This window comes from Amblyomma americanum, chromosome 11 (genome assembly GCF_052857255.1).
Source record: "Amblyomma americanum isolate KBUSLIRL-KWMA chromosome 11, ASM5285725v1, whole genome shotgun sequence".
NCBI classification, from domain to species: Eukaryota; Metazoa; Arthropoda; class Arachnida; order Ixodida; family Ixodidae; genus Amblyomma; species Amblyomma americanum.
This window is the reverse complement of record NC_135507.1, coordinates 127,370,468-127,442,556: the sequence shown is the minus strand read 5'-3', so window position 1 is coordinate 127,442,556 and position 72,089 is coordinate 127,370,468. Positions and strand designations below refer to the sequence as shown.

At 47.1% G+C, this 72,089-nt stretch overlaps 2 long non-coding RNA genes and 2 pseudogenes across 2 annotated transcripts; 2 read left to right on the top strand and 2 right to left on the bottom strand.

Moving 5' to 3' along the window:
* LOC144111644 (large subunit ribosomal RNA) overlaps positions 1-1,440 on the bottom strand; it is a 1,790-nt pseudogene extending 350 nt beyond the window's left edge.
* A 19,798-nt stretch (positions 1,441-21,238) lies between these two features.
* Positions 21,239-34,974, top strand: LOC144110557 (uncharacterized). Its single transcript, XR_013309864.1, has 3 exons — positions 21,239-21,320; positions 23,239-23,304; positions 34,885-34,974. It is a non-coding gene; the product is annotated as an uncharacterized LOC144110557 (long non-coding RNA).
* A 4,604-nt stretch (positions 34,975-39,578) lies between these two features.
* LOC144110551 (uncharacterized) lies at positions 39,579-44,307 on the top strand. Its single transcript, XR_013309862.1, has 3 exons — positions 39,579-39,616; positions 41,144-41,328; positions 44,240-44,307. It is a non-coding gene; the product is annotated as an uncharacterized LOC144110551 (long non-coding RNA).
* Positions 44,308-48,424: 4,117 nt separating this feature from the next.
* Positions 48,425-49,383, bottom strand: LOC144111665 (large subunit ribosomal RNA; annotated as a pseudogene).
* Between the last annotated feature and the right edge of the window lie 22,706 nt (positions 49,384-72,089).

Below are 72,089 nucleotides of genomic sequence, written 5' to 3'. Positions count from 1 at the left end.
CCGCCCGCTTCTGAAAGGATTTCTCCTTTCCCTAAGGACCGACTGACCCATGTTCAACTGCTGTTCACATGGAACCCTTCTCCACTTCAGTCCTCAAGGTTCTCACTTGAGTATTTGCTACTACCACCAAGATCTCCACCAGCGGCGGCTCCAGGCGGGCTCGCGCCCGGCACCTTCAACGCCCACCGCTGCGGCCCTCCTACTCGTCGCGGCTTAGCACCCCCACTGTTCGTGCTACTCTGCCAGCGACGGCCGGGGATAGGCGCGACGCTGGAGCGCCATCCATTTTCGGGGCTATTTGCTTCGGCAGGTGAGTTGTTACATACTCCTTAGCGGATTCCGACTTCCATGGCCACCGTCCTGCTGTCTTAAGCAACCAACACCCTTCATGGGTTCTCATGAGTGTCCCAACTCGTGCGCCTTACCCCGGCGTTTGGTTCATCCCACAGCGCCAGTTCTGCTTACCGAAAGTGGCCCACTTGGCACTCTCATCGCAGCGGAAGGCCTCAAACCAGAAGGCCTCCCGTACACCCATTGAAAGTTTGAGAATAGGTTGAGGACGTTTTGACCCCAATGCCTCTAATCATTCGCTTTACCAGGTGTGACTGCTCTCCCATCGAGCGCCAGCTATCCTGAGGGAAACTTCGGAGGGAACCAGCTACTAGATGCTTCGATTGGTCTTTCGCCCCTATACCCGGATCGGACGATCGATTTGCACGTCAGAATCGCTTCGGGCCTCCACCAGAGTTTCCTCTGGCCTCGTCCTGCCCGGGCATAGTTCACCATCTTTCGGGTGCCAACGTGCGCGCTCTCGCTCCGCCCCGGCGACAAGTGAGCGCCTGGGACAGGCCGTTGCTGCGCCCGAACCCCTGTGCGGTCCGGGATCGCAACGCGGCCCGCGAAGGGCCTTCACGTTTCATTGCGCCATTGGGTTTCGAGAGACCCATTGACTCGCGCACATGTTAGACTCCTTGGTCCGTGTTTCAAGACGGGTCGGGTGGGTTACCGACCTACTCGCCGCAAACCACGATAGCGCCTCTGCGGGAGAACTCCCGTACTCTTGAACTCTCTCTTCAAGTTCTTTTCAACTTTCCCTCACGGTACTTGTTGACTATCGGTCTCTCGGTCGTATTTAGCCTTAGATGGAGTTTACCACCCACTTAGGGCTGCACTCTCAAGCAACCCGACTCACGGGAGACTTCGTCCCGGGCGCGCAACGGCGGAGCCGGGCCTGGCACCCACTCTGGGACAAGCCCCTGTCAGGGGGACTTGGACTGTCGCAAACTGCCGGGAACGTTGCCTCCCATACACCACATTTCCCGACCGCCTGCAAGGACGAGGGATTCGGTGCTGGGCTAGGTCCCGTTTCGCTCGCAGCTACTCAGGGAATCCCTGTTGGTTTCTTTTCCTCCGCTTAGTGATATGCTTAAATTCAGAGGGTTGTCTCGCCTGATCTGAGGTCGACACAAATGTGCGCTCTCGCGTTTGATTCCGGCGCGGTCCAGCGCGCGCGCGCGTCCTTTCCCAATCGTCCGGCAGACGCCTTCTGCCCATTCCCCGCTCACAGGCGGCAGCACCCTCGGCGACTGCGAGCGAGACTGGAAGGCGCCGCTGGCCGGCGCTCGGGACAGCGCGCATGCGGTTTGCGCGGACAACGCAGGAAGTTTCGAGCCCCCGACCGCCGCGGCCTAATTTTTCCCTGCCGCACCTCTCTTTCCCTCGAGAGAGCGACCTCGGCCTGGCGTAGGGGCATCGTCAAGTTTTGCGTGGCCCCCGCCCCAACTGGAGTGGCCCAGTTTTTCTCGGGGCAGAGACTGCGAAGCACTTAGACCGACGGAGGACTGCGCTCGCAATGAGATCGCGTCCGTTCGACCCTTACTCGACTTCGCGCCCGTTCGAGGAGGCGGTCCCTTTGCATCGGGTCCGGGGGGACCCCTTCGTCACCGCGCCACGGCGCGCCTCTGCGCCTCGCCCGAAACTGCCGCGCACGAAACGCTTTCGCGCGCCTGTCGCCTCCCCGCACCCCGCGCGAGATCTCCCTTCTCGCGCGGGCGTGCCCGGACAGGGCGCTCCTGTCTCTGCGTTTCTCGCAGCAGTTCGGCTACACGTACGCGGGCCAGCGGGCAACGCTTTGCCGCCCGTCCACACGGCCTCGTCTCCCGTCGGGACCGCGCTTTCCCTGCAGGTAATCCCTTCCTGCGGCGGTCGCCTTCGGAGGCCACACGCTCTACGGCTAGCAGCCGCTGTCCCGCGTTACGTCGTCTGCGCAGGGCGACCCGACTCGGCCGCTTGGAGCGCGGCTGAAGGGTTCGACCCACTCTCCTCTTTCGCAAAGTCTTTCGAGAAAAAAGAAAACGGATGAATGTGTGAGTTATGTGCCTGGTTATCCGTTTCAAGCGCATGTCAGTTGTTAAATTTTGTTCACACTGCTTAAATCCTTGTCACCTTCACATGCCTTCCACCTGTTGATTGTATTCGGTTTTTTGTTATTCATGGCACTGTACGTGTTATTCACGTGTCTTAGCGTTTTTATGGTTCTTTACACCATGGCTCGTCATCTGTTGAGTTTTATCTTGTTTTATCTTCACCCCTTACGGTTTCATCGATTTTATCGGCCATTTACACCTCTTTGACATTGACTGCCTCTGCTTGTATCTGCTACTTCCTTCCTATATATAGTGTTCACTTTTCGCTTAATAAAATTGTGGGTTCAGCTTTGTCACACTGATGATGCGGCCATTGCTTAATAAACAGCATGAGTCTTTCTCCGCACCAGCTTTCAAAGAAGATACGTCTGTTGGAGGCGCTCTCAATGGCAATTCTCTGGGTGAATTACCCAATTCTGATAGCCTCCGGCTCACCTGTTCAAGAGGATTTTTGTTGCTGCGCAACAACCTCTTAATTTGCCCCAAGCAGTTCTCAAACGGAAAGGCGCTGACATTGTCCAGCGGCCAATAAATCAGACAATCATCAGCAATGTGGCACATCATGTTTACATTGTACACCAGAAACTCTGGTCCATACAGCTTTCCAGAATGCTGTGCAAAATATTGCAGCAAGTCTGAAGCAAACCTGTTCATTTCTATGCAAAGATTGTCACTGAGGAGAATTCGAACAGCCACATGAAGACATAGAAAGTGCTTGTAGCGGTCACTTTTTAACAAATCCCTTAACAGCACAGGACCGGTGTAAAGAAGAAAATACCTGAATTCTACTGCCTTCCATCGATCCAGTTCCTCCAGGGTTCTAGGCTGGCGAGCAAATTCTGATGGCAGGCTAGTTTCCTCAAGTCTTGCACTCAGAATGCTACGCTGCTGTGCACTGAGGCGATAAGGTAATGGACCAGACACCCAAGTCTGCAGCAGCTTCCGGACGACTCCCAAACACACTGTATGCATGTAGTCCAAGGGAAAGTGTTTGATCATGTTGACGCCTAGCTCAAGCAGAGGACTTGTGGCGTGGTGATGGCCTGCCTCAGCCATTGCGCGAAAAGACTCATCTGTGCGGCTTACAAAAGCAGCACACACTGGAAATGTTTGTCTCCGTTCAATCCTTTCACCTTTCTGAGTGCAGCGATCGCATCCGTAATAGCCAGTATGTCCCTTTGCGCACTTGACATATGAGCGTGCCGGAGCATCGCATATTACAGCAGCAAGAGAAACACTGTGGCGCACGCCCTTGATGACCATGCCGAAGGCCTCCAGGCTTTTCATTTCATCCAGAAATGGCCTCAAAAACTGTTCAATATTTGATCGCTTCTTTTTCCCACAGTGAATGGTGACAACAAAGGGCCTACTGTCAATCGCATTAGCCACAGCACAGAGCAGGACCCAGAAGCTCACCGAGGAACTTTTGAATATGGGCAGTCCATCGATGTTGATGTGGAGGTCTACCTTGGCACCTGCAGGATCCCGAAGGCCTTTTTTCAACTCTTTCAGCCACTTGACCTTCAAGGCCAAAATGCACACTGTTGTTCTGCACATTCACTTTCCGCTCGGTCTTGAGTAAAGTGCGAGCGTCACGAGGCACTGAATGCCCTAGTCGGCGCAAAAGAAGGCACAGGTCATTAATGGCCACATGTGAAAGACAGTGCTTGAGTGCTATGTTTGCTAGCTCTCGAGCCGCATCTATCACCGAAGGGGTGGCTTCTCCATCGGTGGTCATGGAATGCTCCTCAAATACTCGGTGGTCGCGGTCATCTGAATGCTCCTCGGATAACCACAAACCCTCAGAAGCGTCCAGGCATTCCGCAGAAGTGGTGGATTCTGAGTCCACATTAAGACTGGGTGGCACATATGGAGGGCTGAGCAGTCCTCTCGAAGCTTCAAAGCATTCCTGAGGCCTTTTGCCCCTCTCTGCACTTCCGGCACTCGTATCGCGGCCTTCGCGTGTCGTCGTAGGAGACCGGTGACGTTCGTCTTCAACGGGGAAAGAAACAGCCTGGAAAAATTTGTCAACTTCACGGTTGAGCCGTCGGTATTTCTGCCATTTACTTGCCATTGCAGCCAATTGAAGCGCGCATATAAATTCCCTTATTTGTTAAGAAGAGAGCTAGCGCTGCCTGTTGTCAGATATTTCAATGCACGTACGATTGCTCGACCGGTCCAACCATAGCCTCTATTTTTTTCATGCCCACTCAACCGCGGGGAACGCCGTTTTTAGGCGCCGTTCGCGCTAGTACGCGAAGCTGCCGACGAGTGGCGCGCGCAACCCTAGATGAAGCAGACGACGCGGCAGGAGTTGCACGCAGCGTAAAACGCGGCGCGCAATTCTGCTACTGTGTATACTCCTCTTATTTTGGTAAGAGTGATATGCGGGCACGATCGTTAAAGTAGTGCTAAGTTGTTATTGTTAAGCCATGTGCACATGTACTTTAATAAAAGCTGCTCATCAAGGAAATTATGAAAGCGGCGGCCAGGCACACAGATCGAACGTTGCTGCAGTACCGAAATGAACTTCTCAGTTTTCAGATTTATCTACGGTAATTATCAGTGTGCTTCTTTGTACAGAACACGCATTCTCAGCACAAGTCGTATCTGAACCAATATATAAGCAGAAACATTAAGGAAGCATTTTTGTGAGCGATAAGTGAATGGAAAAAATTTACTGTCGTAGTGAGAATAAAACATACATGCGCAAAAAAGTTTTCACAACTTTAACAGCTTTCTAGATAGAGGCTTTGAAGTGAGCAGTTTCACTACGTAGTTCCTGTCAGTCACTGATAACGCATAGTTCACAAAAACAGGCCGAAAAAACTTTGTGCAGATGAGCTTCAGAAGCTGGCCGTGGTGATCACTGCAAGCAAGCTCACATTTGAGTGCTCCATGTTCTGCAAGAGCATCAACTGCATTGTTGACTGCAGCTTGCAGGGGTTTTGCTAAAAATATTTTGTTGAGCAACACCTCGACGTAGTTCTTCAGGGCGTACAGAACGTACACAAACTGCATTGAAGGATAAAGGAGGCCTCCTCTGTCCTGATGACGGATCAAACTGTCACTGGGCGCAGATGAGGCTGATCGAGTAAGAAGAGCAGTGCGGCTGCTGCAAGTTGATTGTCTGTCTTGGGGAGGTTTCCCTTTGTGCTGTTGATGTTGTTCGGGGTTGTTTTAATGTGCCAGGATTCGAGGAAGCGCGTTTTTGCTAACTTGTTCCGTCACCGAGTATGCTGGTTTCGTCGAAGTTTTTTGTGTGTCTTATGAATGTTCAATTACAGGACTGCGCTCCCTTGCATAGTTGCGGACGTCGTTTTTTTGTTGCCGAATTCTTTCTTTTATATATTGTTGGTTTCACCGATGTAGCTTGCGTCGCAGTCGGCGCAATGAATTTTGTAGATAATGCCTTGGGCTCTTTTTCTCCGTGGCCGATTTTGGAACACCTAGTAAGCAAGCACAGCAGTGCTTGTAGGCTTGGGCGCAACCTGGAGACCACCCTTTGCTCAGGATTCGGGCGATGGTTTTGCTGGCACTTAGGCATAAGGCAGAGTGACGTATTTTTTTTTTTTTGTGGTGGCGTTGACAGTTATGCGTAGATTTCTCGGCAGTGAGCACAATGCATGATCCCTCAGAGACAGCCAGGGAGTGTTCTGCCATCGCGCTCCTTTCCCTGTTAATGAACAGGGCAGAATACTGCGAGGCATATGAACAAGGTTGGTTTCGAGAGAAGTATTGCAAAAATTTGAAAGAAGAATTAAGACACACAAGAAAAAAAATTGATGACGAGGCGCTCGGCGCATGCTGACTCACAATTAACTAGCGTTTATTTTCCGGATGATATAAAAGAGCGCTCCTAGCTCTTTGTTTTAGCCATGGATTGGCAATGGCTTGGGACGAGTTGGTCATTTGCGAAGTAGGCAAAGCCCTCGTTTATTCCGCGGCCGCCGAAGCCCCTGCAGGCGGCCGCAACTACGCGCACGCCCATCCATCAAAGGCAGCGCCGCCCGCGGAGAAACACGGCGGAGTCAGAGGGCGCTTCAGCAGCCTTCGACCAGGAATGGAAAAAAATAGAGGAGGCTTTGGTCCAACCAGCCTTTCGCCGCCACGCCCAGCCGTTCGCAGCTGTTCTGTCGTTGACTGCGTTCATGCTGTTTCAAGTACAATCAAAACTTTTTTTTTTAAAGGGAGCTCGGAAGCTCTTGTCGCTAAGGGTAACCGGCCCATTTCAGTCGTGTCGTTTTCGGCTATTGCTATGCAATGCGCTCGCGCGTCGTCTGCTGCGCTGATATGACAGCGCGCGCCTGCTTGAATTCAATTCGTGAAAAATTGTTCTGTCACCTTTAGGTTCGTTTGTCTGAGGGTCGTTATTTGAAAACAGTGTTTGGCTGCAGCTAATACTGAAAGCTTGGGCGCTGAAAAAGCTCTGTTGCGTGCTGTTTGCTCATGTAACAGACGACGCAAGCCGGAAGGGCATGCGCTAAGTAGCACGTAAAGCCGTTAGACTGCTTCCAAAGCGGTACCTGATCCCACGCTTTCTTCGTAAAGTTTTTGAGAGTTACCATTGTCGCCACCGAAGCCACAGTTGGCGCCTGAAAATGTGGAGCTGTGCCATGTGGTTTCATCATTTGATCGGCCGCGCATTTTCCTGCAGCACCGTTTCGCGAGTCGCAGTGTTGACGCTCAACTTGAGCGGTACGCGCGAAAAATGCGCCCTGCTGTCAGTGCCATCAGTTAAGTAACGTGAGGCGCTGCACCATCTGCCTGAAGATAGCACTGCGCGGAGTACCTCAGCGCAACGGGTCTTCAATCCTTCTTTTAACTTTCTATCTCCCGCATTCCTTCCCTTTTTTTCAACTTATACCTCATGGCACACTTTTCGAATAAAAAAAAGAAGATATAGGAGCTCATGTATTCAATAACGGTGCGTTGTGACCCAAAACTTACTCCAACTCGAAAAGGAAAGCATTTATTGTGGAGTCCCACTTCCTCATGGCAGTAAAGCGAACGGTGGTAGTGGTTTCATTTTCGCATACTTTCGCGAAAGGGGATTTTTAGCAAAATGTTTAGCTACGTCCTTGTCAGTAACAATGAATGCGTAGTTGCAGAGGAGTGGCCTCAAGAGAAGAACCTATTCATGAGCTTAAGCCTGTGCTCGTTGCTGCCATCGCTCTTGCACTTAGCAATTAACTGTGAAGCACAAAGAGCTGGGACAGCGTGCTCTACTAATGTAGCGAGAGGCTTTTGCAAGGTCTCATCTTCTTGCGGGGTGCGGTCAGCAAAAGCTCTTATTGTGTCGAGAACGAAGAGAAGTTGATCCGGCGGGTAGAGCAGCCCATCTCGGTCTTGGCTGCGGGTGAACTGAAAGAGTGGCTGGTTGCTAACCTGCTTCGTACACAAAGTAAGGCAGTTCTCGCATTCTATATGCTCGCCGACAACTCGTGCAATGTAACCGCCCACATAAGCGGTAGCCGAGTTCTGAAGCGATGGCAGGTGCTGTGGCAAAATTGTGGTAGTAAGCCTCTGAAGCACCAATCTTAATTTCTCTCAACAGCCTCGGCGCTGTTTGCACAGTCGACGCCAGGGGAAGCTTTGGAGCCGAAGTAAAAGTTGGTTGCGCATAAGAGAGGAGATCAGCGGGTATGAGCCTTGACATCGAAGCACATTAATATTGGATGCTGAATTAGACGCCACGATCATGGTCTTCAGGATCTAAAAACCGTCCAGCACAATGATGGAAGCTTGCATGCATTTTGGCGGCTAGGCTTTTGCAATGTTGCGTAACACTGTAGAGACCACAGGTAGCGACTGCTGCTGTAGTTGCGCGAAAGCCGGCGAAAGTATTTGTTGACCTTAGACCTTACAAAAGATGGCATTTTTATTCACCTTGACGACACGCACGCGGGGGTGGAACACCGGTACGTCGGTTCTAATGCAAGTGGAGCATGGAGTGAAAAGGAAGAACGTTTGAATGAAAAAAAAAATGTAACGGTAGTTGAGGCGGCGGGAAGCAGCGGAGGTAGCGGAGGCGCCACGGGCGAGCAAGCCCGAGGCGGCAAGCTTGAACCATGAAACGCTTGAACTAGGTTTTAGCACTGAAAAATCGTTTTTAAATGCAAAACCTTGCGATCGTTTTCATTCAGCATCTGGAAATGCCGCTGTTAGTGCACAACAAAATTTCCCAATGCCTCAAAAATATCACAAAATTATCCGATTCCCCCACTCCTTACCCATGTGTGCGTTTTGAATCAGCAATGCACCCTGGGCAATCCCCCGCCGTTCAATCCCCATTCAGTCTGAGGACATCATCATCATCATCATCATCACCACCACCACCATCATCATCATCATCATCATTTTATGCTTGCCACGCGTTCTGCCGCCCGTTATATCAGTCTCTACTCCCAGCAAGTCTGGTATAATGATTCGTTACATCTATTAAATGTGTAAGCATGATAGGCGGCCTACTGTTTCGTTGATGCCGCTCGAGACTGTGTTACATTTGTGAATGAGGCACGATTCACAGCTCTCGCGGTCATAATGTGTTTTGAACCCCGATTGGAGTGCAATAGTTGGAAAGTTATCGAATAGGTGTCCAAGGTTGTTGATGTGTTTTTAAAGTGGGAGATTTGGCTGTGTGATCTGTGGTTGATGATGTTAATTCTGAACAGTGTGGCTGTTTTCCATGCACTGAGCTTTACAGGTTCCACATTCCAGGAGGCAGACAACATTAGCGCTGTCGCATGAGAAGTTACATTTAATTTGAAATGAGGAGGATGACGCTGTGCTTTTAGCACTAGCAGTTGTCATCATCGAACAGAGTTTGCACCTAGGTTTATTGCATGGCGCAGATCCTCTGAAACTATATATATAATCACCTTGGTTTCGGTGACTGTTGGTTTCCTTCACACACACACACACACACACACACACACACACACACACACACACACACACACACACACACACACACACACACACACACACACACACACACACACACACACACACACACACACACACACACACACACACACACGCACACACACGCACACGCACACACACACACACACACGCGCGCGCGCGCACGCACGCATACACACAAACACACACACGCACGCACACACACACACGCGCGCACACACACACACACGCACACACACACAGCGAGCGGTGAAGAACGCGATTTTTTGAACGGCGAAGAACGCGTTGATTTTGCTCTGACCCATCGCGATGGCTCAGTGGTTAGGGCGCGCGGCTACACATCCGGAGTACCCGTGTTCGAACCCCACTGCGGCGGTAGCGTTTCGATGGCGAAACGCAAATGCGCCCGTGTGCTGTGCGATGTCAGTGCACGTTAAATATTCACAGGAGGTTGAAATTACTTAGGATCCCTCCAATACGACACCTCTTCCTTCCCTCAGTCCCTCCTTTCTTCATTCCCTTATGGCGCGGTTCTGACTTTATAGGTCCAGATGTACGCCGAGATGTTACACAGACACTGCGCCATTTTCTTCCCCCCAAAACCATTTTCATCTTCCGCCATATTTGTTTACATTTTTTGTATTGTTGCCTGACCTGATTCTTGTATTGCTTTTAGGTGAAGAAAAAAGAATGCCTTCGAGTGTCTTCAGAGCAGTTAAGTATAATTTTATACAGATTACACTCATACGCCTGTTTGTGCGTACTGTTACTCCTGTCTGAAAAAAAAAGCCAGGTGTAAAAAAATAGGGGGGGCGGGGGGGAGAAGCACCGTGGCGCCACCTGTCAACCAACGCGGGCGCTTAAGAAGAAAAGCGCGCGCTTCCCTTGCTTCCCTCGACACCAGCCGGCCGTGCGCTGTGTTAGCTCTCTGTGCGTAAGTGCGGTGCACGAGACAGCACGCGGTCGCTTGATTTCGGCTATTTCAGTCGCCTGTTGGCCACCGCACGCTCATCTCTGCCCGACGATGGAGCGCCGTGGAAGAAATGGGTAAGTGTTATTAAGAGCAGGCTATTATATACATGTTGTTCGCCACTCCTTGTGCACTATTTCAGCGTGTGAATGGTTATTACCTGAAAGTAGTATATAGCACGTGTACTACGGAGAATAAATTCTCTTTATGGTTTATGGCGGTTTAACATTCCAAAGCGACTCCGGCTATGAGGGATGCCGTAGCGAAAATTTCGAAACCACGTGCCACTGACATCGCGCGGTGCACAGGCCTCTAGCATATCGCCTCCATCGAAATTCGACCGCCGCGGCCGGTATCGAACTCGCGTCTTTCGGGTCAGCAGCCGAAATCTAGCACTGTTACCGAATTCCGTTGGGCGATGCCTTTCGCTCCCGCCGCTGTGGATCAGCGGTTAAGGCTCTCGTCTACTAAGCCGGAGTGCCCAGGTTCGAGCCCGACCGCGGCGGCAGCGTTTCGATGGAGGCGAAACGCAAAAGGCGCCCGTGTGCTGTGCGACGTCGGTGCACGTTTTAAGATTCCAAGGTGGCCGAAATTTACCCGGAGACCACTACGGCACCTCTTTCTTCTTTTGTTCTCCCAGTTCCTCCAACTGTTTTCTCATTTTTGCTTGTCCTTGAAGAGCCTCCGCGTGCACGTAACCAACCAGAAAAATCATTAAATCGAATTGGAACCAGCTGGAAAAGTCAGCAACATAACTGGTTCCAACAGATTCAGTTAGATTCCACTTAGAACCAATATAGTTTTTAAGCTAGGCAATATCTTATATTGCAGCTATGTTACAAACTGTTACCTGCAAACCTGTATATTTGGCTGTGGTGCCATGCCATTCACTGCCGAACAGTATGCTTTGGAGGCTAGTTTTGACCATTATTCTCGGTTTAAACCACACAAACATAGCACCACGAAAGACTTGTTCAAAACCCAAATGATTGTCAGTGCTCATTAGATCTTTTGTCTTGTTTCCATCTTTTGAATGTTATACAGTTTAAAGCAATGTATTGCTAAGTTGTGTTGTTTCGTACAAAATCATTTTTCGAAGCTTAATCACCTTGCTGAGATTTGTAGGATATGCACTGTCAAAATTGGGATATCGAATCCTCATCCGTAATACATTCACTGGAGGCTAAACACCTCCTCTAATGCTGCTGTTACTTATTCTATGCCTGCCTAATCCACCCGACTTAAGGGATTTTTTTCTCTGTGAATGCAGAAAACACATTGCGGATGCCTGTGCTCTCCATCTCTACTACCTTTGTTCTTTGCATTGTGTTGCCACAATGGAGCAGCAAATAGCCCATCACTTTTGTACTCTCTACATAGCTGTCATTCTTCCCCAGTATTTTTTCTTTGCATTGAATTCATTTTGTTACCCATGAGAAAATGGACTTTGTTCTCCTGGATTACACATTCAACCTCTCTCCATTTATTCATATGATTTCTTCCTTTGTTCTTCCTAGATAGCATTCTGTGCTCTCCTCAATTTATTCCTCAGTCTATTTTGGCCTTATAGGTCACAATGCTTACCCAGTTGTTAGTGGTAATATTTTCATATTGGGTATATCGATAAGCTGCTGGCCTAAAGTTAAGTGTGCCTGCTGAATGAGCGGCAATAATTCTGTGCAAGTTTTTGTGCTCCTGCACCAGAAGTGCTTGGTCGGGAGGAGGAGGAGAGACTTTAATGAATACAGAAGAGGTCTGCTTGGTTGATAGCCTAGCATGCTACTCCAGGTGAGGGTGAAAGAAGCGAAGAAGAGGGTGAAAAATAGAGAAAATGTGAAAGGTCTCTGTCAGCTGGTGCCCCTATGCAGAGTGGCACGGGGCAGAACTTGGAGGAGGGGGGGGGGGGGGTCTGTTACTTTTGCCAGTGATGGTACTTTCTGGTCACTTCCAACACCTTATGCTTAGACTTCCTCTATCATTGCAGTGATCAATGCTTTACGCACTGTATGAATTAGTACGGAATTCCTTTGTAGCTTATGCTATATTAAATTGCTAATGACATTGATATTTTTTACCTGTATAACGTACTTTTGATTTCTGACTATGCCTGACTTCTTTTTTGCTGCCTATGCACTTTATTGCTAGTGTATTCCTCATGTGCTCTGTATGTTTCATATGTCATGCTTATTAATTTGGCAGTTCTGCTATTTCTGTCGCATCTTTGGAACTCAAGACTTGAAGTGCTGTGGTGTATCATAACCACACCCTTTGCTTCCTGGAAGGGCTTGTCAGCATCCTGCCTGTGTACCTTGCCCCTATTTATCTTGCACACTCTTGTCATTTTATATCAGCAAAATGTTACATATCATCTGTATGGTAGTCATTTTACTGGTTGAAATTGAAGTATCTTTGAATCGGCAAAATTCTTAACTCCTGTTTTCTCCGGTGTGCCACTGACTCGTATATTTGCGTATTTATTCTAGACTTCCTTTTTCTGCTCCTTTTCTAATCCAGTAATTAATAAACACTATTACAGATAGTGTTTATTAATTACATATTTCATGGTCTGCATGCTTCTTAAATTGTCTGCATTTTTCATTTCAGAAAAAGGAGCCGAAAGGAAAGATCACCTTTCAGTGTAGTGGCTTTTGTTGATGAAGGCGACTCGGTGGCTGCAGTGCCCACTAAATGGCTGTCGAGGTCGAAAGATACCTGCATGTGGCCACCGAAGGGCTTCGGCTCCTACTCTGTTGTGATGACCCCCATAATGCGCAGGTCCACACGGGACGGAGAGGCAAAGAGACACCGTATGGCTCAGTTTAAACAAACAGGTATATTCAATAATTACACATGATTAAGGTTATACATCAGAGGCTGGGGCGTCCGAGCTTACGTGCCGACGACTTCATGGGGGCGATGGAGTGGCTCCGGAGTTGGGCTCGAGCGGTTGCTGGCAGAAGCTGCACGCCGTCGGGCTTCGGCGCTGAAGGCCCTCTTGGCGAACGATGTCGTCCTGAGCGTTCTTCTTCCGTTTCTTCGAGGATGGTTCACAAACCCTTCCTCTAGTGTCGTTCGGCTTGGAAGATGAACAGGAGGCGAGCTTGTAGATGATGACAGCAGAGCATAATTTTACAACAGAACAAACTTTGCACTACTTTACTCATCGACCGGGCAGGTTAGTGCCTAAGTAGCATCACATTACATGCTAAGCATGGAGCCCCAGCTCAGACTGCACTGCATCCGTTTACATGCGCTTTTAAGCACTTGATTAACAAAGGACTAAGGGCGGTCATTTCCAGTGGCCCGCCCAAAGCATCAATTCTCCAATCCAAAATAACATGCGAGATGAGGACCACCCCTTGGGCTGGGCTTAGCCTCGACCCCAGAGTCTGTCAACAATACAAACTAAATAAACAACAAAAACGCCACCACTCTCTCTCAAGTGAGAGTACACACAGGCTCTCTCCTCGGAGCCAATTCACCAGCGCCTGTCCCTCCACATTCCCGGCGAGCACTGCCTGTCTGTCTGACAGGTGTCCGTCACGGCCCTTCCGGGAAGCTGTGGGTGCCCTCCCGGCGATAGCCCACGACAAAGGGGGGGGGGGGGGAGGAAAAGAATGTTGTCTTCGCGGTAGCGCACAGCGTCGGCTTTGGCACGGCGCGCTCTGGCCCGCTGACAGCTCCCTTGTTCTGGAATGTGCCCGGAAATTGGGGAGGACAGAGCCTGTTTCCCCGGGGCGGCGGCGGGTCCGGTTGCTCTGGTCGTCACTCAAAGAGCATGGCTGGGTAATTGATGATGCCGCTGTCACGGGTCTCCGTCTACGCCGCGCCGTCGAACGTGGATCCTCGTAGCACACACGGAATGTCACACTCGCTCACCCTCCAGAAGAATGTTCTCCGAACATTTGAGTCCCTGCAGCTCCCCTTGTCTTTCTGAATCGCCTCGCACAGTGCGTCCGACAAAACACTTTTCGCTGCACTCAACACCACTGCACAACACCATATGCCTCCGCTGTCAATACTGGCGTCTCCAGGGGCAGCACTGATCTTCTTTTACAGATAAACATGAAATTCAGCACCCAAGCCTCTCTATTCTAGTCCAAACTGGACGAAATAAATTTACCACAGTTACAAAGGAGCTCCCACTTCTAGCACGATCACGGCACAGACAAAAATATAGATAACGAAAGGAAGTAGGGCAGGTTCTGCATGCGCTCCGCATGCTCTCCTGTGAAGGTGTTACTTAATGACAGAAAGGTTTAACTACCAACTCCGATAACTTAACACATAAGCACATAGCAATGTTATGAGCTGTGGCATTACACAATTCTAACCAGTTCAAAACTCCGCTCTGTTTACGCCATTAGTCCGACTTAGCTTTCCGATTTCGCAGCGGATATCGGCCTTCATGAGTCATACTAAGTAAGTCTGTGCCCCTTTGTCTGCTTTGGGACTCGCGAGGGCTCGTGGCAGGAGCCTCTCCTGGCGTTATCTGCGCGGCAACCTCGCGCGCTTCTTCTTCTAGCAATGCATGAAGTAAATCCGGTGGCATTCTGGCCGTCACCTCTGGCGCCTGCCGAACAGATGCAGGAGAGGGCGTTTCTTGCGAACTATCTGCGCGCTCCGCTTCACTTCTGTCCCCATCAAAATCCGCGCTTTCCCTTTCCTCATTTCGTGAATACTGAACCGGTGCCGACTTGAGGCGATTTGCGTGTATCCTTATCAAGCGCCGGTTCACGTCTCGGACTCTGAAGTTTACCGGAAAAAGCTTCTCGACAACCTCGCACGGTCCTCTCCACTTCGTCTGGAACTTACGAGCTAGCCCAATCTGCCTTTGGCAGTTTTCAATGTACACGCTGTCCCCCACATTAAACGGCGCGTCTCTAGCACTGCGATCGTGCACCTCCTTTCTGCGCTTCGCCGCTTTCTTTAAGGCCTCCTTTGCGATGTCCCTCGCCACTTGCAAGCGCGATTCTAGCTCCACCTTATAGTCGTCCAGTGAAGCGTATGGGACACGACGGGGGCCCTCTGGCACTTCACTAGGCTGGTCCGGGTCTCGGCCGTAGAGAAGAAAGAATGGCGATTCGCCCGTGCTCTCGTGTGCTGCGGAATTGTAGGCAAACATTGCATACGGGAGCCACAAGTCCCAGTCCCGCTGGTCGCGCGAAACAAAATGCGACAGGAACCCGGCCACGGTTTGGTTCAGTCGCTCCACCGCGCCGTTGCAAGCCGGATGGTACGGTGTTGTCTGCTTCTTAGCGATCTTAAGCAGCTCGCAAACTCTCCTCATTAGCTGCGACACGAAGTTCGTTCCCCGATCTGTCAAGAGTTGCCTCGGGGGTCCATGTCGGAGCACGATCTGTTCGACAAATGCTCTTGCAACCGTGTCTGCCTTCTGATCTGGGAGTGCTACCGCTTCCGCGTATTTTGAAAGGTGATCGACAAATACTAAAATGTACTTGTTTCCGGAAGTGGTCGTGGGCAATGGGCCCATTATGTCCATACCTGTCCGCTCGAAGGGAGCCGAAACCTCAGGGAACGGCTGAATTGGAGCTGGTCTTCGTCCCTTGGGTGTTTTTCTTTCGAGACAGGAATGACATTTCGCACAGTAGTCTCTAACATCCTGTCGCATGCCACTCCAAAAGTACAAACGCTCCACACGCCTGCGTGTCTTCGCTACGCCAAAATGACCGGCGCATGGCGCATCGTGAAACGCGCGAAGAACCCTTTCTGTCCACGACCGAGGTATGACGACTCTCTCCCAAGCGGTTTTCTCTGGTCTCCCTTTCCTGGTTGGCCTCGTGCGCCGACACAGGGTGCCGTCTTTGTCAATGAAATAACCTAGCTGTTCGGGGTGAGACGGTGCGCCCTCTAAGCTTTCGATTATTCGCTTCAGGTCAGGATCTTTGCACTGCTCTGTGCGTAATTCGGCGGGGTCGACTACGGGGACAAACTCATCTATAGCTGCCACGGCAGCTGTGCGGCTGAGTGCATCAGCATTCAGATGTGTCTTTCCTGACTTGTGCTCAACTTCAAAGCAGTATTCCTGCAGGTGTAGATTCCATCTAGCGAGTCGCGAGCTAGGGTCCCTGACACTCATCACCCATTTCAGAGGATGGCAGTCTGTGACTAGCTTGAATTTGCGGCCGTAAAGGTAGCATCTGAAGTGCTTTACTGCCCAGACAACGGCGAGGCACTCCCTTTCCGTAGCTCCGTACTTTTGCTCTGTGGGGCTCAGCTGTCGGCTAGCAAAAGCAACGGGATGTTCTTTGCCCTCGATAACCTGAGATAGCACGGCACCAACTGCGAACTTTGACGCATCTGTGGCCATAACGAAGGGCAAATTAAAATCCGGGTGGCGCAACAGCGGTGCACTCATTAGCTTCCTTTTCAGGGCCCCAAAAGAATTCTCCGCGTTTTCGTCCCAGCGAAAGGCGACATTTTTGGCTGTTAAGGCGGTGAGCGGCTTAGCGAGCTTGGCGAACTCCTCTATGTGCCTTCGGTAGTAACCGATCAGGCCGAGAAACTGCCGGACCTGGCGGACGCTGGTCGGGGATGGAAAATCCGAGACACACCTTAGTTTCTCAGGGTCCGGTCGCACGCCGTCAGCTGAAACAACGTGCCCGAGGTACTTCACCTCGTTTTTGAGGAATTGGCACTTAGAGGGCTTCAGCTTGAGACCCGCTCCTCTTAGTCGCACCAAAACCTGCTCAATATCGCGCAAATGGTTCTCAAAACTGTCACTGTATATGATAATGTCATCCATATACACGAAGCACAGCCTCCCCAGAAGACCTGCCAGGATAACATCAGCGGTTCTCTGCCAGACAGCAGGGCTGTTGGCCAGACCCATCGGCATTCTTTTCCATTCATAGTGCCCTGAGGGCGTGTTGAATGCCGTTTTCTCGGCATCTGCCGGATCCATTGCTATCTGCCAGAATCCCGCCGCCATGTCCACTACCGTGAAGTACCTGGCAGAGCCCAGCTGAGAAAGCGTCTCCTGTATATTGGGGATGGGGTATGGATCGATGCGAGTTACGGCATTTAGTTTGCGGTAGTCCACTACCAATCGATACGAGCCATCTGGCTTTTGCACCAATAGTGCTGGTGCTCCCCAGGGTGACTTTGAGTGTTCGACAATGCCGCGATCAATCAGGTCCTGCACCTGCCGCTCCATCTCCTCACGTTGGGAGTAAGGAATCCTGTACGCACGCTGGTAAACGGGCGATGAAGTGCCGGTTTCTATCCTGTGCTTTATAACGCCACAGCAGCCCAAATCCAGGTTGGACGCGGCGAATACCTCCGAGTAGTCGTTCAGCAAACCAGCCAGAGCCTCCCTCTCCCTGGATTTTACGTGAGAAAGATCGAACGACACCTTTGGAGCAGCCGAAGGACTTGCATGCTCTACAGTTGCGAGTACCGTATCGGTGGGCTCACGTTGCTCTATCGCAGAGGTGAAGAAAGCCAATGTTTTGTTCTTGGGAAGGCTCAGTGGCTGCTGGCTACAGTTAACCACCCGTAGCGGCACTCTGTGGGCGTCATTAACTGTCACGAGGCACGCGGCTGCCTTCAGGCCATTGCTGAGAGAGTCGACCGGCTCAAGCACTCCCACGGCGCCGCTCTCTACATCTGAAGGCACAAACGCGTACAAAATGTGCTCCGACCAAGGAAGGACGACCGCCTCCTCGACCAGCCGGACGGCAACCCGCGAATATACCTTCTCCAATGATCCCACTGTTTGACGGGTGTCAATATCGGTAATGCGAATCTCAGCCCCTCTCCTGTTCAAAAACGGAACTTTTGAGCCGCCCGCATTAACCTCTTTCTCAGAGAATGAGACTACTACCTTCCCTTTTCTCAAAAAATCCTGCCCTAATATACCTGACACTCCGTTTGGCAGAGACACCGTGTCCGGGCATATGTAGCAGGGGTGCTCCAATGCAATTCCGCCGAGGGAGAAGTGTAACCGGTAGAGTCCACTTATGCCAAGAGGATCCTCCGTTATGCCTACAAATTTGGTTGCCATACCACCAGACGCTTCCAACACCTCGCGGTCCCCCTTCCTTCGAAGCGTGTTAAAACTGCTCTCCTTAAGCAATGTCACCTTTGACCCCGTATCTATCAACAATTCCATGCAACAACCATTTAACTTGCAACGCACAACAGGGCATGCCTCGTCGGCCACACAAACTACCACCACCTCATCATCTACTGCTCCCTCCCCACGCTCCTCAGGCTGGGGAGGACTAACTAGTTTTTTGACTCGGTATCTGGAGCCCCGCTGTAGGCTTGCTTAGGGCGTGTCTCGCCTGCTTCTCTTTGTGGCTCCCCACGGCGCAGGTTTTGGCAGAACCTGGCGATGTGTCCGCGACCCTGGCAAGCGAAGCATACGATTTCTTCAAAATCTCGCATACCGCGCCTGTAGCTTTGTGGCGGTCTCCGGTTTCCAGCGAATGGGCGCTGTTGAGCGCGCGCTTCAACCTGGCATTCTACCTGCTGAGATAGCAGCTGTTCTAAGCGATCTAACCGCTCTGTCAAGAGAGCAACCTCAGGGTTCAGCACCGCTCTCTCTATGACGCGTACTCTCGCTGCGGCTGTCGTTAACGCCTCATTTTGTTCCTCATCCAATGCGGCCTCCACGGCTTGGTCGAAATTGCTCGGCTTGCGCGAGAGCACGAACCGGCGCACGGGGTCTTGCAGACCAGCCACGAACAAAGCGGTCATTTCCTCTTTAAGTATATCCTCCGCGTATTTCTTCCTTAGCTGGTCTCCTTCCTCCTCCCTGCTTAACGTATCGCGTGCTAGGCGCTGAAGCCGCGACGCAAATGTTCGCACGTCCTCCCCTACCATCTGTCCGGCGTCACGGAACCTCTGTACCCGCACGTGACGTGGTTCAGTGTCGAAATGCTCAAACGCGAGCTTCTTAAATTCCGCTAATGATTTTGTGGATTTTACTTTTTCGTCTCGCCAGGCAAAATCATGAGCAGCTCCTGCCATCTTACACCTCGCCATTCCCAGCATTTGAGCATCGGACCATCCCCCCATTTTCCCAATCTCTTCTAGCATGGAAAAGAAATCGCAGATTGGAACCCCTGTCTTATCTCCCGTAAACGTCGGAATGACGCTTCCTAATGCTAGCATGCTTGCGCCGAGCGACGGCTGTGGAGTGGGAGCTCCCTCAGATACAGTCATTTTTTTTTTCAAGCCCTCCAGTGCCTCAAGCCTCTCAAATGGGGGTAAAAGTCCCACAATCAGTCCCGTGATTCCCTTTTGATTACAATTTTGAAGTCATGAATGTCACAGCATTCAGAGGACATTTGCTTTTGAGACCCCACTTCTGACACCAGTGTGATGACCCCCATAATGCGCAGGTCCACACGGGACGGAGAGGCAAAGAGACACCGTATGGCTCAGTTTAAACAAACAGGTATATTCAATAATTACACATGATTAAGGTTATACATCAGAGGCTGGGGCGTCCGAGCTTACGTGCCGACGACTTCATGGGGGCGATGGAGTGGCTCCGGAGTTGGGCTCGAGCGGTTGCTGGCAGAAGCTGCACGCCGTCGGGCTTCGGCGCTGAAGGCCCTCTTGGCGAACGATGTCGTCCTGAGCGTTCTTCTTCCGTTTCTTCGAGGATGGTTCACAAACCCTTCCTCTAGTGTCGTTCGGCTTGGAAGATGAACAGGAGGCGAGCTTGTAGATGATGACAGCAGAGCATAATTTTACAACAGAACAAACTTTGCACTACTTTACTCATCGACCGGGCAGGTTAGTGCCTAAGTAGCATCACATTACATGCTAAGCATGGAGCCCCAGCTCAGACTGCACTGCATCCGTTTACATGCGCTTTTAAGCACTTGATTAACAAAGGACTAAGGGCGGTCATTTCCAGTGGCCCGCCCAAAGCATCAATTCTCCAATCCAAAATAACATGCGAGATGGGGACCACCCCTTGGGCTGGGCTTAGCCTCGACCCCAGAGTCTGTCAACAATACAAACTAAATAAACAACAAAAACGCCACCACTCTCTCTCAAGTGAGAGTACACACAGGCTCTCTCCTCGGAGCCAATTCACCAGCGCCTGTCCCTCCACATTCCCGGCGAGCACTGCCTGTCTGTCTGACAGGTGTCCGTCACGGCCCTTCCGGGAAGCTGTGGGTGCCCTCCCGGCGATAGCCCACGACAAAGGGGGGGGAGGGAAAGAATGTTGTCTTCGCGGTAGCGCACAGCGTCGGCTGTGGCACGGCGCGCTCTGGCCCGCTGACAGCTCCCTTGTCCTGGAATGTGCCCGGAAATTGGGGAGGACAAAGCCTGTTTCCCCGGGGCGGCGGCGGGTCCGGTTGCTCTGGTCGTCACTCAAAGAGCATGGCTGGGTAATTGATGATGCCGCTGTCACGGGTCTCCGTCTACGCCGCGCCGTCGAACGTGGATCCTCGTAGCACACACGGAATGTCACACTGTAAAACAACTAGTGCGGAGACTTGCCAAACCAACCGACGAGTGGAGGGTCTGCCCGTGCAGGGTATTGGTGTATGCAGGCAAGGACATCACTGATACTCATTACGTGTTATTGTTTTCTAATTTATGTGATGGCTGTATACTTTGCAATCAATTTCAAAATAGGTACTGACCAGTTATAATTTAACTCTGCCTACTTGAGATTAAAATTGTAAGCATGGCGTGAATGCATATTAAGGCATGTTGATTTGCCCAATGTGTAATAAAACTTCATTGACAGGTTTTGCCATCTGATAAGGTTTGATACTTTGAGTTGTTTAGAGCAAAGAAGCAACATGAACTTTGAATTAAGTGAAGATATCATATTATTACACTTACAATGTATTGAGCCTCTTTGTTTGTTTGCCTAACTCTTTCATTTCAATCCTCCTTATTAGATACATATGGGGAAGCCCGCCAAAAAGCTGCAATTGCAGAGCAAACGTCTCATCTTGATTCATCGGAAGAAAGTGAAGATGAGGCAGTAAAAGGGCATGGTGAGAGAACGGTTTTGTTTTAATACAGCCCTTTCTATACAAGCCAGAAAGGACATTTTGGTCATATTTCAGGACCATGCAATGGTTAACAGGCACCGCTTTGAAATGATACAAAAGACATCAGTAAACAAGTCACTGCCTAAAATTTGCCTGTGCTTGACAAATAGTTTATAACCAAATTTTTTTTCATATAGTTCGGGTTTCAATTTCAGAAGTTTAATGGCAGTTGCGAAGTCAAACAAGTATGAGATTATGTGGTGCAAACAAAGACTGCAATATCATAGCTCTTTGTTCACTTGCGGTCATTCTAGCTTCTGGTGTTAGCAAAGATGTGCAAACTGAAATAATGAAACAGCGATTATATTGTTTTTGTGTGCCTTGTGCAACGTCTACTCATTGTGGGGCAACCACTGTTTGGCTACTAGGGCCACAGCCTAAAATATGGAACAAACTGAACCATAATTTTTTGCTGAGCACGGAGGAATTCAACTTGGTGATTCATGTTTACGATACGTTATATGTCATTCGAAAGCAAATGCACACAATGAAACATTTTGTCAGCACACAAGATTTTGCTAAACTGGGCATGTTCAAGGAATTGCACGCTCATGCGCAATTCCTTGATGTGATATCTTAATAGAAACTGAATTTTTAATTTTGTAGCTGTTTGCTAAAATTCCTTCCATCTCATCAAAATAGTGAAGTTTTGGCATTTCTGAAACTGAGTGTGCACCTTTCATTGCTTCAGTATTCCAGAACTTGTCAATTGTAGGAAAAACTAAATTTTGGGCTATGCTTTCCAGGTGAGTAGTGACCTTTGAGTGCAATAGCTTCTAACTGGACATTATAAGGACAATTTGAAGTTTGCCTGCATTGATAGATTACTGTGTTCTAATGAAGAAACAAATTTTTTTATGAAATGAAGCTTTTATAAATGAAAAAGGGGAAAAGAAATGAATCAAATACAGGTGGTACCACAGCTGGTCACTTTTGTGAAACTGCTGTGTCAAAACAGTTAATCATGCACTGACCACTGAGGCTGGAATAAACCACTGTTCACTCCCAGATGATGATCACCAAGTTTTGTGATTGATGTTATGAGTCGGAATTGATAAGCTTAAAACTTATAAAACTACTCTGCTATAAATGCATTCTTTTTGGCTAGATAAACATCAGCATAGCATGAATGAGGCACGTAATCAATGTTTATTTAGCACAAAATTTGAATGGGGTTGTCGTCAGTGTCTCAGCAACTACAGAACTTTTCCGGGCGAAAGACCTATCCTTATTGAAAAGACAGTTTATGTCCAATCATGGCAAAATGATCTCAAACTCGAGTGCTTAATCCTTGATTTGTGGGAGGAAAGTGAGCCATGCTGGTGCTGTAGATTAGTTTACTATTTCTGTTATCAGGAAGAAGGGAAGTGAGGCAGCTAAAATATGGACAGGTTTTATCACTTTACCTGGATATTTTTCAAAAGGGAACAGAAATCTGGTAATCTGCACAGGGAAGAACCAAGCAGTCAGATAGAACAGGCACTTTGTGTCTGGTCCTTGAAAAGCTAAAAATGCTTGTGAGCATTAACCTGTGTTATAACCTGTGCGTGCAAAAATTTCATTACAAACATGAAGGGCGAAAGTTCAAAACGGAAAGGTCCTGAACTGTTGTATGTTACATGTGTGTGGCATAGTAAGACAATTACTCAGTAATCAAACGAACTCATTTCGCAGATGTTAGAATTTAACTTTTGGCCCACATGGCAGATTGGTAATAGGTTTGCCAGAGGGTTTTTGCAATTAAGATTTGTGTGCTGTGGAGTCAAAAGCCCTTATTCACTGAACAGCTGAGATTTTAAGTGCAACTGCAAGTGCTGTTATCTGAGCAACGCAATACCCTTCCGCCTATCTTCTGTTGCAGATGGGGTACTTGCAATGCCTACACTTCATTCAGGTAAACATGTGGACTACCACCATCTCAACTCAGGTGAATGTGACAGACTCATATCTTGCCCAAAACGCAGTGCTGTAAATATTCAAAGCAAGACCAAAGTACCTTTTTCAAATTTTCTGAGACATCCACTTTAAGTGTGAAGTCATAACAACTGCAATATGAAGTCGTTAGACACACTCTGGGTGTCATAAGGCACCGAATGAGCTCCAACAAAATTTTTGCAGCAGCTCAAGACAGTACAGGTTAGATAGAAAGATAGATAAGTTTTATTTTCCATCAACGATGGGGGAAGAAGTGGCTAAAAGCTGCAACCGCGGCTTTACTGGTCCTCGCCCACCTACATAAAAACAATATGTGACACTAGAGAGCAATAACATACAAGAGAGAGCATCATAGACACAGCATTTAACATGGGAACGTGCAGTTTGAATAGTGGCTTATAAGTACGAACAAAATGTGAAGCTCATTAAACATGAAAAACTCAAAATTGTTTACATGGTAATGTACGTACAATGGAGAGAGGGAGATATAGTATGAAAAAAAATCAGTCAGTAGTGGGGATTAAGGTATCAAAATTTTCAAAACCATGGAAAGTGGTGAAACAGCATACATCTCTTGCGCATTTAAAATTACCGTGCAGTCGTATTCAAACACAGTGTGCAAATGAGGAGTGTGTTAATACATTCTAAGCACATACAGCACTCACCCTCCCCCGTCCCAAGAACAAAAAGAAAAGAACAATGCCAAAATGAGATGTCATTTCATGAATTGTAGAGTGCTATATCCAGTAGCATATGATACGGGTATTATTGAAGAAAAAATTTCTTAAGCTGCCTAGTATTCAACTGTAAAATGTCGGTATTATTAGATAAATAGGAACTTAAAAGGGTGGGAATGCAGTGGTTTAGTGTTTGTGTCGCGTAGTTTGTTCTGCAGAAATCAACTTTCCAGATTTCGGGTTTACGTGTGAAATGACCTGACGAAATTTTAGCAGTTAATTTCCCTAAATTTGTGAGTATGTTAAAGTTTTGCTTCCTTTCTCTGATTAGTGCCAGACATAGATTGTAATTGTACATAACTTTCACATGTAATAGCCCAAGGTTTTGAAACAATGGCTGTACATTTGAGTCATATTGAATACATGTAATAATTCTAACCGCCTTTCTCTGTAATCTACTGAGTTTCTCCATATTGGTCACTGTGTTTGTACCCCACACGAGTATGCAATAACTTAATTAAGACAGAAAAAGTGAGTTACATAAGAGTGTCATAATATTCTTGGGTAGGAAATACTTGTTTCGGTACAGAATGCCAACTACTGATGAAAGTTTTGATGATATGTAGTCAGTGTGCCGGTCCCAGGACATTTTTTCCGTAAAAAAGACACCTAGCATTTTAAATTCACACACAATTGCAACCTCCGGACCATAATCTTAAGTTTTCACTCTGACGAAACCATCCTTGTTTTCGCGAAAAACAATTGCTTTTGTTTTGGAATCGTTTATTATTAAACCATTCTGCTTTGTCCATTCACCTACTTTGATAATACAGAGTTTCCAATGCTAAAGAGTTCTGTACAATTTTGCGAAACACAAAAAATGCTGGTGTTATCGGCGTAGATAACAAACTTAGCTTGCGAGTCCACATTGACAACGTTGTTTAAGTAGATATTGAATAAAAATGGCCCTAAAATACTTCCCTGCGGAACCCCCGAGTGTGTACAAGTTAAATCTGAAGAGTACTCGTTAATCTGAACATATTGGACATGATGTGAAAGGTATGATTTAATTTGCTCTAACGGTAATCCACGAACACCATAGTTTTTTTAATTTTACAAGAAGGAGATTGCGGTTCAGATAACCAAAAGCCTTTGTAAAATCTAGAAATATACGTAGTACATATTTCTTACTATCTATATTTGTTAAAATGTATTCTTTTTGGAACAGCAAAGCAAGTTGTGTAGATCTGAATTTTCTAAAACAATACTGGGCATCGGTTATACTGTTCGCTTTTCCAAAAAAATGATTCAAAGCGCACAAGCATAAGTTTTTTATAACCCTTTGAAAAAACAGGAAGAATCGATACTGGGCGATCGTTATTAAGATTATTATGGTCACCTTTCTTATAGATAGCCCTTACTTTTGCTGTTTGCATGCTCTTGGGAAAGACTCCAGATGGGTTATGCACAAAAAAAAAACTTAATCTTAAGTTGCGCATGGCCAAGGATTTCTTTTTTCGTGTCCACCTGCGCAATCTGTTAAGAACTAACCCCCGAAAATTTTGGTCATCCATCTTACCACGTGACACTTCATCCACTTCGTTCAGATTAGATAATGACGTCATCAGTGAGCCTGCTGTAATATCTGATGCTTTCAACAAATATTTTAACTCGGTGTTCGTTCCGGATAACAACGTCATTCCGCCATTCACTAATATAATTTCTTCTCCAGCACTCAGTGATGCTGTCATAAACACTGATGGCATCCTAAATCTTGTATTAAACCTCGACGTTAAGAAATGTACCGGCCCAGATGGAATACAAAATGCGTTCCTGGTTCGTTACTCCATGTGGTCTTCGAAATATCTGACCATCATATTCAACAAGTCCTTATCAACCGCTACAGTTCCTTCTTCTTGGAAATTAGCCAAAGTGCTCCCTCTTTTCAAATCTGGTGATAGACAGTGCTTGTCGAACTACAGACCGATTTCATTGACATCACAGTCATGCAAAATGTTGGAACACATCATTCATAAACACATCATGCTTTTTCTTGAATCCAATAATTTGCTATCTAACTTTCAGCATGGGTTTAGGCGCGATTTTAGTACGGTAACACAATTAACAGAATTTGCTCATGATATATTACATAACCCCGATGTCGGTAACCAAGTTGATGCTATTTTTATAGACTTCTCGAAAGCATTCGATACTGTTCTACATTTCAAGCTTCTTGCTAAACTAAATGCTATACTAAACAATCCTCACTTGGTTGATTGGATTTCTAGCTTTCTCTCATCTCGTTCCCAGTTCGTATCCTATAATTCTTCTCATTCTACTGCTGTTGATGTAACGTCAGGTGTGCCTCAAGGCTCCGTCCTTGGACCACTACTCTTTTTAATATATATAAATGACTTGCCGCATAACATTTCTTCTAACATTCGTCTTTACGCTGATGGCTGCGTTTTATACGAATTAATGGCCTAATGATCATCGTCACCTCCAAGAGTCATTTGCTATGTTTTGTAGTTGGTGTAGTACCTGGCAAATGAGAATTAATTTCGACAAAACCGTCCTCATGTCTTTTTGTAACAAATCTTCCGTTTCCCATTTTAGTTACTCTTTCAATGGCCGTGTGGTGGATAGGGTCTCGCAGTACAAATATCTTGGTGTCATATTCACGCATAACATGTCTTGGTCTAAACACATTGATTACGTATGTAATAAAGCACTAAAAAATCTAGGTTATCTACGACGCACGCTACCCAATTCACCAAAAGACACAAAGCTACTGTTGTATAAATCTCTAATCCGCCCTGTTCTTGATTACGCAGCTGTAGTGTGGAACCCGTACAAGCAATTCGAAATTGACATGTTAGAAGCAGTCCAGAAGAAAGCTGTGCGTTTTATATGTCATCGTTATGATCGCGATTTCTCACCCTCTCATTGAATTTAACCACGCTGTCTGTCCGTCGCCACGCTGAATCATTAAAATTCTTACATTGTGTCGTCAATTCCTCAGTAAGGCTGTCAGCTAACCACTACATTAACTTTGCACCATTATCATCTACAAGAAGTCATCACGAGCTTAATTTGATACCGTATTTTGCGCATGCTAATTTGTTCAAATTCAGTTTTTTTCCCCGTTCAATAGAAGCCTGGAATTCTCTACCCGGGTCCATTCGTTCTTGTCCATTTCAAAACTTTGTAACTGCCGTTGAAGACGCATAATAGCTGTGTATTCTTACCCTGTCGTTAACAGTTCCTTTCTTGTTTGATATTTCATTTGTGATTTTAACTTTTTGTAGTGCTCACTTTGTACATTTTGCTGCATTTTGTTTCCTTGCATTTTTGTGTTTTCCCACTCCTGTCACAGCGCATATAATTGCGCTGCAGTAAGTATAAATAAATAAATAAATAAATAAATAAATAAATAAATTAAATAAATAAATAAAATTAAATATGTGTGTTAGGACAGCTGCTGTAACATCGGGAACATATTTTACCGGCTTAATTTACACGTCGTTGACATCACAGCTGGCGGAATTTTTTAACTGCATAATTGTTAAATACACTTCACTGTCGGTAACAGCACTGAGGAAAACACTATAGGGGTTTTCATTACTGAGCGGGTTTGCATGATTAGATAATGTTGGTACCGAGAAATTTGCGGAGTGTTCATCAAAAGCATCCGCCAGAGCGGAACGAGATACTAGCTGATCATTTAGTTTCAGCTCACTTATTGGGTCAGACATAGATAAACGGCTCAAAACCTCATTTAGTTTCCGCCAAGTAGACTTGCAATCACGCTTGACCGTGCTGAAAGAATTTTCAAGATAGTCACTTTTAGCTTTCCTGATTTCCTTATTAAGGCTGCTTCTATATTTCTTAAATTCCTTCAGCTTAGTCATTCCTCGAGTCTTAATAAACTTTTGAAACATGTCGTTCTTGACTATACTAATTGTGGCCAGTAGATAATCATTTATCCAAGGTTTCTTGATTTTTCTAGACACGCTAATAGTTCGGAAAGAAAAATGTTTTCTGTAAAGATTAGTAAATTTATCAGGGAATAAGCAGAATTAGATATTAGGGTCTTCTGATTCTTGTTCATCTGACCAGTCTGTTTTCTTTATATCATAACGAAATTGGTCTAACTGGGATGGCAAAATTGGCTGGTAGGTAACTGCGATTTACTCGCTTTTCTTTATCTAAAGGTTTCACACAGACAAAAATAGGAAGGTGATCACTAAGATCGCATGCAAGGACTCCCGATTTAACTTTATGGGCTGCATATTTGGTTAGAAATTGGTCAAGCAATGTTGACGAACTGGACGTAACACGTGTTGGAAGATATATGGTATTGGTAATGGTTTGTGATTCAAGCAACAGCTTAAATTCATTAACAGGACCTGAGGTTGTACTAAGCGTATTTACATTAAAATCGCCTCCGCAAATAAGCCCAAGACAGCACTCATAAATGTATGTGAAAAGAGACTCAAGAAAATTAAAGAAAATTGATAAGTTTCCTTCAGGGGTTCTGCACAGCACTACAAGCACCAACTTGTTCCAACGTAAAGATAACACCTAGAAATCTGTTGCTGATTTCCTGAAAGCTGGGAGGAATTCATATTTTACATCTTTCTTTATCAGCATAGCAACACCACCTCCTCTACCGTTGCTTCGACTAAGATTACATGTCTGATATCCCGGCATACTAAGTGCATCATTATCATCGTGATACCATGTTTCACTCAACATGAGTACACTGAACTGGGTCTTAATGTTGCAGAAGAACTTGCTTTGGGGTAGTTGGTTCATGATTGAAGTTCTGAAAGGCGCAAAAGACACACACACAGGAAAAAAGGGGGATGACACAAAGAGCGCCTACTCAGTTGGTAGTAGGCGCTCTTTGTGTCATCTCCCTTTTTTCCTGTGTGTGTGTCTTTTGCGCTTTTCAGAACATCAGTCTTAATCTTATTTAACAGAACCTCTAGCGAAGTGCTTTTATTCCGAGAAGATTGCATATTAGCGTGAAATGCATTGAAGGAAGACTGAAAGTAGCCGCCAACATAGTTGTCAAAATCATTTGGAGATACATAGTGTTGTCTGTCCATGACATTGTTTGGGGAAAACAATGAAAAACAATCAAATAAGCTAATTAGGACTGCTGGTCGCAATCCTATCCAGTTCGTTCATTGCTTGGATTCGCCATGCACGCTCTCTGTCCCTGCACCGAACAAAAATCCTAGCATTCCTGTGCCACACATATTGAAAGTCATGTTCTTTAGACAATTTCTTTACTTCAAAAACTAAGTCCCTAGAGTGCTTTGTTAAATTTTCTTGAATGTACACTTGCGATGGAAGGGTACTTAGGCCATGCCTCTTCTCGAACCATTCTTCACACATAACTTGTCGGGCAAAGCGAAGGATAATGCCAGGGATTTTGCCGGGCTTGGAAGGAAGGCGATGAATGGCGACAACTTCATGTTGGGCTAATTCTGGAACAGCTATCGTCTTAGCGAGAGCATTGACTTTACCAAGCAAATCTTCCTTTTCAGTTTGTGCAATTCCGTGAAACTCCAAGTCTCCAAGTTCAGTTTACGGTTCCTCCATTCAAGGTCATTTAATTGTTCCTGCATAGTTTGAACTTCAGTTACTTCCCGTTGCTCAAGCCTTTGTACCTTGGTCTTAATTTCCTTGATTTCTGTCTCATGATGTGCAATGTCAGCAAGAATCTTGTTCTATTTATCAGACATCAGCTGCACAGCTTGCTCAATGTTTTCAATGGTGTCCTTCAGGCTGAGAAGCGTTGCAAGTTTTCATGTATATCTACAAGAACAAGGCCAATCTGAGGCATTTCATCTGCCGATTTCTCTAGCACAGCAACCTCCGAAGCACTAACTTTCTTCGGTCCACTTCGTGATCGTCCTGCTCAGCATGTCTGGTATCACCATGACTTTTTTGTTGTTTCCCCCATGGAATTGAACTGGCTTTCACAAACACGAGAGCATTTCCCTAAGTGATACGCATAATTGCAGTCACTACACATCAAGTAAGAATCATCCATGTCTACTTCTGTTGTACATATCAAGCATATCATTTCATCACCCATGCCTACAACACAGTTTCCGGCATCAACAGGGAAGACACGAAGTAAAACTTGCCAAAATGGCAAACGAAAAATGACACTGACCTGCAAAAAGTAAGAACAACGTATAGACAGAGCTGCCAACGTGTTCCCTGTAGCTGCCAGAAAGGTCGTGTTGTAACATTTTTTCTGCAGTTTTTGCTCCCCAGAACAGTTACGTTGCATGCGAAGTGGCTGAAGGATGTTCTATTTTCTAACTGAACATTCCTTTACTTGGGCCTCAGGTTTCCTATTTCGGTCACATTTCCCGTGCAACAGTTTGTAATTCTTGTGGGTATTTCTCGCATTACTTTCTAATTTGTCATTAACCCTTGCTGTTTTCTGGGATGGATTGATGAAGGTCAAAGTGCAGGAATTTGCCATGTACTACTATTTCTGCGTTCCAGTTTTCTTTCTTGTTCCTCGCCTTGCATTCTACTTTGAGAGGTGACCCATGAGAAAAGTTCACCTTCATCACAGAAGGCTGTTTGTCCAGTGCATATAGGGACCCCCCCCATTTCCCCCTGGCAGTACGCAGCGGTCATGTTTCGATGGAGGCCAAATGCAAGATGCTCATGTACTGTGCGATGTCTGTGCACTAAAGAACCCCAGGTGGTCGAAATTACCTGGAGCCCTCCACTACATTGTTCCTTACAACTCGAGTCACTTTGGGACGTTGAAGCCCTCAAAATAAACAAACAGAATGGAATAGATTTTAATTTATTTTTCTGCAGGTATCCAAGTGGCTGTGTTGAGGTGGATGGTAATGAGTAATTATTCCCCGATTGAAGAACGGGCTAAACGAAAGTTGTTGAGAGCTTGATTTTATGCTTTCTTTGATCAGATTGTATTTCTTAATAGCAGCAATGGAAATAAACATGTGAGGGGTCCCTGTGCAGTCATTTGACTTAAGGGCCATTGTCTGTGCACTTTACATGTTCATTTCATGCTGTGACCAATCAGTCCTGATTTCTAAAAAAAATAAAGGTGACTAGCACGAACTTATACCTTGCCTGCATAATTCAGGCTAGCAGAAGGCCAAACCCCACCCTGCTAAAATCCCAACTACGGGATTGCAGTATCAATAAATAAAATAATAAAATAAATAATAAGAAAGAAAGCAGTGATGCGAATGGTGTTGGGGGGGGGGTTAGGAGCAGTAGATGGGAGGACATTGGCACTAAGGGTAAAGGTTGCTACAGTCGCATTGCTAGGCTATGCTGTGACAGTCAGTGGCTCAGACCACAGAATCAACTTCAACAAAACCAGCATCCTCGGAACCGAAACAAATTGTCAAAACAGGCTCTTGCTCGAATCTTGGCAGATTCAAAGAACCCCGAACAACATCAACCGCACAAAGGGGAACCTCGCCCCAGTATATGCACAGGGACATTGCTCTGTACCTCTAAGAAGAAAAGTCGCCATTGACCCTCACTGCACAGCCCGGCAATGTGACTAATAGCCTTAACAATTAGTGCAAACATCCTCCCCCAGGCCCCCTCCGCCAGCACCTTTCGCATCACCGCTTTCCTTCTTTCTGCCTTCTGCTCCACTCCATGCATACTTAAAAGATGCTAGCCACCACCCCCGTCACCCCTGAAGGAGCAGAGGTTGCTTGAAACTTTCGGTTTTAAATTAAGTTTTTGGCTGAAGATGTGTCAGCTTATTATAAGTTGTCAGACCCAACCAGACAGGCAATTCTGTTGAAATGTTTAGTTTTCAGTATCATTTTAACTGTTTGTCACTATGACACTCATGTGACACTCATGTGTCATGTCATTTTATTTATTTATTTATTTACAGATACTGCAGGCCCTTCTCGGGCCCATGCAGGAGTGGTTACAAGGAGGGAATATAAAACAAAGGGAATACGTAAAGTACAAGGGTACAAAAATAACATTTCATCGCTATAGTGGCACAGGGTACTAATGACGTCAAAGCCAGGAGAAGAAACTAGCGGGTTGAAAAGGAAACACATGTAATTGCAAAGAAAATACAAATGGAAATTGGGCGACATAGGTTCATCACGGTGGTACTGACAGTGATTCAACTCTGTTAACATGCTCTATGAATGATTCGATTGAGTTGCAGTTTACAGCAGCCGGTGGTAGTTTATTCCAGCAAAAAATAGCCGATGGGAATAAAGAATATTTATGAGCATTAATGTGGCTTATGGGTTGATGAAGTGCTTTTTCATGGTTATTTCTTGAAGAGTGACGGAATGGTTCCTGGAGGTATGTTTCTCTTGAGATGTTCAAATGACCGTAATAAAGTAAGTACAGAAATTTAAGCCTTGATGTTATTCTGCGCTGTGCTAAGGTGTGAAGATCTGCTTTGTGAAGTAGGTTAGATACGCTAGAATGTCTAGAAAAATTTGAGTATATGAAGCGTACTGCTAGGTTTTGAATACGTTCCAGCTTGCCTATCAAATATTTTTGGTGTGGGCTCCAAATAAGATCCGCGTATTCTAAGGTCGGTCTTACGAGTGTTTTATACGCATTAAGTTTCACGTTAGGAGGTGCGTTGCGTAATCTTCTTCTAAGGAAATACAGCTTACCTTGGGCCTTATGATATATGTTTTTAATGTGCTGTTCCCAGCATAGATTGCTGGATAGTGTCACTCCTAGGTATTTAATGTTATTAGTTCTCTCGACAGGAACATTAGTTATAGTGTATAAAAAATCTAGTGGCTTTTTTTTCTTACTGAAAGTTATGCTCTTTGTTTTGGTGGCATTAAGTCTCATTCCCCACCTAGTGCACCAAGACTGAATAGACGATAGAGATTCATTTAGTTTAATTTGATCATTAATGGTGTCTATTTCCTTATATACCACGCAGTCGTCCGCAAAGAGCCGAATTTGTACCTCAGGGTCAACGCATAGATAAATATCATTGATATATATTAAAAACAATAAGGGGGCGAGGACTGAACCCTGTGGTACACCTGAGTAGACATCCAAATTATCAGATTCGGAACTTTTCAGTTTGACGCACTGTTTACGATTTTTCAAAAAGCACTCAACCCATGAAATGATAGTGTTTTCGATCCCTATAGCCTGCAGTTTTGTTATTAAATCTAGGTGAGGAACTAAATCAAATGCCTTAGAGAAGTCTAAAAAAATGGCGTCTAACTGACTCCTTACATTAAGGGCGCTTGCGATATCGTGCGTTATCTCTGCCAACTGTGTGGTTGTTGATAATTTTGACCTAAAGCCATGTTGCCTACTGTAGAGGAGGTTGTTAACCTCTAAGTGGTTAATAATTGCTTTGTAAATAATATGTTCGAGTATTTTACAAGTAGAGCTTGTTAGCGAGACCGGTCTGTAGTTGTTTAGTTCATTTTTGGGACCGCCTTTATGAATTGGAACTACTTTAGCCCTGAGCCAGTCATCCGGGACTGTTAGGGTTTGCAACGACAGAGTGAAAATTCGGAACAAATATTTGGAAACCCAGAAGGCGTATCTGTTCAGGAAATTATTTGAGATGTCATCAGGCCCCGGAGATTTCTTTACGTCTAGATTGCGCAGCAGGCAGAAAATGCCGTCTTCACTAATGTTTATCTCTGACATGGGATGAGTGATGGAGTAAGAATCAAGGGAAGCACCTGAAACCGAGCGTGTGAAAACAGACTGAAAGAACGAGTTAAATTTGGTAGCAATAGCGGCAGTGTTGGTTATAGTTTCACTGGACGTTTTTATTTCAGAAACTGTGGATTGCTCGCATGCTAAGTAGCGCCAAAACTTTGCCGGGTCATGCTTCATAAATGACGGTAACGTCTCCGAGAAGAAACGTGTTTTCGCAGCTCGAATTTTACCTTTGAGTGTACTGACAAGGCATGCAAGGTTGCTTGATAGGCAACGCTTGCGCCGCCGCTTAATCTTTCTTTTCAGATGGATAATTTCTCGCGTTATCCACGGATATTCTCGGTTCACACGTTTTTTCCTCAAAGGAATGTACTGCTTTTCGCAGAAGTGAACAGTTTTTTTGAAATAGGACCACATTTCACATACGTCATTGAGTGCTTCAAATGCTGGGTAACAAGATTCCAGGCGAGCAAAAACAGAAGTGTCATCTGCCCGCTCGTAATCTTTAACAAAAGTGACAGATGGTTTCACAGTCTTAGTTGAAACATGCAACGGACATGCTAGGATTAACATCTTATGATCTGAGATTCCATGAGCTACATTTACGGAACAATCTTGAAGTGAATTGCTAACAAGCATAAGGTCGAGTAGAGAAGAGCAACACCCGACAGTACGAGTATCAGAAGTTACTAATTGTTTTAATGAAAAACTAAAGGTACTTAGTAACAACATTTCAGCGCTTTTCACTTCCTTGTTGTCGTGTGACATGTCTGACCAATTGATTCCAGGCAAGTTAAAGTCTCCTGTAATGATTATTTTGGATCGTGAGTTGGTACATTGCATGAGGTAGTCGTGCATTACTTCGAGATACTCGGGGGGAGCATTGGGTGGTCGGTACACGCCTCCGAGGAGTATGCGTTTGCCCGCGTATTCTATATTACACCATATGCTTTCATGACCATCAATGTCCTCCAGGCGGGAAAATTTAATGTTGTTTTTTATTGCTATCGCGACTCCTCCACCTCTTGCGCCTCGGTCTTTGCGGATAAGTTTGTACGAAGGCGGGATTATGTCCGAGTCGCGCACTTCAGCGTGCAACCACGTTTCGCTGATGACCAGAATATGTGGCTGATAAGACAGTATTATGCCTTCAAGAAGACTGAGTTTGCATATTGCATTAACAGCTTGCAACAGTGATGTAGAATCTACCCCACAAGACACTGTGAGCCACAATGCTGCCCTTGATTGTGCCGGCTCCAGCTCTTGGAATCTGGATTCAGGTAAGCTGACAGCTGAATGGAATTTTTAATGTATGCCTTAGAACACTGTGGGAGTATGGACTGTTTTTGGGCTTCTGTGCTGACTTGCAGCATTTCTTGAAATACTGATTCTATGCAAAGAAAATATGTTTACTCAGAGTCTCGAGAACCGTTTCCTATATAAATATCAGTTGCATAGGATCTGCATTTATGTTGCAAGAGTTTTTCAATATCATGCGGGGCTAGTGATGAATGAGAAAACATTCTGGTTTTGTACATAATGAAAAAAATATTAAGCTTATTTCTAAAGGCTTTGCACTGTGTGCCCGAGTGGGCCAGGCTGAAACTAAAATGAAACCATGAATGCAAAACGATGTGTACACTAATTAGAAAAATAATAAAACCCCTTTGTATTTTTAAAGTCATGAAAGCACACTGAAGTGTGCAAGAATTAGAAAGGAAACCTTGTTAGTCACTGCCTTTCCATAGTTGGGTTATATGTGAATAGAGAAATAATATTAAATTGAGGTATTACGGTAAAAAATACTGAGTACATTGAGTACAATAGTGTGTGTGCCATGGACCTAGTTGCCAGTCCTTGTTGGATGGCCTTCTAAAATTGCACAGCATTGTAAGGAAGCTATTGCAAGCTGCTGGGGAGGTTGTGTGCAAAAGGGAGCAGTACAGTAGTATATGGCAGATGCATCTGCTGCCTGAAGTAGGAGATAGAGCCCTGAAAATTGATTTTGTGACAAACCACTTTATTTGATGTTTTAGAAAAATACTGCAGGTGTAATGTGGCAGCTGGCACTGCAGTAATGTTATGATATTGTGGTCACCCCATGTATCCTTAGTAGGCTTCAAGGTGCCACGTGCACAGCATTAAATGTGCTGCTTCTCAACACGCATGCTACAGTGTCTCATATTTTCACACATCCCTGCAGCTCCTCACCACCACGCAGATGAACATGCTCCAGATGGCATTCCCATTATCAGGACTCGCACTCCGATGGGAGCCTCTGGCTTTCTCCCTTCACAGCATGCACTTGGAGTTGGAGGTCAGTGCAGTGGATGGAATAATGTTGTTTTATTTTTTTGTAGGAATATTTGTGATTATTAGTCATTGTTACAGTGGACTCTCGTTAATGTAAACTTGTTTAATTCAAACTGATGCTTTATACCTGTCAACAGCAAGTGTTTAAAAGTTCTTGATTATTTAGAACTCTGCAGAACTGGCAAAATGTGTTTCAATATCAAGAGTGAACTGCGTAAGGTTTTTTTTTCTGGCTTGCAGCATTTCTTAAACGTACCTACCAAAGCATGATTGTCTGCCCAGTGGGCCTGATGATGGCATATGTCTTGATGAATGCTACAGATGATCAGAAAATAATCTTGGTTTGCTGTTGACATTCTTGTGTAATTTAAAATAAGCTAATGAAGTGAATTCTCTTCTCATGGCATCTTCTGATACTACCATCACACGAAACATATTGCACTCAATGGGAATCAGCCAGTGCCACATGGCAACTACCAGTATCTGCTGACATACACTCAATGGGAATACACCAAGATAATGGCCATTGAAGGCAGCCTTGCACTCGCTATGCTTAAAAAACAAGAAAAAGCTCGGTGATGTGAACTCAAAGGAGCGGAAAATGGTTCTAATCAGTATGCACTAGAATGTGTTCTCATCATGCCCTACCACATGAGTGGAACCCAAAGTAGCCACACCTGGGCTCGTTATTGCCAACTGGGCACTGTTACAGTCACATGCATGGGACCACAATATTATTTCGACAGTAATATTAGGTGATGATGACGACATGCAGTGCATAGCGCAAGAGTGTGTTGCATTTTAACACGAGGCCTGATCGGCTGCAGTAATGGCATAGCACTCTTATGCACAGGCCAGCGAAACTGACCTGTTCGCGCTGCCACGGGTTCGAAACCCAGTTGTGGCAATATTATCTTACTTATTTATTCAAGGTCAGGCTTCAGCGATCAAACGGCTTTTGCAAGTTTGGTTGTGAAATAGAGCTTTCAATCTAAAAACTGCAATGTAATTGCCGCTTTTTCATTCGTGGACATTTTGCCTGTTGAGACAGGCTGGCATTTGTTGGCAGTGAATCAGAATGATTAAGCAATGATTATGTCGCAGTTCTTTTCATGCCTCGTATGACCTGTACACACCTTTGGCATCACAGCTATCATTTGTCTGTTGAAACTGAATCACCATGAGAGAGAAATTTGATTATAAAATATTTAGCGGTTGTAGGTGAATACTTCCTGGTAATCCATGTATGCTAATGCCTTATGCATCATTTCAAAGAATAAAACACGTAGACGGCTATACTATTTAATATTGTGGAGCATGTTTAGCGAAGTAAGTAGATTGAATGATCAACAAGCCTTTATTGTGAGCTTGTTCATTTGTACTTCCAAGGTTTAGAAAAAAATGATTTAGTAATGGGTGAAGAAAAAAAAACTGGAAAAGCACATTTGCATTACAGTAAATTTAATTGGTGGAAAACTGAGAAATGGTCACTGCTGTTGATATCAAAACTGCAGTTGCCGCTATTTTCTACAGATGTCGTGCTTCATTGTGCACAGTGCCAGGAACTTCCAAGCAAAATTCTTCAATATGGTCAGAGTCTGTGTTGCTTAATTCTTTCACTTTGAAATGCGGCACTTTTGGCTGCTGCTCATGTACGGTGCTGTTGTCCAAGGCACAGGTAGCACAGTTGAATAGTATCCTTTTCTGTTAATGTGCTGGTAGCAGCTATGCCCACACCTGGCAATGTAGTCTGTGAAATGCACACTTTAAAGAAAGAAGTTCTCATCAGTGTACTCATCACCAGCAACTAGCAAACAGTGCTTTGACTGCATCACAGCTGTGTTACTGACTAAACCCGCAGCACCAAAAGGGTTGACAATTGCAGTGTTGCCATAATGTCCCATTTGTAGGCCAGGATGGACACTACATTGAGGAATGACCCTTCATAAGTTCTGCCATATTCATTGCACTAGCATATTTTCCATGATTTGCTTTTTATGCTTTATCTTGTTTAATGTCAGTGCAGTTTAAGGACAGCGCAGTGAGCTATGGAAAGAAAAATGATATGTGTAACGTTAAGAGACCGGAAGCGGGAAGAGTGGGTGAGGGAACAAACATAGATTAGTGACATCCTATACTCCGTTTCATACATCAGGTGCAACGCTGTGAAAGGTACGGAAGTAGTCCGCATAGGAAAATAAAGGGAGACGTGTTACTCCACACTTCTGTGGCCGAGTGGTCTGAGTCAGGAGAAAGTGACAGCGTGTCGTCAGCAATAAGAGGGCATTTAAGCTCATGACAAATGTGTAATGTAGTAAGCCTGCAGGCAAAGCATTCACTATATATGTTTCGCTCACAACAAGGAACGCACTACTTTTTAGTTGCGGCTGCATGCAGTGCTAAAAAGAACGCTAGCTTTGACAGCATTGCACCTGATTTATGAAATTGCCTATAGTCAAAATCAAGAGGAAGAAACGGGCTTGGGCAGGGCACACAATATGAAGGAAAGCTAACGGCTGGTCTTTAAGGGTAACTGAGTGGATTCCTATGGAAGACAAACATAGCAGGGGGCGGCAGAAAGTGAGGTGGCCAGATGAGATTAGGAAGTTTGCGGGATACGTTGGGCACAGCTGGCAAAGGACAAGGTTGATTGGAGAGACATGGGCAGGCCTTTGCCGTGCAGAGGTTGCAGTCATATTGATGATGACGATACTGATGCAGAATTGCACACACAGGGAACCATGCATGATAAACGTATGCATGATAAACCTGCTTGCGTCGGCACCCTAACAGCATGATGCCATTGCAGTATTTGTTATGATGCTGAGACATCCTGTCATACTGTCAACCAAGTGTCAAATTCTGGTGTTTCAGCTGTGTTGAACTTAGTTTTATTACTATTTGTGTACACTTGCCCAGGGTACCTTTTGTGCAGTAACTGATGTGAGAGTGTTATTTCTGCTTTTTGTTTATTTAGAGATTTTGATTCGCTGCCCGGTGGCTCAGTGGTTATGGTGCTCTGCTGCTGACCCGAAAAACACGGGTTTGATCCCGGCCGCGGGAGTAGAATTTTGATGTAGGTGAAATGCTAGAGGTCCGTGTACTGTGCAATGTCAGTGCACACTAAATAACCCCATGCAGTCGAATTATCCAGAGCGCTCCTCTACAGCGTCCCTCATGGCCGGAGTCGCTTTGCGACATCAAACCCCACAAACTAACAAACCAACCAGAAAGTTTGAGCTGCTGGCAAAATGCGAGGCAAGGTGATTTCCCTGCTGTGAATGAACAGTGGTTTTTGAGGGATTAACATCCCAAAGCAACTCAGGCCATGAGGGACGCTGTAGTGAAGGGCTCAGGAGATTTCGGCTACCTGGGGTTAAAATGCACTAAGTCACTGACATCACACGGTATACAGGCCTCTAGAATATCGCCTCCATCGAAATTCTACTGCTGTGGCCGGGATCGAACCCGTGTTTTTCGGGTCAACAGCAGAGTGTCGTAACCACTGAGCCACCGCTGTCGTCCTTGTGAGTAAACTGAAGGGTTCAATAATTGTCAACATTTCAGGTGCAGGCCAGGAAGGCATTTCGCCTGAGCAGCAACGTGAGTAGACCAATTTATATTTTAATGAATTTTACATGTAAAATGAGAGTAAGAAGAGCTCACTGAAAGCATTTGTTATTTGCTCTGCATTCGGTGTCTCAGCGGTGGTGGCCGTCAGGTGTAGTCTTCAGAGAGTCCCTTATCAATTATATCTTTTGATAGAAACTCATCTCTGGCATTATTGAGCACATTTGACATCCTACATTTGTCAGAAGCACAACTGATGGAATCCTTGAGAATGCTGACTCAAGTGTCTCCTGTTCAGTGACAGCAACTATACGGGCTTTCCCTACCTCATCCAGTCCATGTAGCAGCGCTTCATGCGGCACCTATACTTTCAGCAGCTAAAATTTCTCTCCATTTAAAAGGAGCCTAGTACTGCTTTTGCAATACCGACACTGTGCGAGATACGGTAGTTTATTTTGATAGCATGGGCATCGCGAGGTCAGCTTGATGAAATGGAATCTATGCAGTAGTGCATGACGGGTTACCTTTGCTTGCGCCAGCTGAAATTTTTCTTTTAAAAGCAGTCATGTACTGCTTTCGTGATCCAGACATCATGAGAGATGCGATCGTCTTGCTTGCGATAACGTGATTAAAAGTCATTAAAATGAAAGCGTCTAAATTGGTAGAAACCAGGTACCGAAAATACTATTAGATAAGGGCTCCGTTCATTGGAAGCCTTATGATGTTAGCACTGAATATTATGAAACTGGATCTACAAACTTGAACTGAAAATTGCTTGGATCTGCATTTGATGTGAGCTGAGAGTTTGACATGGTACATTCTGGAAAGAAGCCTCGTATTGTATGCGGGTGTTTACTGTAGTAGTCGGCCTCACTTGGCCAATGTGCTTGATTCCGGTAACTTTACTAATAATTATTTAAATGCAACTTCATAATCTTTTGCAGGCTTGTCGTCTAAGCAGACATTTGTATGCCAAGAAAGCCTGCAAGGCATGTGTCTAGCTATTTGGTCATACAGAATGCTTCACATGTGGGAGCTAAGTAAATAGCTGTTCAAGAGAAAACAACGGGATTTTATTGACAGTTAAGCCATGACAATGATGGCGCCAAAAAGAATGAGGCAAGCGGTAGTGGTCGCCACCTGAAAAATATTCTGCGCCAATAGCCAAGCGCTTAGTTCAGACCCTGCTGAGCAGGATGTTTCATGACAGTGCAGCCCGTGTTGCACACCTTCAGTAGGGGCCCTCTGCAGTTTATTATATTTCATTTCCACCATAATCTCATGACATATTTTGGTCCGTTGTTGGTCCCTTTATTAATTTGAACTTGAAGGCAACCGAACTCTTGCTTTAAATTTTGTTTTAATAAGACCATTGCACTTGTCGATGGGAACAAAGGTTCTACTTGAGTAAACCAGAAGTTTGTACCAAGAAAGGTTCAATAAGATCAGTTAAAATTATTGAGTCATCTGTATGTACATTTTTGATGTATTTGCTCAGTCCAGCTATTCTTTCAGTTAAATTCATGCACTCTTATTTAGGCAAGTGTTTTTTTTTTCTAGGCTTTAATCATCACATCGTGAAGCTGCTGCTGGAGATCCGTAGCGATATCAAGGAGTTAAAGGGGAACTATTCTGCCACTCTAGACATGGAAACTGGAAGCGATGCAGTGATGGTAGCGACGTCACTGGAAAAATTGGCAGACATTGAAGAGGTTTTGGCAGATAAAGACCAGAGGGCTCTTCAGGTAAGAAAACATTTGCTGTCCTTTGTCTTCTCAAGTGATGTTAGAAATATAGGGGGCAAGTGTTGAAGTAGTTCCAGTAAAAGCTCGTTAGTTCATAGGTCATTAAAACAGATTTTTGGATAATTTGAACTGTACTACTTGGTGCAGCAAAGCTCCGTAGCAGCATATATGTATTAATAAAGCCTCTTAATTCGAACGCGAATAAATTCTGCATGGTTAGTTCTAACTCTTCCCTGCCACACCCTGAATAGCCTGGCACAGGGCCGGAGAAGTGTCCCCATGATATAACGGCCTAGTCAGTCATATCACAAGGGTACATTTCTTCTAAAATGCAAAGAGAAGGTAGAACCATAAAACTGTTTGACAAAAACGAGTGCCATGACCGGCACGGCAGCCATAAGTGCCAGAGGGCAGGGACAGAGGGGGCAGCGACCGTGGTAGCAGCTGCCTGCTTCCGTGTAACATCTGAGACTTTCAACTTTTACTGGTTAATTCGACTCCCATTAATTCATAAACCCGAAAAATTTGAACTGCCAGCATGGTCCTGGCTAACGGCCATATTTTTGAAAGCCTGCCAATTTGGACGCTATGGGTCTCGCAACGGTTAATTTGAACGAGCTCTTAAAGGTTAGCTCCATCCAGGTATAATCGGCACGGTAAGCAATCATCAAGGTGGCCCTCCCTGAACCTGAAATGCATGCTGCAGAGTTCAGTACGCATCTGTGACATGCACACAACTGCACGCATGATAAAAAAATGAATGGCCTCATCTCCGAGAATAGGGTGACCTCATAGTTTTGGTTTTGCATTTATGAGCTTCATGCTAGCCCGTGGTAACAGAAGCTATCAGACGTCCATCAGTGAGCTATCCAGGCTCAGCTGAATGCTGTTTCAAACGCTGATTGCCGGCACTGTGCATTTTCCTCGCTTCCATCTGTGTGGTTCCTTCATCATTCCAAACTGTGCACTCGTCAAGTGTCATTTCGTGCGTTGTGTGGTGAAGCCTGTTCGCACGAGACGCAGCCGTGACGCAACGCCACTACAGCATTGCACCGTGAAAGATTCTGGGGAGGTCGTTACAAGTTAGAAGTTCGGATTTTACTCGTAACAGTGCGCACAAAATATTGATGGAAATGCGAAAAATAGCCATTTTTATGTTGTTCTCATCGCAAATGAGGGCAACCATTGCTCAGTCTTCCAATGTATAAATTTACTCTGGTGCAAGTAGTTCTTGTCAGTTTTGTTGGGGGTCATATGACAATTTGAGTTTTTTTTACAGTCCCTTTACAGTCCCCTCATGTAAAGCCCTCACCCAAAGGCCCTTGAGGTATCTATATTAAAATAAAAAAATCAAAAGATTTAATGAGCTTTTGCAGTGTTGTTCTGCAGATTTGTTCTGCAGATCATATCTTTGTAGCATAAGCCGAAATGCGGTTTGGGAGAAACTTGGTGCTGTGCAAAAAAATATGCAGTGAAAGCTCATTATTTCGGTGTGCAAAGCACCAGAAAGAAAAGAGAAAAGCTAAGAAAACAATTTGTAAAGTTCTGCAAGGAGCTGAAACATTGTTGCCTGCTTTTGACATGAAAAGTACACGGCAATGATTTTCCAGAGCTCTGTGAAGTGCTTCATTATGTGCAAAAATTTGAAAGCTTCCAAACAGAATTATTCCAGAATAGGAAGGGCCTCTATGGTCTTTTTCTCAGTGTGGCACGATACTGGTGGCAGCTTTGCATGAGAGGAGAGTGCATTGCACAAGCTATGAAGAGTGGCATGTGGTGCATGCACAGATATGGAACAGTAGGAGAACGACTGAACCATGCATGTGGAAGCAAGGGTAACCTGCAGGTGCGTATAGTTAAGTGCCTTAAAAAAAGTAAACGAGTGACTTGCCATTGAGTGTTGAAAAAATGTGCAGCACAGCAGTGTGCAGCTGCGCTTTGCCGATTTACTAACGTGTGGATCACTGCTGTTGTTGCAGCAGGTTAGCGTGAATTACAGGCATAGCAGCGCACAAAAGACGGCAGAGTAGACAGACAAGGACGAGCTTTGAACTTCTAACAATTCTTTATTGCGAACGCTTCACACTTATATGCATGCCAATCGAGCCGTGGTCGTCGTATAGAAGTGCACAAATATGCAAGTTCTTTTTTCGGAGAGTGCAATAGTATTCAGTTATTTGCATCGTGAGCATAGAATAGTAGTCTGAATTAATATTTGCCTTTGTATTGCATTTCTTTCAATTGTGCCTATGAACTACTGGCAACATATTGATTCCTTTTAATATTATTTTGATGCATAGTGTTTTGTTCAGGTGTAGTTTAATTTGAGCCTTCTACATATGGTGAGCCCACTTCAGATTAAGTTGGGACTTCGAAATAAATTTCCTCATGTTGCATTTGGATTTGTAGACCTGAAAGCTTCATTTTGTACAAATGTAGTTGAATGAGGATTTGCTGTAGATAATACCTAGCCTACTACAAGAAATTAGCACAAGTGTTAGCCTTGCTGTGCATAGTTGCAGCTGACTGTTATGTGCTTACATCACTCATGTAGCTCCAGGCTACAATCTTGTCGTGGTTCAAGGTGGCCTTAAAGTAATGGCTTCACTTTTTCCCCCTTATCTTATTGTTTGGGAAGCATATGCCATTGAGTCATGAATAAAAGGAAGTTCATATGATGATGCAAAGATGGGCGTATAGAAGACAACAGAGAATTGTTATCGTTAGGCTGATAGATCACACCACTGTGATCATAAGTCTGTTTGAGTCCTCTGTATGACCCTGTTCTACAAGATTCTGATTTTTTGTTGACTTCCACATGGTTCCTCTAAGAGGGAGCTTTATTAAAGATTCATTGTAGGGTTTTAATGGCATATAGTTTGCTTTGTATAATGTGTATAATCTATTTCAGATCAGAAAGCTGGCACTTATCGGGGGCGAGACGACTGATGAGACAACAAAACTTATCATGAAGACTTTAGTAAAAACTCCTTGGCCCTCACGTACACATTGGAGGGGCGGGATGAAAAACAAAGTTTTAAGAATCTTCGGCTGTACAGTGCAATTGTTGGTGAGTACATGGGAATCTTCTGAAGATTATAGACATTTTGTGAACACACCATCTAATTGCAGGAAAAAGCTACATTCAATCCACCTGGTGTGGCTTTCAACACTTCCGTTATCGATTACTGAGTAGGCATCCAAATATAAAGGACTATAGGTACTGAATTTTTGCTTGTGTGTTTTCTTCTTTCAAATGATGCATTAGACATTCATATACATGTACGACCACTAAATAATTTATAATTGAATTTCTTCTTGACGTTGTTTTGGTTTCATCAGTCGAACGATGACCGCGACGTGTAGTTGGTGTTTAATTCACATGAGACATAACAAATCGGTTATATTATTGCTGACAGATAATTTTTGTCCTTCCAGGTCTCGGAACAGGCTGGATTAAATGTCGTGGGGAATTAAAACTACATATCAGCGATTGTATTAGTTTTTCTAGTTGCATCATGTGACCAAAACATCAACTTGACGACAGTCGTCATTCGGTCGATGAAGCCAAAACCGCATAAGAGAAGAAATTCAATTATAAATTATTTAGCGGGGCTGTAGGCAAATACTACCCGGTAATACATGTATTTTTTTTATCTAACGCATCGTTTGACGGAAGAAAACACGCAATAAATTTAGGTGTCTATTGTCCTTTAATGACTCATGCACCTATCGGTTATTCTTACTATGGATATTTATGCTTATTATGGTTACAGATATTAATAGCAAAAGAAATTTGCTGATATTTCAAGCATTGCACATTGTAGCATTGCATACGGTTAAGAAGCATTTCCTGGAAGATGACTGTTATACTGTGCAAAGTGATTTTTATCCACCATACCGAATATCAGTTTGATATGTGTGTTTATTTGTTCACTTTTACAGCTGCTGTGCAGCGCAGAATACCTACAGCCACCATTGAAGGCATCAGTAACAGAGTGGCAGCATTTCTGCGTGGGGCGAGAGACCGGGATGGCGGTCGGAGGGCTCGGATGAAGGGGGTGGACCCTTCACCCCAGTAATTGAGGCATTCTTTTAATGCCCACCATATGCATTGCAAAAACAAATAAATAAGAATTCTTACTTGCATTGTATTGTCAGATATGTGGAATGTAATTTCAGTAGTAATATGTACACAAAAAATACAGAAGTGAAGAAAGCCTCTCTGGGTTGGCAGGTGGGCCTTAAGTCTAATTGGGTCGGTGGTCTTAAAGGCTATGGGTTCTATATGGGTTACCTTTGTTGACTTCCCGCAAGTGTCTCCTAAGAAGCCTACTGTGACCAGAACAGACTAACTCAAGGGGGAATGGGACGGGCTAGCCCACGTGGGCCCGGGACGGGCTAGCCCACGTGGGCCCGGAGTGGGCTAGCCCGCGTGGGCCCGGAACGGGCTAGCCCGCGTGGGCCCGGAACGGGCTAGCTCGTGTGGGCCCGGAACGGGCTAGCCCGCGTGGGCCCGGAACGGGCTAGCCCGCGTGGGCCCGGAGTGGGATAGCCCGCGTGGGCCCGGAGTGGGCTAGCCCGCGTGGGCCCGGAGTGGGCTAGCCCGCGTGGGCCCGGAACGGGCTAGCCCGCGTGGGCCCGGGACGGGCTAGCCCAAGGGGATCCAGCGCGGAGCTGCGTGGGGCTATGCAGTAAGCCCACTGGGCTGCCCTTGTGGGTCCCCCCCGATGCCGAGTTGCAAATCCCGCACATATCCCACGTCGGGCCCCTGTGGGCAGCCCGTGCCGGGCCCACAAGGGCCCGCAATTCAGAGCCACGTTTGTGCTACTGGGGAATGCTAGAGAAACCATGTAAAGAAATGATGTCGAGAAAGCCACTTGTTGCCGCTGATTGTTCCAACACATGTTATGGTAAAATCGGCCATAATTACAATTGGTTTCTTATCGGTATGCTATCAAGAAAAGAACAAAAATCTTGCAAAGGGGGCCGATAACCAACACCGAACACAGAACCGCTTCTACTGATAAAAATCGCAGACTTGAAAAACTGTACTTCTATGAAAGATTATTTTTACCCTACAGTGGAACTCCACCGCCTTTATTATTTTTCCTAGACATTGTTCCGCACCTGTATCCTTCGAAGCGGATGATGTCAGCAGTTTGTGCATACCATGTTTCACTGAATGGCAATATGTCAAAACTGCGGTTTGAAGAAGATAAAGAAAAAAGAAATGTTGCCCACCTCATCCTTATTCTTTAAGCTACACACGTTTGCGGAATAAAAGAAAAATGTGGACCGGGCTTGTGCGGCCGGCCCGTTTTAGAACATCGAAAGAACTAGAATCTTGGTAAACACGGTCTCGCGTTAGGAATGGCATTCCTCGCACCAAGCAGTGCAGTCATCCCCATTTTACTCAGGTCATTTTCATCTCGGATGCGAATGGCTCGCGTTCTGGCCTGCAGCCTTTCGCACAAGGACATGCCCGTTTTCCCGCCACGCGAACGCATAGCCCTTTTCTGTACCGTTTTCACGTGCCAGGAAATCAGACCGGCGCACACGTCTTTCTGCTTGGAAATAACTCGGATCTTCTAGGTGCTGTCGGCGAAGGAAAGGCGCGTTATAAATCAAGGGTTTTACGGAAAGCGGAAGGCATCCGAAAGAACGGACGAAACTAGGCACCTGAGACGGCCGCGAAAAATTCCGAAACGGTACCGGGGCGAACACTTATCGCTTGCCCTATCTTCCGATAGGGCAAAAGGAAAGAGACGTATGCGGCACCAAACCGTTCGCCGCTCCGAGGCCCATCCACGGATGTGAAATTCTTAAGCCCCCGAAACAGGGTGCGGCCGTAAAAAATTCCCGAACATGAGAGTGTGCTCCATTTTCAAAGTCCAAACAAATCTACCGCGTCTGCTGGGGAGAATGGCGAAAAATTCAGTCCGAACAAGCCTACCGCGTCTGCCGGGGAGAATGGCGGAAAAATTCAGTCAGAACAAACCTACCGCGTCTGCCAGGGCGAACGCACCCCAAGTCCGCCAAACTGACTCTGGGGAAACGGGCAATTTTGCGGCGCTTAAGCTGCGGGGCGGGGCGGAAAATTAGCAATGCTTAAGCTCCCGAGGGCGAAAAATTCGCGACGCTTAAGCTCCGGAGGGCGCGCCACTAAGGACGCTGTGCTCAGTGAAGGACACTGGTTTCGGATTCGAGTGGAGATTGAAAAAAAAAATTCTCCGCTCCGCGGCTACCGCCGCGGCCAATTCGGACAACCACGTCTGCCGGGGCGGCGCGCGCGCCAAAAAACCGCGTCAGCCAGGGCGAAAAAAAAAATTTAAAAAATAATTCCCCCTGTCCGAGGTTTGGCGGCGAGCGGAAAAGTTTAAACTCCGCCCGCCGCAACAAGGCGCTGTCCCGACGCCCAACCTACCGCGGTAGGGAGCGCCGGCGCGCCTCGGAAAACGCCAACTTTGGAGAGCATTTTTCCCTCTCCGCGCACACTGAACGAGGAGAAAAAAAATTGAAAAAAATTTTTTATCGGAGAGCGGTCCGCTCGCTCTCTGCGCTTTACATTTCCACAAGTGGAAAGATTGAAAAATTTTGTGCTTCTTCACGGAGAGCGCCCAACTCGCTCTCAGCGCTTCGCCCCCAGAGAGCGGTCCGCTGGCTCTCAAGTGCTCCTCTCGGCACTCTTCGAGAGGTACCTCCGATTAATTGCCCCTTGCTTCTTTCACAGTCGACCAAGTCGACTTTGCGCTGTGCCCCTCCGAGCCGGGGTCTTGTGCTCGCTCAGCGCTGGAGAAGAAAAAAAAAATTTCTTCTCTGCGGCAGCGCGCGCTCGCCCACTGCTTGAGCCGCGCACCTGCCCGACAAGGTCGTCTGAGCGCAGATGGAGCAAAAGTCTGCCCAGCGGCCAAGTAAGGACGCCGCCACGCAAACAACGACCCTCGAAAAGGGTTCGCTCTCCTCCATCTCTCTCTCGCGCGCTCTCCGTAGACGACGCTTTTTGTCGTTTGTCCCTAACAACAGACGGGTCGTACCCGCCTTCTGCTGCGATCTCTCAGGAAGGATGAACGTTTCATCTTTTCTGTTTGCGGACAAACCTTCCAGTCAGAGGCTAAGCCGCAATAGATCGCAGTGTGGTGGCTGCTCTACTACTTACAGCACCACGACAGGTACCTAAGTCGTCTTCAGACGATTTGACGCTGCAGCGATTCAGGCCAGCCGGAGCCCCGGAGAGCGACCAGTGGCCTTCCCAAAACTCGGCCTCCGGTGTAACGCTCTCTGGGTACATTTGGCTTCATCGAGCCGGGAAGCGCGACGGCCCGTCGCGCTCGACCCGGTGCTAATCTCACCCGCTTTCGCCGCAAGCGCACACGATATCGTTGCAGTGCTTAGACGGGATTCTGACTTAGAGGCGTTCAGTCGTAATCCCACGGATGGTAGCTTCGCACCACTGGTCTCTCGACCAAGCACGTGAACCAAGTGTCCGAATCTGCGGTTCCTCTCGTACTGAGCAGAATTACTATCGCAACGACCAGTCATCAGTAGGGTAAAACTAACCTGTCTCACGACGGTCTAAACCCAGCTCACGTTCCCTATTAGTGGGTGAACAATCCACCGCTTGGCGAATTCTGCTTCGCAATGATAGGAAGAGCCGACATCGAAGGATCAAAAAGCGATGTCGCTATGAACGCTTGGCCGCCACAAGCCAGTTATCCCTGTGGTAACTTTTCTGACACCTCTTGCCTAAAACTCTTAAAGCCAAAAGGATCGAGGGGCCCCGCTTTCGCGGTCTCGAATCGTACTGAAATTCAAGATCAAGCAAGCATTTGCCCTTTTGCTCTACGCGAGGTTTCTGTCCTCGCTGAGCTCGCCTTAGGACACCTGCGTTACCGTTTGACAGATGTACCGCCCCAATCGGAGTCTCATTCCCGGCTAAAATCAAAAGTAACAACAAAAATAAAGTGGAATGAGAAGTTGCCTGTACCTGCAAAAAGCATCACCAGGCTTAAACCAATTAAAGAAAAATGAACAGGGCTTAAGCGGCCAAAGGTTTAATTTGGTGGAAAAGCCAATTAGAAAAAAAATGGTGGGCACGGTAACCGAAACGATGTCCTAAGGGCGCAGCGAGCACAGAAGGATGAAAATCCCCGCGAGAGCTGTTTTATTCATGACTGATGAATTGTTTTAATAGAAGATGAAGGTGCAGGAAAAAGAGAAAAAAAAACAGACAAAAAACACTCATACAAAAAAAGGAAAACACAAAAAACAAAAGAAAAAATAAAATAAAAGAAAGTGTGAAAATTAAAATATGAAGTTGAAAGCAGTGAAGAGAAGGCAGACGAAGAAGAAGTGAAGAAGGTCCTCAGTCCCAGGACACCATCAGCAGTGAAAGCCTGGGCAGAGAGCAGGAGCCCGAGGACGGAGCCAGGCAGATGGGCAGGAGGCCCTGGCACTCGTCCGATTCAATTCGAGCAGCGCTCCCGAACTCCGAAAGCAAGGGCACAGAAAAAATAAATAAATAGAAAGTTCAAAAAAAACAAAAAAAATCCAGAAAAGAATGATATGATTAAGAAAATTATGCAAAAGAAAACACACACACAAAAACACATTAAAAACACATTCCTGTACCCAAGCACACACACATACAAAACCGCAGCATGCTGTCTTCAGAGGGGCAGACGAATAAAGCGTCCACCTCAAGTGGCCAGAAAGACCCCCCTGAGAGACCGCAATACCACGGAAAAACAAATGCAACGATAGAAAAAATAAATAAATAAATAAATGAATAAATAAAAGAAGGAAGCAAAGTAAAATGAATGAATGGAAGAAAATGACAAATGGAACACACAAAGGAAAGACAAATGAAAGAGAACTGGCAAAGCCAACAGACACAAAAAAACAGAGAAAAGAGTACACAACACATGTGAAGAGGGAGAAAAAGAAAAAAACAAAAAGAAAACACGCACAAAAAAAAACAAGAGAAATGCTTACACACGCATACAAAAAATAAAAAGGAAGGCTGAGAAGGCCCAAAAGATAAAGCCAGGGCGTCTGAACAATGAGCCCTCAGTGTAACTGAGAACTAAAGTAATAAATGCAAAGTAAAAGCTAAGTGGCAACTCTAATGTGGCAACTATAGTGGCAACAATGAGCCCTCATAGGAGCCGGCAAAAAAACACGCACACAAAAAAAAACATGAGAAATGCGTACACACACATACAAAAAAAAAGGAAGGCCAAGAAGGCCCAAAAGACAAAGCCAGGGCGTCTGAACAATGAGCCCTCATAGGAGCCGGCAATAAGTGAAAGCGTCCCAGGGACGCGCCAGTGACGCTCCTAGATGAGGGGCAAAAAAAAATGAAGTCCTGGCTGAAGATTGAAGTGTTGAGGGCGCCTCGAGGACGCGCCCTCGACAGAAACGAATATTAATGAAGCCCCTCTGGGGCGAAAGCAGAGAGGGCGCCTCGAGGACGCGCCATCAAAAAAAAAATTCTCAGCACAGCCCGGGAGGGCTGAAAGAGGGTGGCTCGGCCGAAAGGACGAAAGGTTGAACATATTGAAAGCTCGAAGGTATGGCCCGTGGTAAGACGCTGAAGGTAAAAATTCAGTTTATCAAATCAAACGCGGCCCCGAACGTAGTCGGGGAGAAGTGCACTCACCGCGGCCACCACCCGGCAAAGGATGGCACAATAACGGGGGTTATCGAGCCATCCGCGCCAGTGACGGGTGGAATCAGTTTCCCCGTGACCGGGCAATGTGGCCACAATTGTACGCGTGAGAGGACAGGTCGTTATGTAATGATGGACCGTTCCATCCGGGGCCCCGCATGGGCACACCGATGATGGAGCAATGCGGAATCTGTGCAGGTAGGCTGGAAACCTGCCATGCCCGGTCAACAGGGAAACCAGAGGGCGCGACGGTGGAAAAGAGAGTGGCAGGGTCAAAACGTCAGGGACCCAGGAATAAATCCCAGTTCCCTCGTTGTATTCGCGCCACCATGCAGCCCACCTGGCACGCACGACGGCGCGAAACGCCACCCGAACCGAGACTCTCGAGCGCAGTACACTCCGCACCCGCGGCGACAAGCTGGCGCGAGAGGCCACTAAGTCTGCAATTTCGTTGCCGAGGACACCACAGTGTCCTGGCACATGGAACAGTTTAAAATTTTTGGTGGTCTGCAAAGCGGAGAGGTCTAATTTAATTTTATCAATTTGTGAATTGTGTGTGGCATAGGAAGCCAATGCCGAAAGAATTGCCTGACAATCGGTATAAAAGAATACCGGCGCCGCACCCGGAAGTGTACGCGCAAAGCTGACCGCCTCTGCAAAGGCGGCCAGCTCCACGGCGTATGCAGATGTAGCACCCTCAACCCGAAAACGGCCGACCGCCCGCAGGTCACCGTGCACGCCAAACGCCACAAAAGCAGCGCCCGCAGATAGAGAGGTGTAAGCCCCGTCGGTGTAGATGTGGTGCGCCGGCAGCAACGCCGCAGCCGCCGCCGCCTCCACATCCAACCGGCGGTGCTCGAAAGCGACAACCTCTGAAGGATGTCTATCGGTAGGGAGGAACACCTCCTCGACCTCGACAACACGGAAGGACCTCGACCCGAAAGCAACGTCTTGCCGACGGGAGAAGAGGTCAAACTCTGCGTTCAACCTGTCGAGGTCTATCGCCAAGGGAGGAGCGTGCAGAAGTATCTGCAACGCCCGCGTGCTCGTTGTGGAATAGGCCCCCGCCAACACCAAAAGCGGGGACCGCTGCACCGAGACGAGGCGAGAGCAAAGACCCGAGTGAGGAGACGCAGTCCACCAAACGGGCGATGCATAGGCGAGCGTCGGGAGCACGACCTGGCGGTAAAGCGCCCTCAGACGACGAGGCGCCGGCGTGCCGCTAATGCGGAAGAAAGTCGCAAGGCGAGTGGACAGCGTCTCGGCACGCTCCTTGAGTCTCTCCGCGTGGGGAATAAATGAGAGGGTGCGATCGAAGACGATGCCGAGGACCTTGACGGCAGGCCTGAAAGACAGGCGGGCACCGTCAAGGCGAACGGCAGGCATTGTGCGACCCATTCCCCTCCGAGGAGGAGAAATGAGTAGGCACACCGTCTTGTCGCGAGAGATGGTAATTCTCGCCCCCCTCGCCCACGCGGCGACTCGGCCGAGCGCATCGTCCGACAAACGCTCAAGCTCCTTCCTGCTCGCCCCAGGCACCAGAACGACAACGTCGTCCGCGTAAGCCTGGAGCGACACGCCCTCCGGCATCTGCACCGCCAGAAGGCCACGCACTATTACATTCCACAGCAGGGGAGACAGCGGGGATCCCTGCGGGCTGCCCAAGGTGGGACGCGCTACCGCGTCTCCCGCAAAGGAGCGGAAAACCACCTCTCGGTCGGATAGAAATGACCTGAGCAGCGCGCAGAGGTTCCTCGGGCAACCCCAGTCACCGAGAGAACTCAGGACCAGGGGGCGCCACACGCTGTCAAATGCCCCCTGAAAGTCTATGGAAATCAACAGCACGTGCAGGCCAGAGTCCCGCAGCTGCCTCAATTTTGATACGAGAGCGTAAAGGGCCTGAACAGCCCCCCGCCCTCTCGTGAAACCAAATTGTGCCTCGTGGTGCAGGCCGCAACGGAACAAGAAATGGTAAAGGCGATCGTACAAGAGGCGCTCCAACACCTTTCCGACGACGGAGTTTATGACAATTGGGCGGTACGACGCAGGGGCCTCGGGCGGCCGACCGGGCTTCAAAAGGAAGATTATTCTTCCCCGCCGCCAAATTCGGGGAAAGTGGCCGAGGCGGAGCGCGGTATTGAACAGAAACATGAAAAAGTCGGAGCGAACGGCCCAAAGGGCACGCAGCATGCGCGGGCTGATGCCGTCGAGGCCCGAGGCCGTCCCCAGTTTGGCGCGGGAGACCGCCAACTCGACCTCGCCAAACGTGAAGGGAACGTCCTCGGGGCCTCCCAAATAAGGACGGGCCGCCAAAGCGCGCAGCGCCACGCGCTCGGGGGTGTCCGACGCCGTCGAGTCACTGGGAACTTGGGCTTCCAGGAGGACCGCGGCCGTCGCCAACACGGACTCAGTGAACGCTCCGTCCGGCCTCAATACCGGAGGGAGCAGAGGGGGGTCCCCGCCGACGACCGAACGCCCTCCTGAAAGGCCGCCCATATAGATTTTGTAACGTGGCCTCGCGCGCAAGCTCGCGCGCGGCCGCCTCCCGCGCAGCCGCAACCCGGCTCCTGAACCGGGCCAGGGCCCCGCTGAAAGCAGCGCGATGGAATGAGCGGATCGAAGCGTCGCGCGCGCGCTGGTAACGCCGCCTCAGCGCGCGCACGCGTCTGCGCTCGAGTGCCAACTCGTCCGTCCACCAAGACGCGCCCTCCCTGCGCGAAGTGGTTGGCCTCTGGGCAGAAGAGAAACGGCGGAGCTCGCGTTCGAAGATGTTGTGAAAGCGGCTGACGATTAAATCGAGCGCAACGCCCGACCCGACGTCTGCGCCCGTGACCGCCGTAAAAAAGGGGTAGTGGCCGATGGCCGATACCAATCGGGCAGCCCCTCGAAAAGTGAGAATTCTCTCACGGGGCGCACTCACTAGTCCGAATGTAACGTCAATATGTTTGTGCTCGGACAGCGTCTCGGCGTCAGCCACCGACCAGCGAAAGCCCGCAAGAGCAAGGGCGGGGCTGGCCAAGGTGACGCCGATCCAGCTGTCCGAGTATCGATTTGTGTAGGTAGGGGGAGACGCCGGATCGTTGAGCACGAGGAGGTCCGCTCCCGCAGCAAAGCTCCCGCGCGCGTCGCACACGTCCGGTCCCCACACCTCGTGCTTGGCGTTAAAATCGCCCGCCACCACCGTCGGAACGCCGGCGGCGAGCGCCAGCGCCGCAGACACTTCCGCGAGAATAGGCGAGAGCGGGGAATGGGGAGCGGCATAGATAGCTATTAACGCGAACGTCGCCGTTTGGCGCGTGCACCTCACCGCGACCACGCCGGAGGACACGTATACTGGAAAAAGATCGACGCGCGGGTCGCGAGCGAGAACCGCACATCGAGGGGCGGAGGGGTCGGCGAAAACCGCCCAGTCCTGCGGAATCTGCGGTATGTGGCCATCCCGGACGTAAGGGTCCGAGATTAAAGCAAAATCAAACGAATGTTCCTCAACTCTGGACACTAAAACTCCCGTGGCGCGCCTGCAATGGTCCAAATTTGCTTGAATAAATGAGAAAGGAAAGTTGAAAGTCATGACGAGAAAAAGCGAAGAATGAAATGAAAGACATGATAGAAGGCGGAAAAGAAAAATGAGTAGACCATTGCAGGCACGCACGAGAGTGAGGACGGCAGTGCAAACCGGCGCGGCGCCACGGGGCCACACCAGGACGAACGAAGCCGGTGGCAGAAAGGGCGGGAAAGACAAAAAACGCGAGTTAAAGCAGTTGAGAAAGGGAGCGGAAAGTGTTGGAAAGAATCAACGAAGGAAGGCAGACGGAGCGGGCGGGCAAACCGCGCTGCGAGAAAAGAAATGGAGGAAAGGCGGCGGAAGCCGGAAGCGAAAGGAACGAATAACGAGTGGGGAATGAAATGGGCGGCTCGAGCGCGTGCACGCAGAACCGCCCGAGACAGAGATACGGAAGAAGAAATGCAAGGAAAGAAAAACCTCCGTAAATAAAGAAAAAAGAGGGAGGGAAAAGAAAAGAAAGAAGAAAAGAAAGGGTGCGGAAGAAGCGCGTCAAAGCGCGACTCCTGGCGCGACGCGTAATGGAACGGCGCGGTTGCCCACCCACTCCGCGAAGACAAGGAATGTTTACGGTGATCCATAATCCGTTCGTCCCCTCAGACGAGCCACCCTCTCTAGCAATATGGGACAAGATGCCGCTCCCGCAGGGTGCGGAGGACCGTCGCGACCAGCCCTGCGACACTCAACGCAGGCGACGGCCGCATCGCCCGCTCGCACCGAGCAAGTCTCCGCCAAGTGATTCTCGGCACACTTGGTGCAAACGGCGCTGTCGTTGTTGGAGGATTGGCGGAAAGCCCTGCGGGAGTGGCCGTAAGTAGCGCAAAACGTACACATTGGTACGTGAAGGTCCTCGACCACGGAGGCCGAGGACCAGCCGATGGTAAGACGTCCGCGCGCAAGGACACGGTGGAATGCGTCGGGCGGAAGGGACAATACGTGAGTCTTCGCCCCGTCCCGCTGGCGAAAGGTGTAGCGGCGGCGGATGGTTCTGACGTCCAGACCGAGGTCGGGATTCTTCGCCACCACTTGGGCGACGACCGCCTCGTCCGGCACGTCGGGGTCTACACCATAAATGCGAACTTGCGGTTTGCGGCGCTCGGCCACCCGAACAGTCATAACTGTGCGGGTGGCCTCGTTTCGCTGGACCGCCGATCTGAGGTTATCTATCGTGTTGCGATCGCGCGCAAGAACCGTAACGCCAGCGGGCGTGGCACGCAACACTACGGGACCGATCCCTTCGTCCTCGGGGGTTATGTTTGCTTTTAAGGTGGTGATTAATTCTCGCGGCGATACGTGTGCCGCGGGCGCAGAATTCAAAAAAGCAACGTGGTTGTTAACTTGCCGCAGTGCTGTTCGAGGCGGCCGCGTTGGAATGGAAGGGGCCTCCCGCGGGGTCGAACCTCGGACGACCTCCGCGAAAGTGGGATGCCGGACAGGCTCCGCCGGGACAGGACGCTGCTGGACGGCTGTTGACGCCGCCTCCAGTCGCGCCTCCGCGGTAGAGGCCCTGGTCCGGGCAGCCGAAGCCTCCCGGCGCTCCGTCGACCACATGGCTCGGAGGACCTCGGCGCGACCGCGGGCGTCGGAGGCCAGGGCGCGATATTCCGCGCAACGGTAGACCATCTCGCCGAACATGTGCGAGATTTGTGTACGGGCCTGGACCGGGATCTTGTTCTTGTCAAGGTTGAGGAACGCCGTGAGGCGCTCCTGCAACCGCGTGACTTCCGCGAAGTCCGGCATGGCAGCAAACGCCAGGTCGAGCCTGGCGCCGGACTCCGCGGGGCCCGCGACGGGGGTGGTCGATAAGTCACGGGCCGCCACCGCGGTCGCACCCGCGGGAACCGGAACCACGGACGGGCTTGGAGCGGCCGCCGTCGACTCCGAGACCAGCGACAAAGAGGACCCGGTGGCAGGACCCGAAGGTCCCGCAAAGTCCGCCGCCACGTCGGGCGGCACGGGCCGAGGCGCAGCGGAGGGCTGCGCGGTCGGAACCGCGTCCGGGACCTGGGCGATGATGGCGTCGCCAGCCTCCGAGAAGGGCGAATAGGAGGGGTTCGACGGCACCCGCGAAGCGCTCGAGCCCGAAGTCGCGGTTGGTGAAATGCGATGTAAAGTCAGAATTGGTAAATTCGCCCGTGTGGGCGACACAGGGGAGGGAGAGCGCGAAGCGCTCATGGTAGGGCCGGAGGGCGTAAAGATCGCCGACCACCAACGGGACAGGGCGGGAACCGGGCTCAGGCCCCGCTAGGGAAAAACCCCAGGGCGAGGGCCAAAGTCCGCAAGCCCGTTCGAGTGGGAGAAGAAACCAGCCGCCCGAAGTAGCGGCCAGCGGTCGTGAAAGGGCGGAGAAAATGAAGTTTGCGGCCCACCTTAGGATGGTTGTAGGTAGGACCGCGGCCGGTGAAGAGCGCCCCTACCAGCGTAGGGGACGCAACCGCTGGGGGTCGGGCGACGTCAAAGTGTCCGGACCGCAAGGGCGGGGACCGCAGGCAAGGGCGGGACCAGGATCCGCAGCCGGAAGCGGCGGCCCCCGAGGCTCAGAAAGAGCCAGAGACGCCAACAGCGGCAATGAGGCAGCCTAGAGCAGCCACAGGAGGCCGCAGGCAGAGGCGGCCAAAAAACCGCCGAGACGGCGAAGACCGCCGCGTCCCAGGACCGCGGGCAGGTGGCGATTCCCGCAGTGAGGCCAAGGTCCGCGAACCGGGACCGCAAAAGGCGCCCCGAAAGCCCCAAAAAGGAGCCCGGGGCCGCAGCAGGAACGGGCGGGGCAGGAGGAGAAACTTCGTCCTCCTCCTCACCGGCCGTGAGCCAATTTGGGCCCGCCGCCGCAAAATGCGGAAAATCGCAAAAAAGCGGTTAAAAACCGCTGGCGGAGATGAATATCCAGTGGCAGGGGGGCTGGAGGACCTCAGGAACCAAGGCCCTCAGCCCCGGGACATCAGCAGCGGTGAAAGGCCCGGGGCGGGGTAGAGCACGAGCCCAGGGGCGGAGCCAGGCAGATGGGCAGGAGCTCGCTGGCGCACGTCCGTTCAGTTCGAGTACCCTCGAAATGTACCGCCCCAGTCAAACTCCCCGCCTGACGCTGTCCTCGGAACAGATAGTGCAGGCCTTCCGCAAAGCCCGAAGGTTCACGGAGGCCCCCGCACTTGGCGCTAGAAGCGTGGACAACACAATGGTCCGCTTTCCGCTCCACCGAGTAAGTAAAGAAACGATGAGAGTAGTGGTATTTCACTGACGGCCACGAGGACCCCGCCGAAGCGAGGCCGTATCCCGCGACCTCCCACTTATGCTACACCTCTCAAGTCTCTTCACAGAGTCAGACTAGAGTCAAGCTCAACAGGGTCTTCTTTCCCCGCTGCTTTAGCCAAGCCCGTTCCCTTGGCTGTGGTTTCGCTAGATAGTAGATAGGGACAGCGTAGATTGAGGACCTAGATTGGGACTCTCCCGCGCCACTAATGTATCGCGGGTGATGAATATGCCAATTAAAAAATTTAAAATAAACGGTCTAGTACCAAAACGTTTTTTTTTTAAATAATGAAAGAAGGAAAGAAGGAAGGGAAGAGTCAAGGGAAAAAAGAGGAAAAGGAAGTAGATACCATCATCGCCCCCCCCCCAGCCAAGGGAACGGGCCAGCCAGACCAGCGGCGTTTATTTTTTTCTTTTTTTTACTTCTTTTCTTTTTTTTTCAACAATACTTGCTGCACTGCACTGATATACACTAAACTTGGGTGGCTTGTCTTGTCTTGTCTTCAAACTGCCTCCTGTGTCTTCCTCTTCTTCACTGCGCTTGTCAGCCATGGTTTGCGCCACACGACAGTCACAACACTCCGTGTCTTATAGTTGAGATTATACTACACCCGTAGGCACCTCACCCACTGCACTGCACACTGCACACCACACTCCAGTTCTTTGTCACTCCGTGTCCTCTTCTGGCACTCACAAACTCACAACCAAACATCACTTCCTTGTTCGTTGCTGCGCCGCACCGACGACTCCAGCTGCTTCAACCCATTAATCCCTGTAATCCCTGATGTCGTTTGAACCCACCTCACTTGTATATGGATGTGACGCATCACTAATTCTCTACTTTTTATTCAAATTTTATATTACTTTCAATACATTCGATTCGCTACACTGGCTCTGCCATACCGGTTCTTCAAAATTTTGGCCACCGATCTTCAGTACGTTTATTGCCTTTATAACCTAATGCGAGCCTCCCCCCGTGAGTGCGCAGTAGGGGCGGGCAACTAGTGCCCACCTGGTCTGGTCTTGGGGGCCCCCACACACATATCACCGTGAAAAGGCACGCCTTACAGTTGTCACTTTTCTCTGCTAAAAGATTTTCCTTTATAATTGTAATTTGTACGACTTTTCTAGTATTATTTGTACCATGTTATTAAGTATGTCATAGCTCTCCGATTGTTCGATTATCTCTGGTTTCCTAATTGTTAAATTAGGACCAAATATTTTGGTTAGTTGTTCTCTTTCTTTCTTTGCCACTGGACATTTTTCTAGATAATGATCAAAGTTTATGGCGTTTTCTCCACACATACATTTCAATGAGTTTGAGATACTGAATCTGTAGAAATAGAAGGGAAATCTGCCGTGAGAAGAGATTGCCTGTGATGTATAATGATTGGTTGGGAAGTGTTGGGGTAAGGATTTTACACTTCTAATCCACTCAAATGTGCTACTGTTTTTTCCCTCCTGATGCCACATTTCGTTCCACTTATCATACATCGCGTTTATCAACTGCTTCTTGATATATTGTTTCGATATTGGAATTTTAATCTTTTCTCCTTTCATTGCAGCATCCTTAGCCAAAGCATCTGCTGTTTCATTTCCTCTATGTCCGCTGTGCCCTTTGATATACGTTAATGTGATATTCTGATTTTGCAATTTACTGAGCTCTAGTTTAATCTCCTGAATTGCTGAGTTTCTACTGTTTGGATTTTTGATTGACTACAGTGCTCAAAGACTATCCGTGAGAATTTGGCTTTTGCTTATGTTATCTTTCTTCACATATTCTATGGCCTGCTTTATTGCCACAACTTCCGCATCAAAACTGTTGGCGTACAGAGGAAGTTTGAATTGTTTTACTTCCACTTGTGGCCCTTTCGCATCAAACACCACAAAGGCTGCACCTATTTTGTTCTCTATTTGTGACCCATCTGTGTATATTTTCTGATCTGCTTCTGAATTGATATCTTCAGTGTAATCATACGCTAGTTTCTCTGCAGGATGATACACCCATAGATCGAACTTATTTGCTATATCTTTGCAAAAATCTGATCGTTAATCTGGTATGTTTTTATTCCTTGCATTATTTCATATATTTCTTTTTCGAGTTGAATTTTTAATTGTACTGGGGGTAGGTTCGCTAATGCATTAAGTGTTACATTTGCTGTAGTTCTGTACGCCTTAGTTATAAGAATTAAAGGAATGCGCTGTATTGACTTCAGTTTCCGATTTATTGCCACCTTATTACTATACCAAACCGAGGCTCCATACGCTATCATTCTTTGTATTCCTAAAATGTATAACTTCTTTAAGTGTTGTCCTTTCATTCCTTTCTTTGCTCTTGAAAATTTACCTAAATTGGCCGTTAAAAGTTGAACCTTCTCTTTCACATATTTTAAATGTGGCAAGAACGACATTATGTTATCAAATATTATTCCTAATAATTTTAGTTCATTTGTAATTTTTATATTTTCGTTATTTATTTTTTTTATTGGAGGGTGGCTCCCATAGTTTTTCTTAATAAGCATAACCTTGGACTTTTCAGGGTTAAACTCTAGATTCACTTTCTTTCCCCATGCTGCTATAATATCAAGAGTTGCGTTCGCCAATTGTTCTGCTTGCTGGCGAGATTTAAACTTAATTGCCACTATTACGTCGTCTGCAAGCGCCTGAATATATGCCTCTCCTGGTAGTTTCAAATCAAAAATCCCTGAAATCATTATATTCCAATAAAGTGGGCTTAGTGGAGATCCTTGTGGAGAGCCTGTTGATAAATTTTTTGTGATACAGGTTTTTTGATCTTCATATATAATTTTCCTCTGAGTCAATATTGAATTTGTTATTCTCACTAAATTGGAGTGGCATTTAAGTTGCTGCAGTTTCTCTACAATTATTTTACGTTGTATTGAATTAAAAGCGTTTTTAATATCCAAAGATATTATTACAGTTCCTAGCTTATCTAATGATGCCTGTTCGATTCTTTTCTTTAACACTAATAATGCATTCGTTGTTGATGTATTATGTTGGAACCCATACTGGTGCTTTGGAAATAATTGTCCGCTGCTTAGGAAATAATATAATCGATCTTCTATTAATTTCTCTAGAATTTTCCCTAATATAGAGTTAATTGCTATTGGGCGAAATTTTTCTATTCCTGTTTTATCTTTGGCTCCTGCCTTGGGGATTAAAATTACTCGGGATTGTTTCCAATGACTAGGTATATAGCCCACTTTAAGGCAGGCATTAAATAGTTTAAAAAGAACCCCTTATGAGCCGCAAAAAGCTCTTGGATAAAAGTGGTTTTTAAATGATCTGGCCCTACGGCCACGTCTTTCCTCAAATTCCTCACGACGTTTTCTATTTCTGCTTCTTTAAACAGCTTACCTTCAACTGATGTATTTTCGTTAGGTAATTCATCTGGCTGTTCTTCATTACTTTTATTTTCATACAAAGAATCTAAAATATACTCCACTGTTTCTTCCACAGTCGTTGTATCACTTCCATCTTTTTTAGTTACACTCTCCAGAATCTGTGCCGTTTTTAGTTGCCCCCTCGCAATTTTATAGGGTAAGGTAAACGGATTTGATGATACTGTGCTACATACTTTTTCCCAACTTTTGTCCCGAGCTTCACTCAACATATTATTGTATATTGTGTGCTCTTTATAATACTGTGCTTTAAAAAATTTGCCTTAATTCTCCTTGCGCTTTCTGATAGCGTGTTCTCATAGCTCTTACTTTTTTTCGTTCTAATTCCAAATCCGTATTCCACCAGGAATTTAATTTGTGTTTTCTCTCCTTCCATTTACTGCGAAATTTTGTCTTCCATTTCTTTATCTTCTGGTAGAGTTGCTCTGTTACTGTTTCTATTTCGTCTGGTGTATTGAGGTCGTGAATCTCCTCAAGCCATTGATTTTCCCTTAATTTCTTAAGTATTTGCTGTCCTCCCTTTAAAGTTATATGGAATCTTGTAGGTTTTCCAACCTCACCTATTAAAGTTTGAATGTATCTATGATCACTGTCATTTGCATGTTTCAATACTTCCCACTGCTGCACACTTGTATTCAACACCTGATTAACCATGGTTAAATCTATCCAGCCTTGTGCTCTTGAAGTTTTAAATGTGGGTGGAGAGTTTGAATCATTCATAATTATGAGGTTGTTTCTAATTGCCAATTCATATACCTCATCTCCCCTGTTAACAGACTCTTTGCTGCCCTACAAAACGTTTTTGGCATTAAAATCACCCTTGACCAAAATGTTCTCTCTCTGGAACTGTGCGATTGCCATTTCTAATTTTAGCAGGAATGCTGATACGTCTTCGTTAGGGGGCAATACACATTTACTACTACTATTTTCTTGTCTCCTTTTATGATTCTCGCTACAATTAATTTTTCTTCGATCTTTATGGGAAAAATTTGTACGTTTTCTTTATGCACTCTTATTGCGGTCTTTGGATTTTTCGTAGTTGCCACTATTTTATGCTTGATAGGAAATGGGATTATCTTATCCTCGAGGCTGTATGGCTCTTGCACCACAGAAATATCATGCTGATATTCATGATTGTAATCCCTCAAGGACTGGTTTGCCTTAAAGGCTCGTGCCAGATTAACCTGTATGACTTCTATTACTTCGGAGTCTTGATTCGTCGTTGCTGAAGTATGGTCTCTGATTTTCCGCAGATCAGGGGTCGTTCCCGCCATGATGGATACGAGCCTTAGTACATCCCTTGGACGATCCTTCTCTTCTCCTCTTGCACTTTCTTCTGAAATGTCTCGCAGTACACAGAGAGGAGAGGGTGGTTGCATTCCTCCTTCAACACACCCTCATTCAGACACGCCCTGCAAAGATTCACTCTGACACTCCTCTGCCGAGTGCCCCGTCCTTGAGCAGTTCACGCATCTCTCTGGCTGTCGGCAAAACTTCCCCATGTGATCCAGTGATGGGCACTTGGTGCACCTTGTCACAAATATGTTGTCATACAGGGCGCACCTCTCGCAGCCTACGTTGACGTGACTTTTGTCCTTTAAGGCCTGGTAGGCTTGCTTGTTGACAGTTACGATTACGGTTTTCCCGTAGCGTCCTTTATATTTCGCTTTGACCTCAGTGTCTCCTTCTTTACACAGGAGGTTATTCTGGCAAATAATCCTTGTTATGAGTTCCTCGTCCTCCATCTCCTGATCCACGCCCACGACTTTCATTTCCATTCTTCGTCCTTTCGGATGGTGGATCTGCAAATCTAGCAGACCACTGTCGCTCTGAATCTTCTTTTCTACTTTTTCCAAGGAGGGGGCGTCTGTGGACACAATCACTACCCCCTCCTTACCAGACCTCATGATTGTATCCTTGATGTCCATTTCCATGGGGTCCATGATCTTCTTTAGGTCCTCAAGGATCTTCTCTTTCCTTCTTTCCTTTGAGGTTACTATGACTGCTCCCGTCTCTTGTTCTTGTCGTTGTTCAGAGATGGTCTTTGTGACTTCTGCATACGTTGGGGACTTGATTGGAGCCCTGCACTCTGCGAGTCTGCCTTTCAGGAACTCATTCTCATGTGTGGCTTCCATGGTCAAAGCCTTCAGCTTACACACTTAATTGATAATTTTATCAATGACTGCGCCTACTTTACCGTCCCCTGCTGTAATTTGTGAAACCTTCACTAGGTTGCTGAATGTGTTCTTGTCGATCTTTGCAAGTTTCGACAGCCTAGGCTCGGACTCCTTGTCGCTGCTTCCTTCATGTTCTGGCACTTTGGCACCCTCTTGGTTGCTTGACGGCTTGTTGTGTTTCTGATGATCCCTCCTCTCTACCTCTGAATCCATAGAGTCCATATCAGTGTCAGAATCCTGCCCGATTTGCTGTGATTCCTTGGAACTTGCCTTCTTTTTGCTCTTGCTCTGTGTCCTCTTCACAGAGTGTTTGGCGTCCCTTTTTTTCAGTGTTTGTTCACGATCGGACATTTTGTCGATCCCTTCAGCTGTCGTCGCTGTTCCTCCTTCCCCTCCACTTGATCTTGGTCGATGCCACCTCTGGATCGCCCAGAAACGATGTTCACTACTTTCCGAAAAATTTGTCAGGTTATCTTGATTGTCTGGTGACCTTGTTGCTTAGCGGAAGTGTTCAGAGTCTGCTCTACTTTTTCCTAATTTTCTTAGTCCAAAAACCAATTATTTCGGCATTCCGCCAAATGTAGCGGATTTCAGAATATTTGCCTGAAACCTGGTAACATTGTACAGCTCCAAGTTCGAGCAACCCTGTGTGCGTAGACTTCGGGTGGTGGCCCGAAAATCAACAATTTAATTATTTTTCGCAATTCTCCGTGACACCGGTTGATAGCCCTTGCTCTGGCATTCACGAAAAGTGCCTATATTTCCTTGTAGCTCCAACGGTTGCCGAGTTACGCTAGTTTTTGCTCGACCGTTCGCCCTACCCAGGGTCTCGCCCCACTCGAAGGGCCAGGTGTGTTGAAATCACGATCGTTGATATTGTTCTTAATTTTGCGAGTTGTGAGCTGAGATTACTCTCAAAATGATCTTTGCACCTTCAGGATTATTAAAATATATATTTTGATATGGTTCGAAGGGACAGCAATCGAGTTACGAGCGTTCGTTTCCCATAGACGGGGGCAAAAGGCCTAGGCTGGCCGCCGCCTGTTTACAAAGTACATTTCATCGTTTCTCTTCGAAATTTTGGTCTAGAGCCTTCACATATAGTGCAAAATGATCGGGAGACAAGCTCGACCACTCGTAAAGCAATTTTAGCCAGCTGTCTAGCCGCGAAAAATCGAAAAGACGCTCTTTCGACCTCGTGCCTGAGCCACGCTTACCAGCCACGTGCTAGTTTTACAAAAAACCTTATATTTCGAGAAATATTGGTGCTAGCGAGCTCAAATTTTGAACAGAGGTGGACGAGAAGCTCCCGAAGGAGGGGTGCAAAAATTTTTTGACTCACAGGAAGTTCTAGTTGAAAACAACAAAAAATGACGCAGCACGGTCCAGGCACGTCCGATCGCCGTGGGGACGCCGATGATGATAGTAGATAGGGACAGAGTAGATTGAGGCCCTAGATTGGGACTCTCCCGCACCACTAATGTATCGCGGGTGAGCAGATAGGGACAAAAAGTATGGTGGGGCAGCCAGAAAAAGAATGTAAACCAATATGCCCCTGCCTGTGCCACTAAGTATAACAGGCTTAACCCAATGTAAGATAAATGATTAGGGATTGCTCCAATTAAGAATTTTGCATTGCAGAAAGAGACAAAAAAAAGAGAAAAAAAAGGGGGGATTCCACCATCCAGCTCCACTGCCGCCACGGGAACGAGGCAGGGAACCAGCGGATTTATTTCATTTTATGACATGAGGAGTAGTGAGTGAGAGAGTAGATGATTATATCAGTAGATGAGATGTGGTGGATTAGGGGCTTACATATTTTCTTCCTGGTCTGATTTAACAGGTGAGGTTGAATATAATTGAAGGTCTCATGTGGTAATCTTCTGATCTTGATATTCCTGGCTTTTGGTCGGTAATGTCCGGGGGTAGATGAGGTCGAGGATTCAAGGTCCAGTGGGGTTCTGAAATGCTGGTAAAAAAATTTTTTTAGTGGCCCCTCCCCCCAGTGTTAGTGTGTTGGTGAGTCGTTATATTATTAATTTTTTCTGGTTTCCTTTAACTATTAGTTCGGTCCCTCACCCTCCTGGCTCCGGTCCCTTACAGGTATATAAAGTTCGAAGAGCGAGAGAAAGAGAGAGAGAGGAAGAAGAAAAGAAGAAGGGGATAAATAAATAAAATAATATTGCTAATATTCGTAATAAATGAATTGTAAAGGGATATATATGTATTGTAAAGGGATATATACAGATATATATACAGTTAAATACACATGTACACATACATATATACATGCGCGGGCGCGTACTTGCGCAATATGCACGTGTAAATAAGTGCCCACGAGCCAGGACACAGATACAAACGGACTATGAATAAAGAGTGAAGAAAGGTGAGAATGAGGTGTTTATGACAGTTAGTTTCTTGTCGTAATGGATTCCAGCGTATTTGCTTTGTTGGGACTTTTCATACAGCCCTCAGGGTTCATGGTTGGGGCAGGGATGTGTTAGGTTGATGGGTAAGGGTGGGAATGATGTGAAAATGAATGACGGGAAAATAAGAGATGGGAAATTGGTAGTGTGGCTTAAAATGTGTGAAGAGGGACGACAAGGAGTGAGAGTTCTATGCATGTTAGTTTTGAGAGTGGTTAGTTTGTTTGATTGAGTTTTTTTTCCCTCTTCGTCCCCCCCATGAAGTTTCCCTAACTCGAGGAGGGGGTGGAGGGATAGTAGGATGACGCCCCGAAACCGGCCCCTTGCCCAACGTGTTTGATCTTCTTGAGTTTTGATTTCCTTGAAGTTCTTGAAGCCCGGGCTGGTTTTTTAGGCCCATAACCCGGGGGTCGCTATGTTGTGCGACTATACCACCCTCGACTTATCGGTAGTTGGTCGTGCGAGCTCGCATGTCTGCTGCCATGTTCTGGGGTAGTCTAGGAACGAGAGGCCCTGACCATTGCCCTGGTAGGACTGTGGGGAAGTCTGACTGTCCAATGGCAGCAGTGTTTTGCGCCGCAGGTTGTGTTGGTAGTCGTGTTGCCGTCCTGCCACTTGCGTGCCCTTAACGGACCGCTTGCGAGAGCGCAGCACTGATTAGTACAACACACAGTGATGTTTCAGTGCCACTTGCGGGGCCCATTACGGGTAACCCGCTCTGGTGGTCTGAAAGGGGCAACAAGGCCCGGGCACATTGTGCTCAATGACTTGGGTGATGTTCACTCCTGGCGTTGGAGTTGTTGGAATTGGGGCCGGCCCCACCGACAGCAGGGGGGGAGAACATTCTCCCTGTATTCCCTCCCCACCCCCACCCCCAAAATTTTCTTATTTATTTGTTTATTTATTTTTAGTCAAAAGGAAAAGATCTAAAAGGTTAGGACAGGAAGGAGGTGGGGTAGGAGTTTTGACAGTAAGAATTAGTGGGGTTGTTCTAGTTAGTAAAGCCGCAGTGGTAGGGTGGTTAAGTGGTTGTCTGGTTCTTGATGAGGTAATGGGTTGTGGTGGGGGAATGGGAGAGATGGGGTGAACACCTGAGGGAAGGGAATTAAAGTTGGTCAATGGATATGTTTACTTTTTTCACGATTTCTTCCAGAATTTTGTATGTTTTAGGGTTCTTAATAATTTCGGGTTTATGGGCGATTGACTTGTTGGCGAATTCCTGTTCAATGGGACGTCTTTCGGATTCGGTGAGAGGGCAGTCTGTAAGGTAGTGATTGAAATTGGGTGCAGGGGAGTGGCATTTGCAATTGCTGTCTGTGACCTTGTGGAAGCGGTGTAGGCAGTGTGGGAAGCGTCCATGTTCTGTTGTAGCCTGGCTGGTGTAGTAGTTCGTTGGAAAGTGGGGTGGAATATGTGCTGGGTTTTTGTTCCATTGGTAGGTGGTGGTGCCGTGGCCGTGTGTATGCCAGTGTGCTGTCCATTGGTTATGTGCTGCTTTCCTTAGTTGTGTCTTGATAAATTGTTTTGTCATTGGAGTTTCCGTTATGTTGTTAATTTTGACTGCTTCCTTGGCAGCCTCGTCAGCCAGCTCGTTCCCCACAATGCCTGTGTGTGCTTTTACATAGTGTAAGTAGATGTTGTGGTGTTGTGATGCTGCTCTGTATGTTGTTTTAATGTTGTTTATGGCGGGGTTAGTGTTTGTTGGGTTTCCCAGACCCTTTAGTGTGGAGAGGCTGTCCGTGAGTATAGAAATTGTTTTTTGTGGCGGTGGTGTTTCGGCTATGTACACGAGTGCTTTTTCGATGGCCAGGGCTTCTGCCTCGAAGTTTGAGGTGTAGTCATGGAGCTTGATTTGTTTCGTTGTTATGATTTGTTTGGCGTTGTTAATGACTACAAATGCTGCGCCTGTGCCAGATATTGATTGTGAACCGTCGGTGTATATGTAAAGATCGGAGGTATTGGGTGGTTCAGCGGAGTGCTTGAGGGCTATGAGGTCGGTGGGGTGGAGGAGGCGGAGGTCCGTTTTGGTGGCTATGTTGTGTGGACCGAAAGTTTGGTTAGCAAATGTGAAGGGGGTGTTGTCGTGTAGGATGTTGAATAGGGCATTTTCTTTTTCAACGGTGATATGGATTGGAGGGATATTGGCCAGAATGGGGAGGGCTGTGTTGGGGGTGGTCCTAAAAGTTTTTGTTATTTTAAGGAGTGGGGTGCGTTGTATGGATGTTAGTTTCCTGAGTATATGAGATGTTGGTCTGTACCAGATGGGGGACGCGTATAGAATTATTCGTTCAGTGGCTCGGATGTAGATGTCTCGTAAGTGTTTTGGTGACATGCCCCATGAGTGTCCCGTAAATCGGCCTAGGTTTGTGGTAAGTGTTGTTATTTTTTGTTGTATGTCTTTGAGATGGGGAAGGAAGGACATTTTGGTGTCGAATGTTACTCCTAGAATTTTTAGTGTTGTGGTGTTAGAGAGCGTTTGGTTTCCTAGCTTAATTTTGGGTGGCCTGGTTTGGTATTATTGCCGATAGTAAGGAATTTGCATTTGTGTGAACTGAATTGAATTTGTTTGTTGTGGGCCCAGTGAAGGACGGCCTCTAAGGCTGTTGCAGCGCGTTGTTCGAGTGATGATCTCGTTGTGCCGTGTACTGTAATTGTTATGTCATCTGCAAATGCTTGTATTGATGTGTTGTCTGGGAGTGGTGTGTTGAGGAGGTCTGTGATTGTTATATTCTAGAGTAGCGGACTGAGTGGGGAACTCTGCGGTGATCCTTGGGTGAGTGATTGAAAGATCTTGGTTTGGCCACTGTTGTAGGAGATAGTCCGGTCTGTGAGTATATGTCTGACCAGAGTCGTGAGGTTGTGTGGACATTGTTTTTGTTGGAGGAAGTTGGTAATGTGAGTTTTTTGTATTAGGTTGAAGGCGTTTTTAATGTCAAGTGAAATGAGTACAGAGGTGTTGTTTTGTGAAGTGTTTTGGTTGATTGTGGTTTTAAGAGAGTGGAGTGCCATGGTAGTCGAGACGTTGTGTGTGAAGCCATATTGGTTCTTTGGGAAGAGGTTATGTGTGTAAAGAAAGCGGTAGATGCGATCTTTAAGGAGGTTTTTTAGAATTTTGCCGAATATTGAATTTAGTGCGATGGGTCTAAAGTGGCCCGGTTGTGGTCTTGCATGTTCGAATTCTTTTTTGGGTATTAGAATTATTTTCGAATCTTTCCACTGTGTTGGGAAGTGTCCTAGTTTGAGTGCGGCGTTGAAAATGTTTGCGAAGAATTTCTTGTGTTGTTTGTATAGTGCTTGGATGATTGGCGTTTTAAGATTGTCCGGGCCTGGGGCGATATGTGTTTTGAGTGATTGTACGGCGATGTCGATTTCGAGTTCTGTGAAAGGTGTGTCTTCGACTGTGTTTTCGGGTACTACGTTGAGGTTCTCGTCCATTGCGGTGGTAGTATTTGTGGGGGTGGGACCAAAGAGTGCGTTGAGAATTAATTCGATCGATTCCTCGAGGGACGATGTGAATGTGCCGTCGGATTTTTCAAGGGATGGAATTGTAATTGATTTTTTTTATTTTGTTGGCCGCGATCTTGTAAGGGAGGGTGAAGGGGTTTTTTGAGATGCGGGAGCAATATTCGCGCCAAGAGGTGTTGCGTGTGGTGATGTTTTGTTGAAATTGTTTTAGTGCTTGGGTGTATGTTGATTTGTATTGGTCTCATAAGAGGTCGTGCGCTTTTTGGTATCTTCTTCTGTGTGCCCTAACCGTTTTCCGCTCTATCTCGAGTTCAGTGTTCCACCATGGATTTGGTGTGTTTTTGTTGTGAACGTGTTTTGCGTATTTAGCTGTGAGTTTGTTGACTTTGGAATAGAAGTGTGTTATGACATGTTCGAGTCGCGTGATGGTGTGTATTGGTGTTGTTGCGGTTTCGTGCATCCATCTGTCTCCCGCGAGGTCGGTAAGTAGTTTTTGTGCTCTGTTCTGTGTTAGGCGTTTGCTCTGCTGGTATCTGCCCTGGAATATTTGTGTTTGTATGTACTTGTGGTCGCTGTGGTTCTCGTAGTCCAGGATTTCCCAATCGTGTACATGTGGGAGCAATTATGGTGTTAAAGTAGTGATGTCGATCCAGCTTCTGCCATTAGTTGTTTCAAATGTGGGTGGTGAGTTCGGGTTGTTCAGTATGGCTAAATTGTTGGTGTTAATGAATTCTGTGAGTGTGGTGCCTCTGTCGTCTTCTACGGTGCCCCCATATTGGATTTTTAGCATTAAAATCGCCCGCTATGAGTGTGGGTTCTTTAATGTTAGTGATGATGTTTTCAATGATTGAAAGTTCAATGTTGAAATTGTCCTTTAGTGGAGCATAACAGTTGATCAGTAATATTTTATGTTTATGACATGTGATGCGTGCTGCGATTAGAGTGGGTGTGATTTTGATTGGGAAGACCTGAACTTCGGTGTTATGTATGATGATGGCTGTTTTCGGATTTTGGTCTGAGGCTAATATTCTGTCTTTAAGGGTAAATGATGTTATTTTGTTGTTGTGATGATATGGTTCCTGTATGAGGGAGATGTCGTGAAAATGGTGCTTCTGGTAAACGTGAAGTAATTCGTTAGCTTTTGCTGCATGCGCTAAATTTGCCTGGATAACTTTTAGCGAGGTTGGTTGGGATTTGGATGTGTGCTGATGCGTTTTGTGTGTCTGTTGAGTGTTTTGTGTTGCAGTGTTGTAGGGTGTCATGTTTGGTGCGTTTGTTGTTTGGGGCTGTATCGCTGGTATACCTCAGTGCCAGGCGGACTCTACGTAGGCGTTCCGCTCCTGCAGGACAGTGCAGCTGCGGCTGCCCAGGGGGTGTTCGATATCGCTTTTGTTAGCCCATTTGCATGGGTGGCACGTTGGGACGGGTGCTCGGCATTCTTCATGGTGATGCGGCTCAGCGCATTTAGAGCACCTGCGCACCTCACTCCGGCAGTGTATGGCCACGTACCGTATGTAGCGCAGTTGTGGCATATGGGTGTGTTAAAATGTAGGTAGATGGGGTAGTGATGCCATTTAATGCGGAGTGTTGGCTTCTCTTTGAGTGTCCTGTATGTGGTGATTGATGTGGTGAGGATGACAACCCGTGTGCCTTTGGGGTTGGTATAGTCTGCCGTGAGGGTGAGGTCTTCGGTGTTGGTGGCAATGTTTGGGTTGTCTTGTATTAGTAGTGGTATGATGGTGTCCTTGTCTAGGTCGTGTGGTAGGCCGGCCAGTTTGAAGGTTGGAGATCTCTGTGTTGGGGTGTGGGTGGACAGCTCGTGAGCCTTGGGGTTATGTTCGATGGCGGTTTTGAGCTTTGTGATGGCCTGTGTGTTGGATGAAGTGACAATGACCTTGTCCTTTGTCACCTTCATTTCCACATCAGTGAGGTTGAATCCCCCGGATCGTAGGATTGGCGAATAAAATTTGCTACTGCATTAGGGTTATTGCCTGATTTGGCTTGTATTATGATCGCTTTCTTTTGGGTAGTGGGGGCCTGTACCATGTTTGGCGGTGCATGAGTGTCTGTTGTGGCTAGTGGTGTGGTTATTTTGTTGTTGTAAGAATTGATGCTGTTGAGTGCTCCCTGAAGTTCTGAACTTTTTAATGCCGCAGCAAGTAGTGCCTTCTTGATGTTTTGGAATGCCTGCAGCAGCTCTTTGTCCTTTTTTTAATGCCCTGGTGCTGGCTAGAGAGCAGGGCCTCCATGAATGTTGTCTCGTTTTCTGCTATGTATTCTGTAAGCATGTCGTTGTCGGTTGGCAGTGTAAAACTGTCGGGTGTTGGGGCGCGTTGTTCAGTGGGAGGTGGAGAGGGCGGGCTTGTGGCCACTGAAGGGGGATTGTTTTCCTCGTCTTCGCCGCCCGAGTCGTCATAGGGACAGTGGGAATCTCGTTAATCCATTCATGCGCGTCAATAATTAGATGACGAGGCATTTGGCTATTTTTTTTGCGGTCCTCCCCACCTCCCGCCCCTGCCATCTCGAAGTCCCTAAGGCCTGTCTGGCCTTATCGTCGTACGATCGTGGTGGGGACTTCGGATAGACAGTTGCGCCGCGTTAGCCGAATCAGTTCAAGCAATTTAGCGTAGGAAGTGGCGGATTAGCGGATTCCCAATGTATTGTAAGCGCAGTGGTACTCGTGTTAGTAGTAGCGCGGGACTGCAGCCGGAAGGAAAGTCATCAGCGTACTATAGTACACGTCATCCGCTGGTGTACGCGGAAGCACCTGATACTCCCCTCCAAACAGCGGAC